Here is a 60,948-nt window from a genome sequence, read left to right on the forward strand (position 1 = left end):
AATTTTGAACCTGAATCCTGAGTAAGCTGTGATTACAAAATAATAGCCTTCAGCCTACTGAAATTATTTGAGGGCCAAATTTAGGGTTTTAGAACATGGCCAAGTCATGTGATACATGATTTAGTATCTTAGGATTTATTAATGAAATCTTCCAATTGAACACAGCGAATTGCTATGGGTATAGGATCAGAAAAATTTTCTTGGTGTACAGAGGGAATGTTAGAAGATCAGAAAGGCAGAGAAGCCCATGAGAGAGGCAGCTATTAAAGCAGAGAGAGGGCGCTTCATGTTCTGAGAACTAGTTCCTCATGAAATGTTTGTTTTAAGCTCACACGTGGGGAAATCATTTAAGTTTTAGTGAGTTTAGGGAAATATGTGATACCCTGGCTCTTGATTTCACCTGATAAATACAACAAAGATGATGCAACAAAGAGCAAATTTTTATAATATAAAAATATTAGAGATGCCTGCTTTTCTTCAATCTTTCATTTTTAGGTTTAGAGATAAAGATTAGCAAAGATCTTTACCTATTGGGTAACTATAAACTTTTGTCAAACAGGGAAGTCCTGCTTTGCAGCCTCTACTATGCCACGCCCTTTTCAAACATAGATGGAATGGCAATGGGGGAAAAAAAACAGATGTGTTGTTTTTGGAGGGTGTTTCTTTTTGTAATTATCTAGTCATTCAGTAATTTAGTATTTGAAACAACATTTCCAAAATGCCAGAGGCCTAATGATTTCTAACCAAATATCTCACAATGCTGGACTCCACATCATGAAACTCTAGCTTTTTGATACTATCAAGGAATCTCTTTCCATTATGATTAGGTTTTTAAGGTAAATTTCACCTTACAGCATTCACCTACTTAGTGATCTGAGTTCTTTCCTCTAGAGCTTCAGAGAACAAAACTAGTTCATCTTTCACACACTTCCAAGAATATGGCTAGCCATTATGTCAATCTGAGATCCCAGTTAAATATTTCTAGTTCCTTCAACCATCACGTGTGACATGTTAATTTTTCATGTTTTCTGTGCAAAACCCACATGCAAATCTTAAATGCAATGTGAATAAAGCATAGTACATTAACATTATTCCTTTCATCTAGACCTTTTAACTATTAAAATGTTATTTCTGTAGCCCAAGTTATGTCACTGTTGGAATCAGAATTACAAGTACTATTGCTCTTTTTGTTAAATGAACTATAAAGCCAGGTTTTTCCCATGCTGGACTCACAACGGATTGTTTTAGAACAGAACAGCCAGACTTCACACATGAGTACTCAATCTTAAATTTTGTATTTTTTAGCCTCTTGAGGTTTTTTAAAATTGTCATTCATTGTACTATCACTCTTTCTCCGGATTTACATGATCTATAAATTTAAAGTGAACACATGAGAACAAGCACATAGGACTGATATAAACTATCCAAGGCCTCTCCAAGTTGATGATTCTTTCAAGCAACTTTAAAGCACTGGTTCTCAAACTTTAATGTACATTAGAATCACCTGGAGGGATTAAGGTTCTTTACAAATCTTTTAATACGAGGTTTGGTTTAACTTAAATTCTTATGTTGGATTTATGCTGGCTCCCAGACATAAATTTTGTCACAGTGCACAAACTGATTAACTCACATTTATTATGGTTCCATTTCCACAACATTTAAGCTGTAGATGAAAAAGCTAAACTCTGGCCAATTCAAATAACCCCAATGTTACTTCAACTAAAGCTTTCAAATGCTGACATTGTCAAAAATTAAATAAATTCTCCCAGGTAGATGCTGAATTTTTAAACAGAGTTAACGTCACACAGATCTTAGTCTATCATAAACTAAAGGGAACATTCAACCTTACCACTTTGACAATTTGTCAACAGCAGACATTGAATTGCAACTTTCAGGAACTGATTGTTAGGTTCAAAAATTTAGTCAATGAAGGGAAATTTCAAATGTCATCTGGTGTTAAAAGGGAGAATCATTTAGCTTCTTCTATCGTCATTAAGACTACACCTAGTGAAATTTGGCAAGCTTTGGTAGGTACACAAGTCAAAGCTGTGGTCTATTAGCTTTTGATGATAAATATGTAACCTGAGTACAGTAACTGCTCACCAGCCCTCTGCCCTCCCTCCCAAATATGCTCAAACGAAAGTATTTTCACTTCATTTATTCTTTCAAAACAAGTCATTTCATACACCATTTATTTAAAATCACACACCTCATAAATAAAATCAATGTATCTTAATGACAATGGCAAAATCACTTAAGAGTTGTACAAAATGAAATTAGGCATTTCTCAGGCAGCAGCAGTGCATTAACTTAGAAAAAATGCTGGCAAATAGACAAAAGAACATTTTTAAAACAAGACCTAGAAAGGCAGTACTTTGTACTATTTCATCCTTTCGTATTACATATTCAAGTCATGTTCTAATGCTCCAATTTTTGAGTCTTTATTTGTGGTTTTCTTGCTTTAGCAGACCTACTTCTGCATAATACAGGAACTACAGGCCTGCATTCTCTATCTCTGACAAGTTCTACATATTTATTCTGCATTTTAACTGAATTCAAGATTTTCTAAGGAAAAAAATTACTCTTTGCTAAGTACTTATTTCCTGTAAAAAGCTTGAGTCCTGAATGGCACTGTGGTGAACAAGAAAATCGACAAGCATTAGGTCCCCTGGTCATTTAAGTAACTTACGGGCTACAACTAACTTCATATCCTATACCAGTTATAAAATCAGGCTCATGTAACTTTTAGAAGAAATTCTAAAGTTTTCTTAAGTTCATCTATTTATCGTACAACTTAACCAAATCTTATCTTCATTAACCCTAAACTTCTAGGAGTAAGTTTGTAGTTTAAAAGTAGTATAAAAAGGCATTGTAGCAAAATACTTGTGTTCTTAGTCTAATACTTTAATGACAAGCTGTTGTACTTATGGCCCTGACACATTCTATGCCAAGAAATGGGGCAGAAGGTTTGAGGTGACATAAAGGCATTGCTTCAAACATTTTCCAGAAAGCGTAATTCACAGAAAGGAATGCATCAAGTTGAGAATCTTCTCATTTTTTTTAGTAGTACTTTACCTCTTGGTCCTTCTTCCCTTCATCCTAAAATAACAACCTCCTATAACTCCCTATGAATCAAGACCTAAATCAACACTTGAAATGTCCAGTAACAGTGTCACAATTTTCTCTAAATCAAATGTTCAAAGCACTGTTTTCAAAATGTCAGCTAATTTGGGGGGAAATGTGCAAAATATAACTCTTAATAAGAGAACATCTTTAGTTAATACCTAGCTTATTCAAATCAAGTGTTTCATTTCAGACTTTATGTCTCTCTCCTGTATCATACTTTCAAGGCTGGACTCAAAAATCAGCTCCTTCAATGTTTGCTTAGAAACAAATGAAGAGTTTAAAGAATCTAATATTTTGTTAGTTGTTACAGTAGTTTTTGTTCTACAAGAACAAATTTGAATACTGCACTATACAAAGTTATAACATTTTGAATGCTTGGGCACAGAACATGCTCCTAAGTTACTGTAATTGAGTTCTACATTATTAAAATACCAGAAGGTTGTGTCACTGAATACACTATACACTGATGGCAATAGTTGATTAAGAAGAGTGAACTGATACCAGCTCAAAAATTATTTTTTTGAAACTTTAACAAATTTTCATATATATACTTGGTCTCCAATAGGTAGTTTTCATATTTTTTTCCAAATAGCATTTTTAAAATTTATCTTTAATTGTGGTCAAGTATACATACAAATTACTTTAACCATTTTAAGTGGACAACTCTTTGACATTAAGTACATTAGCAATACTAGGTAACTTCCCCCACTATCTATGTGGACTTGACTATTTTTAAGATCCCAAACCAAAGCTCAGACTTGTTTAGCAATAGCTACTCATTCCCACATTCTGCCACCTCTGGAAACCAACATTCATGCTGTCTCTATGAATTTGCTTATTATTTCATATAAGAAAAACAATATAATATCTGTCCTTTTGCATCTGGCTGAATTGACTAAATATGATGTCTTCAAGGGTCATTCGTGTTGTAGCAAAAGATCATCCCCAGTGGCTAATGTGTAAACTGTTATTTCATCTTTTTTTAAAGTGCTGAAAATAGTAACAAATGTGTCTTGACACATGACAGAACATGATTCTCAATATATGCAAGCTTAGAAAGGCCACCTGAATTGTAAAGAAAAACAATCACTGTATTGCTTAATCTTGTATACTTCCCATATTAAATTTCCCAAAGACACAGTAAACTATGTTTAGCCAGGACAACTACGGTTTAATTCCCACACAAAGGATAGAGGGAATAAGCAAGTTAGGTATTGGTACTCAGAGACATGTATGGGGACATAATGTAATGTTATTCATTCCTGACTATGATTTTGCTGGGACTTGAACTTCAGCAAATAATCAAGTGGTCTGACTACATAAGTTTTTATCAACAGGGTCAAGATGACCAGCAGCCATGCTTTCAAGGCTATCACTTGACTATGCCTATTTATCATTTATGGGAAACAATTAAGAAATCAACCACTAACAATCAACAGAAGATGCAACATACTGATGATGTCTTCATGATTATCACCTCACAATATTCCTAGTAATATTAATTTCTAAAATCACCCTATCTAGGAGCATACCTAATCTTTAAATCCAAAGAGCAATGGAAAGGAGGCGGGGTGTTGTAAAACACAGTCTTCATTCACTAATGGAAATGGTCCTCATTTTAATTAAAAGGATATTCTTGTACAGCAGTTAAAAAGTGAATGAATAGGAAGAAGGGACTCATTCTGCTCAAGTGCAAATTTAAGAGTTTCCTGTAATCCCAGGGCAAATACTAAATACCTAAGATTTTCACAGTCCTCAGGATTAGAACTTATTTATATTAATAACTACTTTCAAAAGAGTTTAATAATAAGCATAACAAATTTAAAGATTTTTAAATTCTGTGAGGCTTACAAGCTTGAGTTTAGAATGAGTAGTCTAGGTTTTAAAAATTTTATATAATTGAATCAAATGGTCTACAAACAGTGCTTCATCTTGAATTTTCATCAGAACGCTACTTTAAAAATACTACTGCTGAATTTCAGCAGATGATTAATTAAAATGTCATTATTTAGAGCAATGTGAGTATCAGTGTTGAATTTGTGAATGGACAATCTAAATAACAAGTAAAATAGAGTAAAATACGATACCCTGGATAAATATTTGACACATGCTATAAAAGTATAAGCTTAAACACGTAACAAAAACACTTAAATGGAGGGTTTTAATTTTGTAAACTATTGGTGTTATATTTCTTTTCACTTGTTAAATTAATCCACTATAGGTAAAATATAGTCTAAATTTTAAAGTGACAGAAATTTATGTTGGGAAACGCATCAATACATGTCTGGTACATAAAAATAAATGTTTGTTGCATGAATGAACTAGATCTAAAATTTCAGTAGGCAAATGTTAAGACTGGCTCCTGAAGTACTGAAAAAGGCAAGTTTTATGAATATTGATGCATGATGCTCAATTTAAGCAATGCTACCCAGTGATATATGCTTATTTTACAATTTTAAATGTAGTATTTTCTAGAGAAAATAAAAGACATAGAAAAAGTCATCTAGACCAGATGACAGACAGGTATGAAGAGATTTCCAATCTTACTCATCTGTACATATCATGATTGCCAAATATGAAGTATTGTAAGCTTACACGTGCTGTCTTAAGGCTCAGTAAAATAGGAACTAAAACACCTATAAATTACATTGACCAAAATAACTTATAATGAATGTTTAATGCAGCTATACACACAAAAGGTACTTAAGAAACGTCATCTGATGATTTCAATCATACTTTCTGATGTTCTTTAAAGGTACTTTTAAAATCACTTACAAGTTCCTTAATTTTATATGGTCACCTTCACCAAGTGAAAGTACAGAGAGCAAAATCTCAACTTTAAAACATCTGCCAAGAAGAGATGCTGACAGAGATATAAGTGCTTTTAAATAGAACATAGTTTTCTCAGTGAGACACTTAACCAAAAATGAGACCAAGATTAACAAAACTTCACGACATTAAGCCTCTTCACATTATGTGAAATAATACACAACAATTTTAAATTTAGCATCCCTGATCTTTAGAAGAATCAAGATGAGAGGTAGAAAACTTTAGCTGGAAGATCTTACAGCAAAGCTAAATTTAGAGGGTGTGCTTTGCACATTAGCCACCAAGCAAATGACTACAGGAAGAAACAAAATTCTAAGAACGCTGAATAAGGCAAGGATTTAAAAACCCAATTTTGGAAGTGAAACAAATTCATTCAATATTATCCCAATTACTTTAAAACTCTTCAAAAGGCAAAGTAACAGATCACTGATAAGCAAAGTGCTAACTGGCAGAAAAGGGAAACTACTAAAAAAGTGTTAGTGGAGGGATAAGGTTAGCATGAAAATACTGTTTTAAGCAAAAGATCTTGCACAAACCAAATCAAATTAAAGCATAATCACTATATACACTTTCCCAGAAGTTGAAGGAAATGCTGTTAACAAAAATCTGAGGAAATTAAATCTCACCAGACGAATCTCATAAAAAGCAAAAACTGAGCACTCAAAATTTTAAGGAACTTCAATTAAAAGAACCTGCTTAATTAAAAAATTTTATCCTATGTGACAAAGACCAATAAATGAATCACATTAAAACAGGACGCCAACTGTCTTTCAAAGCTTCAGTCGGCTGCTTCAGGCACCTTTCCCCTCATACATTCTACTTTAATATACTGGAAATTTTAAACAGGGCACTATCAGTTCGTACTTTTAGGTAACATTCTCAAGGAACAGACCTATCCCAGTAGAAAATGCCTGATTTGCTCTTCTAATCAGTTAAGCACACACATATAAAGTCTACCAAATTGTAATATAAAATTAGTTTAGACAATTCTGAGTATCTTCATTTGAGGAATCAATTCATAACTTAGAAACTATTAACTCATTGAGTTATTAAAAGGACTCAATTACTGGAGAATCTCATACATGTCCTGTAGCCTCACCTGAGGCCTTCCGTATTACCCAAAATGTGACATCGTCGTCTTCTTCTACAAGTTAATGCTGCTGGATGCTAGTTTATAATACTAAGACTCAATCTTCAGGTTAGTGTCAGCAGGCAGCAAGTACTACCTATTCTGTCACCCCAGCAGAAAGAGGGCATGTATCACCACTGTGGACTCACATCTGTAAACTTGCACACTAACTTTAATCTTAACAAAGAATTTCAGTGTCTTAGTGGTTTTAAGTTAAAAGGGTGGTTCAAGTATTGTGTCCTTTTGTTCTTTAGGATTACAATTAGCTTATTGGAAAACCCAGAGCCTTCTGGATCTGTGAGGTAGTAGGCTTCAACCCTCATCATGCATGGATCACACTTCTCCAAAGTTGGTATGGCCTGTCTCCTTGGCATGTTCCCTTGCTTCTGCTTGTCCAGTCAATCCCTTCTGGCACACCATGCATCTCAGGGTGAAGCGGTTTACATCAGTAAACTGTCTCTTTCTTCTAGCTTCATCTGCTAATTCCAGTGCTTGTACAAGAACAATATCATCATTAGAGGAGAAAATGGTCAGAGGAGGGGTATCTGGGTCAGGGAAGTTACGCTGAAGCGGATCATAGTGGATGCCATCATAAATAAGCAAGACCCTTTTGGTATATCCTGCATCTTCCCCAAAACGATCAATTCTTACTGTCTGTGTATCTACTACACATATTTCACATTGATAAAACTTAGACAAAATTGATATCTCAATAGCTCCTCCCCATGTATCATCCCTTTTGATCCATTCACAGTACTCTTGATTTGTTTTTCCCAGTATTGCCTCACTATAGAAGTCTGGATCACTTGCTACAATTTGTGCTATGAGGCGTCTCATCTCAGGGGCACAAGCAGGATTCAAGACTCCCCCTTCAACGACATAGTATACACTGGTAAAGAGGCAAGAGTTGTCTGCAGGGACCACGGTTCTGGCAAGCACAGGCACGGATTCCCTGAAGGAACTAGGAGCACCATGTTTTGTAAATGCAGGTGATGTTTTGTGCTTGGTTTGGTCTTCTTCAACGATCAGCATGTCGCCTGTTAAAAATAAAACAAACCCAGAACTGCAGAGAAAATATAGATGAAACTGGTCTTCACTAGCCCAGTTTGTAAATTGCAAACAGAAAGAGTGAAAGCATAAAGTGAGGTTACTAAGGAGAAGAGAGTTTTGCAAATAAGTTATTACTAACACTGAATCCTCATAGAGATGAAAAACAAAGGGAAAAATGCTTCATGCTGCTCCACAATTTAGTGAGGGGGCCGGGGTTATACACCTTTACATTTGCTTTAAAAATACATTTCAAAAACAAGCTTCCTTATCCACATTTTAAAAGCACAAATCTTCCAGAAAGTGTTCACCATAGAGTAGGCCACTAGGGGGCTGTCCTCCTGAAATTTAAACATACCTACTCTGTTTCATCTTACAGGCTTTGATATAAGAGAAACACTTTTAATTACCAAAGTTAGTGTTCAAGTTTGAATATTTGTTAATAATAACCACTGTTGGTTACACATGAAAAGAGCCTTTAACTGATGTTTAAAAGCTAACTCTAAAATCAGTATTCTAACTGTGAAAATAAGTATATATGAAGAGGATTGCAAAAACAAGGCAGGAAAGCAAAAAAAAAAAACGTGTATTTTACCCTTCGGGCCTGCTGATTCAATAACAGAGGGAAAAACTGAACCATGGTGTAGTCGGGACAGAAAAAAACAGGTCCTACTTTTTCACACTTTTGTAGATGCAGCGTGAAACTAAAATGATTGAGACATTAAGACAGACTAGAAAGAAAAATAGGGAAAGAAGATTTCAAAGCTTTGGGCTTGTCACACGGATTGGGCCCTCCTTGTTTTTTCAACAATTTGTAAAGACTAGGAGATGCTAGACATACCTGCCCTCGCCTCCATCAGAGGTATTTGTATCTTAATCTCACCTTTGCCCTCAAAGCCCCCAGCTGACCCAGAGCTCCTCCCATACTCCCCTCTCCAGCCTCCCAAGACCTTTCTTGGCACAGCCCCGACACCCTTACCTGATTGGATGGGCAAGTCCTCCAGAATGGTATCCCCGTTGCTGAGGTCCAGGCACTCCGGCGGGAATCCGACGAGGATTCGCTGACCGCCGGGGGCGATCCCGGTGATGGCGGCAATTTGGCCCTGGAGTTCCCGCACTCGGGTCCTGCTGGATAACCCCTGCAAAACATGGGTGCCGTCCTTGGCCTTGCAGCGGAGCCGCCACATCGCGTCGGTCCGGCCACCCGCGGACCAGGCACCCGCCGGGCCACCTTTGGTCCCGGCAGCAGGTTGGAAGATGCCGCCGGGACAACCAGCCACCGGAGGGACTCCAAAATGGCCACCTTTAGCTGGGCCAAACATCGCGAGAAGTTGCCGGTGGTTACAGTTCTCGCGACACTTTGGTATGGTTTCTGCTTTAGCCCTTTAATAAGCTCGAACTTTCTTAAAGTGGCAAGGTAATGTCCGCCCCTCACCAGTAAGGAACCAAAAGGATGAGGATTTGTCCGTATTCCCAAAGTACTATTCCCAAAGTACTACTGGTGTTGCCTGTGGAGTGAGTAAGGTGCCTCCGCGTCGGCAGCATATATGTTCGAGGGAAGAGGGCGGGGGAAAGAGTTTCTGAATCAAATAGGTTGGAATGTAATCGTGCACTTCGTGAGGTCGGAAATGATTAAATCGGGGCTTCCAAACTACACCGGTAAAAATAGAATCATAATTTAGAACGCAAAGGAATGTCAAGAACGATCAGTGAGTCAAACGACCTGTCAGAAACAATCAGATGCTTGTGACTGGACTCGAGTCGCTGCAACAACATTGACTCATTGAGGTTTAAGGGTGTTGGAGGTTTGGCCCTCAGTGGGACAGTAACTTGAAAACATAGCTTTGCCACTTCAGAAAGCACAGGATGAAGTCAGCCTCTGGACCTAGGATAATTGCTATATTCAGGTCTTGGCAGTATAAGGAGGAGGAATGAAGGATGGGTACAAACCTGTATTAAACAGAACTTCTGTTTTGGCCCTGGGCATATCAACATGAAGATTCCATTCTGGCCTTTAGTATAACAAGGACTACTAGTCGGGGGAGCAGGATGGGGTGAAAGGAACACATAACGATTGAATATCAAAACACCTGATAATGTTAGATTATGCGAACATTTTCCAGCCCTGTATCCCTAGGACCTAGGACTGAGCCTAGCAAGTAAAAAAGGGCTCAATAAATGCTTAGTGAATGGATAAAGACAGTTGTATAGGCACAGAGAAGGCAACTATAACATGCAAGGAGTTGTAAAAAGCTCCAAAGGCGGGATACTATTGAGCTGCTTGAAGGATGTATTTAATTCTCAGGTGAAGGAGGAATAAAGGCATCCCTGAGTTTATTTCTCTTTTCCAAGAAAACCATATTCATTGTTTTTTTCTTTTCCTTTATTACTATTATTATTATTATTATTATTATTTAATCCTGGATCCAGATCAGCAAGTCCCCTTCTTCCTGGGTGGGTTTATTAATAGAACCAAGAATCAAATGGGCCTGGGACAATTATGAAAACTGTAGTTCAGATGGAATTTGCAAACACCCTCTGTGTAAAAGCTTCCACCTCTGAACAAGTTATGTGAATCGTCTGCATCTTCCCACACTTTTCATGACCTAAGTTTCTATTGACTCACTTTTCCTCCTTGGTTCCTTAGGTTAACCACAGATGAGACGATCACCTGGTAGAGTGGGAGGCGGAGGGAGGGAAACATAGAGATGGTTAGAAGAAGTCCTTTGGGCTATATGGATGGGTCTATATGGATGGGCTTCTGATTCAGTGATGAGAGTAGTGGATTTTCTTGGGTTACGTTTGAACTGTGGGACAGATCGGAAAACACCTTAAGATGTAATCAGCTCAAGTCCTCTGGTGGCTTGCTCTAGTACAGCACCTTCTAAAACTTACGTTACAGTCCAGTTGGGATCCAGGGATGAAAGCGTTAAATCTTCACAGCGTCCGCCAGTAACCCGACTCCTGCCTAGAAGGCAATAGATTAGTCCTATCTCGCGATAGTTTGGATTAATGGTTTTTTTATATTAGCTCCGCCCCCAGCTCTTTAAGTTGCCAGGCAACCATGCAACCACAGTGCTAGGAAACCTGGGAACTTGTGATCGTTCACCTTTCCAGCCACCTTCAGGAGCTGGCGACACAGATTCCAATTCGAGCCCTGCCCCCTAGAGCCTGCAGGCGCGGGATTGGTCGATGATTTTCTCCAGGTGAGGACCAGCGCGGTGGGCGGAGGCAGGCGGAGGAAAGTGGTTTGTCCGGGATTTGTGTGTCCTGCCACGGTCGTAGCCGTCCGCTCCGGTCCGCCGCGTTACCCAGGGAGCGCCGGGCCGGCCGCCGGGAGGAATCCTAGGAGCGATCTTAGGGTGAGCTGCAGCTGCGCAGCGTCTGGGAGGGGCCTGGGCGGGCGGGATGAGGGCCGCTCTGTACACCCCGGCGAAGTGCCCGGCGATGATGCCTAGCTGTTTTGGGAACTCCCAGTAGCCGGATCCTTGCCGGATCGAGGACGTTCCTGGTTCGGGAACTAAAGCTGGTATTTGGGTTGAAGGATTTGTACCGTCTGCAGAGGAACAGTGCAAAGTCCTTGTAGCAACAGGACCTTATGTCATCGCGAGCCCCTTGCTGTCTGGATTTGGGGAGTGAGCTCGAGGCTCACATGTAACCGGGGCGTTCGAGCCAGTACTTAATATTCTGCAGGTGACCTTGGGAAGTAATTTACCACCTCTCTGCGCCTCACTGAACCTTCTATAAAGCGTGTCCTAGGTGATGAGGCTGCAGAGCAGAGATTGAGAATGCGAGCACCAGAAGTGAGATGCGGTTGGGCTAGGGCTGTCTTATGGTCCAGTTACAATTTTTCCTTCAGGGAACAAGTTTGAGATTTCCTCACTTCTCTCATTTTTTTTCTGGGCAGCATCCTCCAATTGGACAAAAATGTTAGAATGTTAGAATGAATCCTACTCTTGGGCTGGGACTTGATAATGAACTTGAACTATTCCCCTCTCCCTCCCACTACCCGCTCAGATTATTTAGGTACATGTTTTAGAATCTGAGGTCAGGAAGGAACAAGCCACTTCATGTCGATCAACCTTGGCTTTTCAGTCTTTAAAATGGGCAGAAGTAATAATAGCAAAAACTGCCTTATTACTGGATTGAATGAGGAAAGGATTGGAGGAAATAACTTCTGTGAATGTAAAATCCTATGTCAGCATATAAATGCTAGGTTGTAGCACAACTCTCCTTATAGGTGAGGAAATGGTGGGCTTGGCAAATTCATGACTTATCCAAGGACTCAGCTATTAAGTGGAGAAAGAGGACTGGACTTGACTCTTGGCTCAGGGTTTTTCACTTTTACCACACAGCTTCTCTTCATTGAGCATTTAGATGGATGTCTTCTTCCTTCCCTCCTTTACATTCCTTTTGTCCCTTCCAGACATCTCCTGAAGAGCTGCTATGTCTTCTTCCTCAGAACAGAACAACAATAGTCATGAAATCAAAACCCCAAATCTTCGAACTTCAGAGAAGAAATGTTGTGAGTTCTGGGAAAGAGAGGAGGGGCTGCTGTTTCCCCTGATTTTTTCTTGAGAAGATAGTTATAAATTTGACTGCTGCTTGGTGGGGGTGAGAAATAAGTTTTTGATAAGAAAACTTAAAACAAAATCTCCAGGGGGAGGGGTGGGTGCGAATTTCCTGTCTGAAAAAGTAGACCCAGTAGAATGTCTGTCCTTGAGTCTAGACTGTCAAGTGTAGCTCAGCAGTTTCTTACTGCCTTTTTTTTTTTTTTTAAACTAAATCCCCAACTCTTGGGGGAGTGGGGAGTGGGGTTATCTGCATATTAGCTTAACCTTGCAAGTTAGGGCAAGCATTCCTGTACCCACAGTGAAGAAGGCAGGTGAGCAGGGTGCAGGCAGAGGCATGTGCTTTGTTATGTTTCCCTGTATCTGTTAGACTACATCTTGTACATGTGCTGCTCACTGCAGAAATTGCAGTTAGGAGCCAGTGTTTCCTGTCTGGCCTCACCCCTATGGGCTTCAGGGGAATCAGCCCTGACATTTGACTTCCCCCTATGTCTTGTGTACCTTACTTTCTCCAAACTTTTGCTCTTGTTCTTTGCAAACTGTTTTTCCTGCAGATTCGTTTCTCTGGGGACAGGTTTCAGGTGAGCGTTTTCATGCTGGTCTTTTAGACAGGACAGGTTACAGGGAGACAAAGAATCATTTCCTGGGCCCCATTCGTTTGCTGTGCTAATCATTATAGGCTGTTTAGCTCAGTCCAAAAGGTCCAGGGCAGCTGGTCCTCAAATGTTGCTTTGAGGAGCCACAAGGAATGTTAACTATTGCTCCTGCTTCCAGAATGTCCTTCTCCCTCTTTGGAATCTTGGAATCTTGTTAGTCTCTTCTTTTTACTTTAGCGGTTCTGTGTGTGTGTGTGTGTGTGTGTGTGTGTGTGTGTGTGTGTGTGTGTGTGTATGTATCAGCAAGTGGAAACAGCTGAGTGGTATTAGACGGGGAATTGTCTTATGTTCAGAGCCTTCTCCAGAGCCTCGACCTTGATGTCACACCTTTGTCAGTCTCATAACTGATGATAATCTCCTTTCACCTAGCACAAATGAGACTTGCTAGAGTTTGGTCTGAAGCAGAGACAGCTGGTTTGGATGTGATACTGGTATACCTCTATGATTAAGTGCTCTTTTCTCTACCAAGGCAGGAAGCCAGGTACTGAGGACAAAATATACCAATTGAGATAACTGTTGTAGCATATTGTTTGAGCCTCTGGCATCAGACTGCCTGGGTTTGAACCCTGGCATTACTATTTCTTAGTTGTGTGCCTTAGAACAAGTTGCTTATTTTCTCCATGCCTCAATTTCTCCTTTATTAAATGGAGATACTAATAGTATCTGTGAGGATTAAATGAGTAAATACAGTAAAGCACTTAGAAGAGGTTGACTACATAGCTAACATGTTATTTAACTGACATGTTATTTTTCACAGATGCCTTTATCTGCATACTGTATTTATTCCTGACACATTGTATATAAATTGAATTATACCCTAAAGCTGTGGTAGAAGTTCACTATTTAAAAGAGCCCTATGAACAATTATTTTTTCAATAAAGAATGTCTTCTCCTTGTTCAATAATTTTGGGATGTGGGATTTATCTCTTAAAGGGGGGCACATTAGTGTTGCTAGGAGATTTGATCTCAAAGGGAGTGGGCAGCTGGAGAGAGGGGATGGTGTCAATAATTGTGATAATTGTGGGGGGGGGGGAGGAGGTAGTTCTCTGACCTATAAGATGCCCAGTGTCTGTCCTTCTAGCTCTGTCTTTTCTCCATACTAGGGCGCTCTCCTACCGTTCCTTCCTAACTCTTCCCCTAAAGTTTTTCTTCCTTGAAGGCTTTGATTAGTTTCTTATCCTTTAGGGAAGCATTAATAACTGGTCTTGGTCCTGTCCTTGAAGCTCACATTCCTGCTCTGGGCTCTAATGTTTTTTTCAAGCTCCACCCTCTGCTCTAACCTGCTTTTTCACCCCCACTGGAGACATCTGTTATTCTAAAGCATCCATCGCTCATTTCACCCACTCTCTTCTCACCTCACAGGTTGGCCTGGGAGACCGTTGCAGCCATAGTCAAGAGAAAAAATCTATTTATAAGAATATGTGTTAATTTATGTTTTTTTTTTATTATTTACCTTTATCTTGGATCCAGATCCCCTGGCTTTATAGTGTTCACACCAGCAGTTACTTTATTAATAGATAGCTCAGCGGTTATTCCCTTGATGTTAATTAGCCTTGTGTCAGCTGACTTCAACTCTGGAAAATGACTGGGCGTCAGGACTTCAAGGCAGAAAAAAAAAATGACTTCGGGGGACTGAAACCACCAAAGGAGCATTACTGAGACTTCAGCTGTGCGAGGGAGGGAGAGTGGGTGGGGCAATGGGGGACTGAGGCGCCTTTAATGGTCCCAGATAAGTGGTTTCAGGGGTCTATGAAAATGCAGGAATAGGGTGGGGTTGGGGTAGGGATTTACTTCACTTACTTATTTCCTTCTTCCTTTTGAAATTTTTCTTTTCTTTCAGACATCTTATGCTGGTGTCCTGTTCATGAAAATTGGTTCATACTGTATAGATCTGTTCTGTGCCATTTCCTTTTTTCTTTTCTAATTCACTATGTTGTAGACATCTTTTCTATGTTGGTAAATCCAGATTTATTTATTCTGCAGAGTATTGCATTGTATGGCTATGCACCCTCTCACTGATGGACGTTTAAGTTTTTTTTTTCCAGTTTTTCACCATCACAGTGTTCAATGAGCATCCTTGTACATACACCTTTGCACTTTTGTGCTAGTGACTTTCCCTGCAGAAATAATAGGACAGAAGATAAACATATTTGGAATGTTGCTCAGTTTTACTGATTTGCTCTCCAAAAAAGTTCTATATTATAAGCTGTTCTTATTTATTTATTTTGGCAGGGCAGGCTCGCTATAAGCTGTTTGTAATATTTCAAAATGTTTGATGAAAATTGAGCATTATCAGCTATAGCTGCACCGCTTAACTGAAACATCAGCTTTCTTAGTATTAGGCTATAGTCATGAACTTGGTTATTTCATGCCTGTTAGTCAAGCATCAGGAAATAATTGGTCGTTTAATGATTTCTGATGAAAAAAATCAAATAATTGCTAATGAAATGCACTTTAATGGGCAGCATATTTTGAAATGTGGAACCTATTTAGAAAAAATAATGGAAGAAAACCTTGGTTGTGAAAACAGCTTTCCATTGTATGTCAAGGAAGGTGTTACATTGTTTCTGAAATCAATCTCGTGAAGTATCTACTATAAGTTAAGGAGGTAGGGGTGGTTTTGTTTTTTTTAACCGGCAAGACAGTTTTCCTAGTTTTGCCTATTTGGCAATTTGAAATAGGAAGTGTGGTTTTGTTTTATACTCCAGTAAAAGAGAAGTGCTGGTTGCCTGTGCAGGGGTGTGCTAAGAGAAGGGGTGGGAGATAAACTGCTGTAGGCACTGTGGAGAGTCCTTGGTAGCCCTTGGTAGCTGGTGTATTCTTAGCCCTCTCTGTCCAGCTTGGTAAATATGGAACAGCTGGTTCCCTCTCCAAATCAGCTCATTTCATGCTTTAAGGAGGGTAACAGAATCTTTGGGGGGAAATGCCTAATGGACTGGAAGGTGTGGACAAAGCATGTCTAGATGTGGTGCAGGTAAATGAGCCAAATCAAGGGAGATTGAGAAGAGTATGGCACTGAGCTGGAAAAAGTGAAGACTCAGGGGGATTTTACTACCTATAATGAGGCAGCTGGGTCCCATGCAGATATATCTGCCCCTGAGGGGTCAGAGATCAGGGATTAATGCCAGTTGAGGCTGCAAGATGGCATTTGCTGTGCCTTTGGGTTCCCTATTTGGATAGGGATGAAAATCACCCTGAGTACAACATACTGCCTGGGCCCAGGAATTTTTCATGTACATAGTGGGTAAAGAACTAAAGCTAAGCCCTCTGATCCCCAATCGGGGCATTACCCCTCCCTTACCACTAAGGCCACACTCTTTGGCTGCCTAGTACGTCTTGTCAGATGCCCTTAGAAAACTCTCTTCCCTCTGATGTTTGTTCTCTACCAGGCCCTTCTGCCCACTTTTCTTATAGGGTCTTATAGGGTCACCTTGTCCCAGGGCAGAGGAGAGCAATAACTTGCAGGCAGCCTCTAACAAGTGGTGCAGGATCTTCCTTCATAGTTGCCTGGCAGAATCTGAGCCCCCCCAGGTAATCTCAGTATGGGTTTTGGCACAGTGAAAGTGGCTGGCAGCAGTGCCGTTTCTTCTCCCACTATCACCCTGTAACAGGATGAGTAGAAAGAAGGCACCTCCTGTGAGCAAGCAAGTGAGGGGTCATGGCCTGTTTTTATGGAGAAAAGGTGCTGAAGAAGTCCAAGATCTGGATTTGAGTCTTAGCTCTACCCTTGACCCATTATGTGTCATTAGGCAAGTCTTTGACCCTTGAGCATCGTTTATACCTTCTTGTCCAGTGAAGCATATCTCACTGAGCATTCCTGAATTATGTCCACTGAGGAGGGATAGAATAATGACTGTTCCTGCTTCTAAACTGTATTGTCTTACCTTTATATGTGCTACTGGGACAGGCTGGCCATGATGCCTGGGTGGGCCAACTCTACCATGAAGTTTCTTGAGGTCTGTTGAGAAACTGGAGCAAGTAGGCTTTCCTGTAGTCTGAATGTTACCATGGTTAAGAAATTCTGACTGAAAGAGGAAATTGTGGCGTAAGTACAAAGGCCAAAGCAGCTTGAGGCAAGGTTTTTTTTTTTTGCAATGAACAAACTAATTCTTGTCCTTGGCTATGAAGAGATGGATGGAATCTTCAGGATAGAAACTTTGCTGGATTTATCATAGGAGTTAGCTCAGTTCTGCCCTGGTAGAATCTCTAGGTAAAAGTCTTTCCTTTATAGCTTTATCATTCTTGTGTCGCTAGGCATTTTTATATTAAGGAAAGTAATTTGTTACTTTCTTTCTAACCCCTACCCCTTTTGCCCCCTTTCCACCTTGGGTACCTCTGTGATGACCTCAGACATGTGGAAAAGAGATGTTCTGGAAGTCTTCAGGTCCCTTTAACTCTGTTTCAGTAGGGTCCACCAGATATCTTCCTAGTTTGCCTTCCCAGCTTCCTGGGTCCTTTCCCCACAGATTTATGAGGCTTAAAGGAAAAAATGACCATGACGTTTCTAGCCCAGTACATGCAACTGAATAGGCCCCCTGATCATTTAGTTCTATTCTGTCCCTTTTTCCTCTAGCATGGGCCTCATACATGACCAACTCCCCAACTCTCATCGTTATGATTGGCTTGCCAGCCCGGGGCAAGACCTATGTGTCTAAGAAACTCACCCGCTATCTCAACTGGATTGGGGTACCCACAAAAGGTAGGTACAAGTCACTGATTAGGAAGGGGAGTGATCAGTTCCTGGGCCTTACAGGCCTCTGCGAGACTTGCTCTCTCTGGCACCAAGGTTACATTTTGCCCCTGGAAAAAAAAGTGGTTGCTTCTCAATTTGCTAGATTTATACCCTATTCCCAGACTTGCTTCCTCCTGGCCTGGGCAGATTGGTCCAGTTTTTAGGTATGCCTCTGAGAGAAGCATTAAAAATAAAATGAGTATAGGGCTTCACATTTTCAAAGCACTTGAATATATGTATCATTTTATCTGATCCTAGCAGTAACCCTCTGAAATAGACATGGTGGCAGAGAAAATTGAAAGTCAGACAGCTGAAGACTAGTTCAAGGTCTAGGAAACTGGGACTGAATCCATACCATGGTGCTTTTTTCTCCCAATCCCTTGGCTGTCCTGACACTAGGCCGAGAAATCCTCCCTCGTGGGGCCATTGTATTGTATTGCTTCACTGCTGAAGGGTTTGGGGGTTCCCTGCAGTGTTCAATCTTGGAGTGTATCGGCGTGAAGCAGTCAAGTCCTATAAGTCCTATGACTTCTTCCGGCACGACAACGAGGAGGCCATGAAGATCCGCAAGTGAGTCGTGTTCTTTAGACCTGACCTCTGGGTCAACTCTGTCTCTGCCGTCATGAGACTGGATATGGCAGGGATATTTTTTTTTCAGTAAACATTTTGTGGGGATTTTAAGTGAAAGTTATCTGATAGGCTGGTCACCTTGGTTGTAGGCAGGTATAAGACAGGGCTCAGGGAGGGCTTGTAAGCTTGTAGGTTAAGCCTAAAGAGAGATAAGATATTTGCATTGGGGTAGAAGGGGGTAGGGTGAGGCATATAGAAAGGTTTAAAAACCTCAGTGGGAAACTAAAGGTCCAGTCAGGGAAAAATTATGACCAGTGGAAAAGACTAAGTGGGAAAGAATGTGACTCCTGTAGTAATCCACCTGTTCATGTCTCTGGTTACGACCATGCCCTGTAATGTCCCACTCCTCTTGCTGACTTCGTTTGCTCTCATGGCAGACAGTGTGCTCTGGTGGCACTGGAAGACGTTAAGGCGTATCTCACTGAGGAGAGTGGGCAGATTGCGGTGAGCCTTACCTGCTTCTTCCCCTTCTTGGTCCCCACCCTTTCAGAAGCCTGGCTACTCACACCCACCTTAGGTTTGCCTTGATGGGATCCCATATCTCTGTCCCCACTCATCTACCTTGCATGCTGTCTTCTCAGGTGTTTGATGCTACCAATACCACCCGGGAGAGGAGGGACATGATTTTGAACTTTGCCAAGGAGAATTCCTTTAAGGTAGGATCTGATGCCCATCTTGAGGGTAAAGTGACGAGTGGAGGTAGAGAGTAAGGATGGGAAAGGGGGTGGATCTGTTTGACTTTGGTGGATGAGGACAGGATCAGATGATCTGATTCTCTTCTCTTGGAGCATACCCCCAATCTTGAGTATTTTCTTTCAGGTCCTTTCTCAGACCCTTAGCCTGTATGTTTGAGGCCCTGGGGATGTGGTAAGAACTATTTTGAAATGAGTAGGTCTTGAAGGCCACTTTCATGAAGAAAATCCTGGGCAATGTGGTGGCTGGGGTGGGGTAGGTGTGAGCATGTGCTCTTAATTAGCCTGGCCATTTTTGACTTGTTTGTCATTGCCTTCTCTTCCCTGGCCAGGTATTCTTTGTGGAATCTGTCTGTGATGATCCTGATGTCATTGCTGCCAACATCCTGGTGGGTGACAACCCCCCTACACCCCACCCCCCACATACCACCTCCTTTTTGTGTGTATGGTGGTAGTGGGATCAACTGGGTAAAGGAAGAAAAGAAATAGACATGTTTAACATCACAAAGTGATCTTTTCTATCTGCCTTTCTATTGTTCTTTCATTTCTTCTTGCGAGAAGTAAATGAGGCTGAGGAATAAAATAAGAACTAGCTGCTGAGCAGATGACAAGGCTTGCATTGTAGGAGTCCTGGCTAGGTGATTTGGATATTAGTTGGGTGGTGAGATCTAGGTATGTTCTTAGGCTACATCAGAATCTTCCTTGCCTCTAAGGACTGCTTTATACGAATGTCATCTGCTCAGCACTCTCTGCATTGAGTTCTTTGTGCCCTGTGGGGTCATGGAATAAGACAGTCCTTATTTGATGTGCTGTGCTGTGTAGACACCTGTGCATGGTATCATGGTAGTGGTCTCCCAGCAACTTAGGAACTTGGGATCATCCAAGGAAGAGGCATTTGGTTCAAGTCAGGCATGCATCAGGTCAAGCACCCTATTCATAGTGGGAATGGGAGAAATTTGTATCTCCTGTTTTCCCAGGAAGATACATGAAGACATTGAGGCTCCAGAGCAGCTTCAGCTATGTGACTGCCTCTGTCTTTTGGCCAGGAACAGGCACATGACTTCCCAGTTGTCTTTCCATTCTTAGTTGCCAAGGTCACGGGGCGAGAGAGGAAGTACTCAAAGAAAGGCCAACACGCCAATCAAAGGCCACTTTTGTGGTCTTCTGATTTTTCTTTTTTTAGCAGTGGCTATTTGTGGGAGGGTACTGAGGGCACACCTCTAATGAAGCGCTTGTTTTCTTCCCATGATTTCAGGAGGTAAAGGTATCGAGCCCTGACTATCCTGAAAGGAACAGGGAGAATGTGATGGAGGACTTCCTGAAGAGGATCGAGTGCTACAAAGTCACTTATCAGCCCCTTGACCCAGACAATTATGACAAGTAAGGTTTGAGGTGATGGCTTGAAGGATTGGGGGAGGCAGGGGACATCTGGGAAGAGGCTTTCTTCCTCTGTCCCAAACTTCCTTCTGACAGTTCAGACCTATAATGTTTGCATGTTTAAGATCAAAAAGGTAGGGATTGTGTGGCTTTTATGTGGGTTGCATACTATACTTGAACACTGAAGTGTTTTTTACCATCAATTCTTCTCTAATATTTAGAACAAGATTTCTCAACTTTGGCCCATTGACATTTGGGGTCAGATAGCTCTTTGTTGTGATAGGTCCTCTGCATTGTAGGATTTTCAGCAGCAGCCCTCCTCTGCCCACCAGATGCCGGTATCAGCTTCCGTTTGTGATAACCAAAATGTCTCCAGACATTGCCAAATGTCCCTTGGGGGACAGAATTAGCCCCCTCCTCATTATTGAGAACCACTGCTCTAGACACGTAGTTCCAAACTAAGATGTGGCAGGCCAAGCCCCAGAGATGTGTCACCAGGTTTTGATCAATATTTCAAGTTTATTGTGTAACACACACTCAAGTATTAATATAATATGTAATATATTACATATTATAATACATATGAGCTATTATATACTACATAATATATAATATTATGTACCTTGTTATATATAATATTTAGTACCTGTCAGGGAACATGCCTGGCTCAGGGGAATCTAATAAATGCTACCCATTATCACTATGGCAGTATCTACCAGCAACGTGGTATAGAATAAGAATAAACAGGTTACATAGGTGTAAGAGCCATGGCAAAATGTCAAACCCATGCCAAAGAAATGGTGTGCACATGGAAACCTGTGAGAACACGGCCTTGTGAAAACACAGATGGGGCCATTAACAGCATTATTCACATAAGGATACACTTCTTCAGGGCAAGCAAATGGCAAGACAAATGTGCATGACACACTGTTAAAACACCTGCAGGGGTTTGCTTCATGTTCTGAGTCTTTTAGTTCCTTCAGGTGGGTTGCCCAGAATTCTACTATTTGTAAGTGTTCCCTTAATATAGAGTTTGAAAACCATTGCCCTAGATGTGGCATGGTAGTATATTCTTCAGTTAGCCCAAAGTTCTTTATTTAAAAAAAATCCTGCAATAATATGTATATATTATGTATAGCATTTAGAGGTTATCTCCAGTGGTAGGATTATGGGTGGTTTTTATTTCTATTTTTCTACCTTTTAAAAAATTGTTTTGTTAATAAGCACTTATTACTTTTTTGGGGGTGGGGGGAGTGTTGTATGGGCTGCTAATTGAACCAGGGTCTCCCACATGGTAGGCAAGCATTCTACCACTGAACCACCCATGTACCCACTTATTATTATTATTATTATTTTTTTTGCGTGGGCCGGCACCGGGAATCAAACCCAGGTCTCTGGCTGGCATGGTAGGCGAGAACTCTGCCTGCTGAGCCACCGTGTCCCGCCTCCCCCCCCCCCACTTATTACTTTTATAATGAGAAAAATTAAATGATGGCCACCAAGTAAATAATATATGCCAGTGCCTTTGAGAAAAGCTTTATGACGTAGATGCAGGGAGTGCATGGGGTAGCTTTGCCACCTTTAGTTTTAGTTTCCTAGGCTTCTTTAGTTTAGTTTTAGTTTCCTAGGCTGCTTAGAACAGATACCGTGAAATGTGTTGGGCTTAAGCAATGGGAATTCATTAGCTTGTGGTTAGAGTCTGGGAAAATGTCCAAATCGAAGCATCTTCAAGGCGACACTTTTTCTGAAGACCGGCTGCTAACAATCCTTGGCTCCTCTATCACATGGCAAGACACATGGTGGCATCTGCTGGTCTCTCCCTTCTCTTCTGGGTTTTGTTGATTTCAGTTTCTAACTTATGTGGTATGTTCTCTCTCTCTTTATTCTGTTTGTAAAGGACTTCAGCAATAGATTAAGTCCCATCCTGAATGAGATGGGTCACACTTTAACTGAAGTAGCCTCATCAAAATATCCTATTTATAGTGGGTTTACACTCACAGGAATGGATTTAAGTACATTTTTTTCTTAGGTACCTACAGCTTAAACAACCACACACCTCCTTCCTTCACTGCATCACTGGTGGTACCATATTTTGGCTCTGCCTTGACCACCTGAGATGAGTGTTGTGTTTCCCACCACATTTCGGGGTTATCGAAATCTTCAGGTCATCTTATCTAGCCCCTAATTGGAAACTTGAATTCTGTTTATCATATTTATCTACCTTGCATGGCACAAAAGAAGCACTTGGGAAATGGTACTGACCAATAAAAGTTTAGGAATTTTCACTTGATCTTAGTTCTGAGGGGTAATTTCATTTCTTACAATTTGATTCTGATGAATGGGGATATGACAGAAGAAAGAGAAACAGCTGCTAAGAGCCTGCAAGTGATTATAGAAATCTTCCCTTTTTTGTTATCCTCAGATTTTCATATCTAGGGGACTTTTTTTCCTCCTCTGTTCCAGGGATCTTTCTTTCATCAAGGTAATAAATGTGGGCCAGCGATTTTTAGTGAACAGAGTCCAAGACTATATCCAGAGCAAGATCGTCTACTACCTCATGAACATCCACGTCCAGCCCCGCACCATTTACCTTTGTCGGCACGGAGAGAGCGAGTTCAATATCTTGGGGAAGATTGGGGGTGACTCTGGACTCTCAGTGCGGGGGAAGCAGGTGAGTAGCTGGCCTGCAGGCTGGCATGCCTGGCATGGTGAAGGTCATCGCTTACTCCCTTCCTGTTTCCTTCAGTCCCATTTGGGTTTAGACTGGTTTCAGATATTCAAGCAAGTGTGAGAAAAATGTTTTCTTGCTCACTGATTTTAACTCTATAGATATCCAGATAATTTAGAACCATTTATGCTGTGATCATTCAGCCATCAAATATTTACTGGGCACTACTTGTATCCTTAATGCATTACAGGGTGCTCCAGTTGAATCATTTCCTCTTAAGTTTATAGTAACTATGTGGCACTTTACAGATTCTGACCATGGCCACACACATCATCCTTTAAAAGCAGAGTTAGCAGTCATGTGTATATGTGTGTTTTGTTTCTTTTTTTAATTTTTATGTTCAAACGCCAGTTTGCTCAAGCTCTAAAGAAGTTTCTGGAGGAACAAGAGATGGTGGATCTCAAAGTGTGGACAAGCCAGTTGAAGAGGACCATCCAGACTGCCGAATCCCTGGGGGTGACCTATGAGCAGTGGAAGATTCTGAATGAGATCGATGCTGTGAGTAGGAAGCGCGAAGGGCTAAAAAACCAATTAGAATCTCCTGTTCAGGCAGGAACTCTTACAAGTCACAATTTGGGAGTTTTACCTGGAAAACTGGAACCACAAAATTGAAACTTTGAGGAAGCTGAATCTATGACCAGTTCAGGGATGGGGGACGGAAGTGGGGATAATTGCACTCGCAGTTAGAGCTTCCCCGCTTGTCTGAGCACTTGTGCTAGTGAGGCACCCCGGCTCCTGAGTAGGGTGAGACTACCAAGGTTTCATTTTGTTCCTTTGTACATTTTCTTCCTGGGAAACAGAAGTAGCTGTCTACTCACTTCTTTAATTTCTGCTCAGACCACTTGGAGAGCTACTCTGTGAAAGCCCTTTCCGAAATTTTTCTTGACTTTCTCTGACCTTGAGAACAAAAGAAGGCATTTCTTCCCCCTTCTTCTGACCCCCCCTTATATTTCCCTTCTGCAAAAGTTCTCCAGTCCATTCAATTTTCCCTCCTGCTCTTTTTATCCTGTTAAAAAGACCTTTTTGTGTGACCTTTAAGTCCTCCCACACTAGTTGGAGAAAGTGGCAGCTTCAGGTGGAGAAGCTGTCCCCTCCCCCTGCAGTAGCCCTCACCCTTTAAGCCCAGACACCCTGCCCAGTCAGTTGCAATATGAAAAAGGCCTCAGCACCATGCCTGGCACATACTAAAAGCTAGTAGTTTTCAAGGTCTTTTTAATTATTTGGGATAGGACTGCTGTTGGCCAGTCTACATCTTCAAGCCAGTGTGGCTCCTTGCAGGGTGTGTGCGAGGAGATGACTTATGCAGAGATCGAGAAGCAGTACCCAGAAGAGTTTGCCCTTCGAGATCAAGAGAAATACCTGTATCGGTATCCTGGTGGGGAGGTGAGACTCTCCTCATAAGACCACCCAGCCCTTTGCTTGGGAGTCAGCTTTAATTTGGGGGGAAGAATTGAATGAGATCTGGGAGACTAGAAAGGAATGATCTGGGGCCATTTAGTTGATCCTCCTGTCTTTGGGTCATACTGTATTTAATTTGGTGTAGCCAGTCAAATGCTTCCTTAGTTCGTTATGATCTCCAGAGAAAAAGAGTGACAAGTTTCAAGGAAGATTTCCTCTGCATTGAGTACGTTGTAGAATCCACATGGTCTTCATTTCTTTTCATCCCACTCCCTCAATCTCACTCACACCCAAATAGGTATAGTCACTGAGTAAATATATGACATACAATTTATTTCCCTACCATCTTTAATGCTTTAGGCTGTTATCTGGTCTAAGTAGTTTCATATGTTAAGGATATGTAAAGCAAAAGTAAATAAAATAGAACCACAGAGGTCCAGGGAAACTCCTGGGATCCCCTTGCTGCCTTACACACTGACTGTTAATCTGTGGGAGACTAAAACCAGACCTTCTGTTCTTGACCTGTTTGGTCTGAGTCTTGCTGTTGAAAGGTCTCAATATTCTCAAGAGAGGCCAGGGTTGGAGGCACTTAGCAGGCGACACAAAGTCGCTGGGCTTCCAGGAAGAAAGCCAGCTAGGAAAAAAGGGGAAGTGCCTGTTGACTCTGGGACCCAGCCACCAAGTCAGCTGCCAGCTTGAGCCTGGCCTCCGACCAGCCTGTCCCATTTGTCCCCGCAGTCGTACCAGGACCTGGTACAGCGGCTGGAGCCTGTCATCATGGAGCTGGAACGCCAGGGCAATGTCCTCGTTATCACCCACCAGGCTGTTATGCGCTGCCTTCTGGCCTACTTCTTGGATAAAAGTGCAGGTGCATTTGAGAGAAGGGGATTTGGATTTGGGGTGGCACCAGGATCCCTGGCAACCAGACTTTCCCCTTTTCCGATCATATTGGAGTACATTCTCAGGCAGCTGTGTGGGGCTCCCAGCAGCCACTGAATCATGCACTTGCCACGTTTGTTCTGCTAATACAAAAGCCCCGGTGGTGCATGGCCGTTGATGGAGCTCCTTAGTCCTGCTTGGCTATAGGACCAGCATTGGGCTGGCACTCCTGGCAGCAACAGAAAAGTGGTTTAACATTCCCAGCTTGTTACTTTGGCCACTAGAAGAATGGAATCTTAGAAGTGCCTTCATCCTTTGGATTCAGAGGAGGGCAGTTGTTTCTGGGTGGAAAACTAGAAAGTGCTGCTGTCTTTCCTGGTATTTACCTTCCCTTCTTGATATACCTGAGCTGCTTGGCAGCCTGCAGTTGACCTCTGCTGTATGCAGGTGGGCCGCAATTTTCATTTCCATAGAGCCCTGGCTACTGCCATTATTCCTGTTTTTCTTGCATGAAAGATCTAAAATGGACTTATTTCCTTCCCTTGCCATTTAGTAGCTTGGATAGCTTCTTTCATAGCTGGGTTGATAATTGTTTAGGAGCTTGGGGAGGAGTTACACAACTCTAGATGGTAGTCAGTGTAAAGAAAATTCATTATAAGCTTCTTAGATTCTGTCTTCTACTAACTTGACCTTACTCCATAATACTAAGAACCTTCCCTCCCCTTATCTTTCTGCTTTCAGATGAGCTACCATACTTGAGGTGCCCTCTCCATACCATCTTCAAACTTACTCCTGTGGCCTACGGTAACTATGAGCTTAGGAGCTGGCCAGGAGGTGGGAATTAAGGAAGGTCAGAATATTTCAATTTTCTTTGAAGTGTATCTAGAAAGTTCAGCTTCACCACCCAATATGCCAGGGACGTTCAATTGGTACCATCCATTTTGAAAGAAGTGACATGTTTTATGGTTTGCTTTCCCAAAAATAAAGCTAAGGAATTTTTCCCTGACTTTTTTCCTAAAGCCTTCTTCTCTTCCCTCTATTTTCTCAGGGTGCAAAGTAGAAACAATTAAACTCAATGTGGAGGCTGTGAACACTCATCGTGACAAGCCAACCGTAAGTATTTTCCCAAGGATGAACATGCCAGATTCCCTGCCACCTTGAACCTTTGGCATCAAGAGACTGGGGTTTCTTTCATGTATAAAAGGAAAACAAATCCAGAACTAATATCCTATGTACTTTCAAAAGGAAGAGCTATTAGAATTATTATTTTTAAGTTAGCACTGGTTTCATGAGTCCTAGCCTCACGGAGCCTCCTGGAATTCCAATTAAATATGGAAAGTGATTGATTGAAGTGGAAGTGCAGTCCCCATACACCACCCCCACCCCAGAAACTCTCCCATTAAAAAGTAGGATCAAGAAATCCTCTAAGGTGGAGTCAGGAGGTTTATATTTATTCCTAGGTTTGCCCCTGGTTATCTGTATGATCTTAAATAAGACACTTCTTTACTCTGGGCTTGTTTACTGCTTTGGAGTATGGTGCTCACTCAATGAGCATCTCCCTCTGCAACCATTTTAGCTTCCTGGGGCTAGGAGACCAGGCCATGCCCCATGTCTTATGAGAGACCCTGCCTACAGAGGAGCATGAGTGAGGGAAGCAATTGTCATTATAAGCATTATTTAACGTTGATGAGTAAGCTTTTGGCTTGGCTTTCATTTCTGTGGTGTCCCTCCATTTCCAATCAGAACAACTTCCCCAAGAACCAAACCCCTGTAAGGATGAGAAGGAACAGCTTTACGCCTCTGTCCAGTTCGGATACAATAAGGCGTCCAAGAAATTACAGTGTTGGGAGCCGGCCCCTCAAGCCCCTCAGCCCTCTCCGTGCCCTGGACATACAAGAAGGGGCTGACCAGCCGAAGACCCAAGTCAGCATTCCGGTGGTGTAACCGTGTGTTTCCTTCCAACCTGGCCTCCTGCCCTTGTCACTAATCACCAAAGAATCATTTAACTTCCAACCTACCCCTCTTCCCCTGCTCCTGCCATTAATCCTAACATAGAATGAAAGGCCATGTGTTTCCAGACCTACTTTAGCTATTGTCCATTTGGAACATCTCCCCACCCAGGGCGAGTTGGGTCTTTTAGGACAGGTCTTCCAATGGGGGTTGGTTTGGAGGAGGAAAAGGGACACACTCCCCTGGGGTGATCGATGTGGCTGTGGCAGAGGCTAAGCATTCCCCGTACACTTACATTGGTTCTTCTTTGTATTCCTTCTGTCTAATCACTAATGTCCTTGTGTGGGTGAAATGGGAAGTGGGGTAAAGGAACGTAAGTTCATTGTTGATTCAACTTTCTCTTTAATGTGTATTTTACCCACAGTCCTTACTTTCCTGCTTTCTTCCCCCTTTCATCTTCCCTTATAGATTATCCAGTGAATTGCATGGCATTGTGGTACCTGTCTGGGAAGGAAGGGGAGGTTGGCAAGAAAGAAGACTAGGCTCTGATAATGCTCCCTGCAGTGGGCCTACATGGGTCTGCATTTTGGGAGAGCCTTCCCTTTCTCTCTCCCTTCCTCTCAAGCTAAGTCCTACAAGAGCTAACCCAGGCTACAGAACACCCACAGAATGCTCAGGGGGCATGCAAGCGGACATAACTCTTGCTTCCTTCAGGGAAATGATCCTATGTCTTTCTTGTTCTGGGGGAAGCTGACTCTAAGTATGTGGGAAATATTTTGTTTGTTTTTTTTTTTTTTCTCACATGAAGAGCCTGGTATCTACTTTTTCAGCTGTGATGGAACAGGGTTTAGGAGGGTAGGGCGTTCTCCAGCTCTTATAAGGCTGTTATAGGGCAGTGAGATCTTTTCTCTAGTAGCTCCCAGAGGCTTTGCCAACCATAGCCATTTCCTGCCAAAGGCAGTGACCTCTGTGCTATTTGAAAGGACAGCGCTAGATTCAAAAGTCACCACTGATATTTGAATTGTTCTAGGTGAAAGCTGCTTATTATTTTCAAGTAATTTTCAGCATACTCTCCTTCTTAAATAAAAACATAAAATAAGTATGCAAGCACAGTTTTTGCCCCCCAAATATGGAAAAGCATGGTGATGCATTTGATCCTTACTATTGGGGTATTCTTTTGTTCATAAGGAGAAACACCCCAGAGCAGTCCATCACTTTGTCCTTGGGACCCTGTGGGGGCTGGTTCTTGACTCTTTGTATTTATTTCCTTCTCTTTTGGCCCTTATCTATCACCCTGTCCTTTCATTTTCTCTGTGGGGGTTAAGCAGGAAATGTTGAGAACAAGAATTCTTAAATCCTGGATTGTCTACGATTACTCAGCCTACCCTCCCATTCCCATTTTGTATGCAAAATATACATGTTTTGGGGAGAGCAAGTCTAAAGTTCTCATGAGATTTTAAGAGAGAGGTGATTCCCCACTATAAAGTTATAAACTAGCTCATCTTTTAGAGGTAACCAGTTAGAACAAGTTAGCTATGTGCCAGGGTGTTTGTGTTTTGTTTTGCTAATAGAATATGGTATGTTGTGGTTCTCATCTAGGAGCATTCATTAGAATCTTCTGTAGCATTTCTGAAACCTACGCATGCCTGGGTCCACTAAGGTGCATTGACTCAGAATCTCTGGGTGTCAGATCTGGATATGTATGTGTGCAAATAACTTTTGTGATGATTCTGAGTCATACCCCAGACTTCATTTTATGAAGTTGTGTTAAAAATATTGGGACGGTACTTACTTGGACAGGAAGTACTTACTTGGTAGGAAGTATAGGCTGTCATTAGGAATTCTGACTTCCTCATGGTTCTGAAAGGACAGTTCTCTGGAGTTAGATGTTTGAGCAAATCACAGTATTAATCAAAATAACTCCTTAGAAGGCAAGTTACTATGTTTCAGAGAGTCATTGTAGGTCCTAAGCCCATCTTTAATCCTTCATGTTGCAGTGTGATGTGGGACAAATCACTAAATTAAATAAATGCCCTTGGATAAGAGCTGGGAATTTAAGCACCCTGGAGAGAGTTACTGGAATAAAACCTGTAGGATGATAGAGGTTGTCAATCCAGGTAACCGATCCCTGAGCTTGAGTCCTTTATTTTTTTATCCTTAAGAGGATACCACAGCCCATTTCCAAAGTCAGATTGGAGAGATTCTGCTCCAAATTGTGTCCAAGACTTAAAGAAAGTGGATATTACTGCTTAGCCACACATTTCATAATGTGTATTTAGTGTCTTTGTGGGGTTTTGGGCTGGGTGGGAGTTGTGGTGGGGGAAGGATAAAAAAAATGTAGAAGAAAAGGCCCTTGCCTGAAAGGAGGTTATTTTACAGGCAGGGCTTATAATCTATAACAAGCACACACTTGCAAAAGAGTAGCACACTGAGTCTACAAGTGTTGATTTTGGGGTGAAGAACATATTGATTCTCCTGACTTTTCTATTGTCCTCTAACCAAGAGACTCAAAGAATTGGGAGATGGGAATGGCCCCCTCTCTTGTGAGAATGAGAAGTTGTATAGGACGTATGAATGGCACTTTCATTTGCTTCGTGTAGCTTTGCTTGGCTGGTGGCATCTTTGTCAAAAGTGGGCATTCAGTTCTGTCTCTTGCTATGAGGTGAGGGTAATTCAGAGCTCATTGAAGAGAATAGGGAACACTTCAATCCAAGAACTTTGGATGTGGGCTGTACCTTCTCTTAGTGAGTGTTGTAGTCTGCCAAAGTTGCCAGAATGCAACATGCCAGAGATGGACTGGCTTTTAATACAAGGGAATTTATTCAGTTAAAAACTTACATTTCTTTAGAGGAAAGGCAGCTAGCCTTCACCTGAGGTTCTCTGTTACATCGGGAGGCACAGGATGATGTCTGCTGGCCTTCTCCGTGGGCCTCTGGGTTCCAGTAGCTTTCCCTGGGGCAATTCCTTTCTGCATCTCCAAATGTCCGGGCTGAGCTGCCAGTGCTGATCCTGAGCATCTTGGGCTGTGCTGCACTGAGCTCTCTTCTGACTTCTCTCTTTTAAGTCTCCAGCTAATTAAGTTAAACATCACTCATTGCAGAAGGCACACTCCGCTTAGCCCCTGCAGATGTAGTCAGAGGTAGATGAGTTTCACATGCTAATGATTCAAGTCTACAGCAACAAAACTAGGCGCCATCACCTGGCCAAGTTGACACTGAACCTACTACCACAGCGAGAGAGGAATTCTCATGTGAGATAGCATTGTGCTGCTCTGTTATGAACCCTAGTTTTAGAGATAGGCCACTGAAATGTCGATTCTCTCTCTCAGCATGCTGATTATTTCTTCATTGTCCACTCTTGCCCGGTGTTAATCCCCCAGAGAGCCTGAGGTGGTCTTATTATCCTCAGGTAGGGCTTGACACATTGGAACTTGACAACAAGAGTGTCAACATCCTTCAGTTTTTAGAGTGAGATCCCTTGAGAGAAGATTAAGCAGGAAGAAGCCAGAAGAATGTAGCATGGACTCGAGCCCTTGCTTCCAGAAAAGTCCTATTTCCCATCTTTTTTCTCCTGTCCTCTTTGCCTTTTCTTATTACTGAACTAATTGGTAGTAATTACACATTACTATGATTGTGTCCATATCACAACCAATACAAAGAAAGGATGGACTCCAGAATACCCTTTGCTGAAGCTATAAGTTTTATTCTGAGAGAAATAGGTGAAGATTCTAGCGTTTAATTCATTGGTATAAAATGGGGAAAGGCAAGTCACTTTATAGTCTTTTCTTTGCTTCAGAGCTGAATGAGGAATTTTTTGACAAACTTGAGGAGGAATTTAAAGCAAATTTAAAGAAGAATGCACTTCTATTCCTATCTGCTCAGCCCCAAAGCGTAATTTTGCTCTAATTTAGTTATACTGTCTTTGTTTTGTTTTTACAATAAGTTGGAAAGCAGTATAAGAAAATCTTTTAAGAGCATGCATTGCGCAAAGGGTTCTGCACTGTATTATTTTATCAGGATTTTGGGTTTTTTTTTTTTTTTGTCTATTTTGCAGGAAGTTAGAGTTAGGGATAATATATTTGTACCCCTAGTCTGAATGCTTGGGTTTCTCATGGGAGGTTAATCATATGATATGACTGCTTGGAAATAAATCTGCCTTGTGGTTTGTCTGTGAGCAGGAGTTTCAAGTTCCAGAGAAACTCATTGGCACTTGGGGTAGCCAAGGGACAAAGGAAAAAGTGTCCAATAATTGGAAGAACTAAATCTGGGTTATGAAATCTTGTCCACATTCCATTGTCTTTGTCAAGCTCAGAAGCTGTGTTGGATATTGTAAGGAAATTTGATAAATTTATGCTGCTTTTTCAGTATGCATTTTAACTTGTTTGTATTTTTAAATATTCTTATTTTTAAAATACGTAACAATTGAGCCAGGTTGCAACATTGGCAGGTTAGATCTCTGACTTCTGCTAGGGGTGACAAGATATCAGAAATCTATCTAGGACTTTAAATTAGACTCTTAGTATCGAGAACACCGTCTTTAGTAGAGTCTCTATACTGACTGACTGACAGACTCTAGCAGGGTTTGTGTACTGACTGGCTGACAGACTGCTAATGTCTATATACTGACTGATTGACAAGTTCTGGTACAGTCTGTATGCTGACAGTCTGCCTGTTTTCCGTTTGTGCTGATTGGTAGTGTGTGTACGTTATTATAATTCTGTCTGTAGCATGTGTCCTACAAAGACAGAAACTAAACACTCCACTTTTTTTTTAGGAGGAAATAATGTACATTAAGGTTTTTAGTAGACATTTCTTTCAGAGTAATGGCCAAATTCTCATCATTTTGTAAAAGGAGAAGGCTGTACATCGCTTATATGGTAGTTTGTGAACTCAGCTAAGGCACTGCCTGTTCAAAGCCTGAAATTGTTACCTCTACTTGAAACTGTCTCATGCAATCTACTTCTAGGCAGGATTTCACATTCACTGTTTCCAAATCTTCCATGTGCTTTCCCTATTAAAGAGCGTTGTGTTCTGTGAAATAATACTGCTGTTTTTAGTTTGCCATACATTTGGCTTTTATTCCTAATCTAATAAATACAAATGCAAAGGAAATTTTGCATTAAAAAATGATTTTAAGAGTCAACAGAAGTTTTCTTTCCAGTATACCTTTCACTGCAGATCTGTGACCAATATTTACCTCTTCAATGTTTTTGTATCTGAATTGCTTTCTGTATTTTTAAAATTGTGTCAAAATACCAAGATCAGCATATTCTGATATAGTGATGGTTTTGCTGTGGCAAAAGCAAAGGACTGATCATAAACCATGCAGTTTGGAGGGGAGTGGAGTGGGACTGAGCATTACTTGGTTAATGAGAATGAGCTGAGATTGAAAGCCAAGGAAAAGAGTTCTGCAGATTTCCTAGGCACAGCTCTGTTGAAAGAAGGAACTAAGTTAAGTCTTTAACAGCATTCTGATTTAATCTGGCAACATTTACACGATCTGCTACTCAGATCCACATGAAGTGTCTCTAACTGTATTTGAAATGTGTTTTTGTGTGTGTGTATAGAATGGGTAAATAAAATTGCTGAGTAATTTGAACCTATCAGAAGGCTTCTGGTTTTTTTGTTTTGAGTTTCGAGTTGTATTGTTTCCCACCCACTCCTGTCCTCCAAAACTTTGCCTCATGCAGCACAGTCGCTGATCCTCAGACAGCCAAAGCGCGTTTCCCAGTGTGATGGGCATCCTCGGTGTAGGCATGACTCTCTTCCGCCACCTTCTGGGAAAGGTGGGAAGGACATGATGGGAAGAATCTTCAGTTGAGGTGTTTTTTTTTTTTGCATGGGCAGGCACTGGGAATCGAATCTGGGTCTCTGGCACAGCAGGCGAGAATTCTGTCTGCTGAGCCGCCATGGCCTGCCCCAGTAGAGGTTTTTGTGTATCGAAAGACTGCATATGACCACAGCATGTTAGAATTCACAGTGGCAACATGGAACTCAAGTTATCCGTTGTAAAAAAAAAAAACTTTGGAGACATCTTAGAATTAATGGGCTATTCCTTCTACAAAAATGATCTTGTTTCTATAGATATAACCAATGGTATAAAATGGCATTTTGCTTCTTCTGGGACAGGAGTTACAGAATAGCTCTATCCTTCTCATTCCTTATTCCTTGTTACTTTTACCAAGAGCTTCTCAAAAATTCACAATCTCCAGCCCCATTCCAGACCTGCTAAAACAGAATCTTATTTTAACAGAGCCACCAGGTAAATCTTACGCACACTTAACATTTGGAAAACACTGTACTAGGGAAAGAATTTCTCACAAGGTAAAGCATTAAGTCACAGTTCGTGGGAAGAAGTTGCTATGATGACTGCTTTCAGAAAGGACTGGGACAACTGTAAACAGGAGGGACCTTCCCCAGAAGCCTAGTAGCACCTGATTGCAATGTCACTTTTCTTGCATGGGCTTTTGACTGATGTAGTCTACATGCGCTTCTTTTACCACAGGAATCCCTACAGTTTCTGCCTCCTACAGCTTTGTAGCTTCGCATCCAGGTCTGAAAGGAGCACCTGGTCCCTTCTCAGGGAAAGAAGCCTGTGACTCTGTCGTTAGAGCTTGTCTGACTCCCCAGAGCAAATGTGTGGTTATAAGCACACACGTGTGTCCATGCACATGTGTGACCATGGGCATGTGGGGACTTGAGGGAGTGGTGGAGAGGGTGGTGGGAGGGATTCTCCTCTTCTTTTCTTTATTGGTTGTTTGGCAGTAGTGTGATGGCTTTGTTTCTCTTCCTCTCTGGCTCCTAGGCAGAGGCTGGGCTGGCCATGCAGAGGCACTCCACCTCGGCGCCCCTCCTGCTGCAGTGCTGATGATGTGGAGGCTGAGGCCAGACCTCTCCGGGGGACTGGGACCTACCAAAAGTTGGGACATCAGCGCCACAGGGGCTAGAACGGGAAGTTGAGTGGGGATTGGACACTTGGGCCCACCAGAATGAGGTCTGGAAAAAGTTACCACCTTTCTTCCCCAAATGCCTAAAGGGAATATCAGTGACACCGAGAAAACTTCCCTGTGCCTCGAAACCTTTATCAGCCTGAAGGAATTTGTTTTTATTATCTTTGCTGGGTTTGGCCCAAGTTGGTCGATCTAGTCTGTTTAGGCATTTACTATCCCACTTGTGACAGTCTGCATCCTGGTTGGTTATTCTTTGCTCGGAGTGCAAATGTACCTCATTTACTGGTTTCCAAGTTAGAGGCCTGAATTCCAGAAAGCCTTCTCTGTGGGGTGAGGGCTGGTCTCTACTCTGCATTCATTCTAGGCAAGCAGGCTGGAGTCCAGTATACTCATGAGAGCAGTCACCTTTTGCCTCATTGGAAACCAGAGACAGATTCACCAGGTGGATGGTGGTTATCTGAGAGATTCAGTCCCTAAAACTTCTCTTTTAGCAAAGGAAGAGCAGTAGCAACATTTTCATTTAGAAAAAGTTTTTTTTTCGAGGTCCCTAGAGGGCAGCATGTGACTGCAAGACACCCCAAAGTGGCTACCCATCTTCTCAGTTCTCTTTTGTAGCTACTATATTTTCTACCTGATCTAGTGTGCCTCTCATAGCTGAAGAGGCTAATAAATTTCCCTGGGTAGTTGGGAATGAGTGCTGGAAGAAAAGTAGGGTGCCATTTATATCACATGAACAAGTAAAGAAGTTTCCTTGGGAATCAACTCTACCAGAGATTTCTTTTGGCTTCAAAACAGCTGTCGGGTCTGCCATCGATGTGATCTCTAAGAAAGCAGTGGCTGTGACTCTCAGTTGTCATTATTGTGGTCAGCTAGCCTCTTGTGTAAAATATTTGTGGAATAAGGGAGAGTTAAACCCTCAATGCATCGTCATTTGGTTTCCATTAAACGGAAGCAGAATAACTATTCCCTATATCAGTGATTGTCAAATGTTCACTACTTCTGAAGGAGGGTGTGCAACCCCCAAAAGATATTATATAATATAAGCAAACTCTTTTTTTTTAAAGAATAGTAAGTTTTTGGCTTTAAAAAATAATTATTTTCCCTCTCACTTAGAGGCACACTTACTGGCAAAAGAGGGAGTAGCAAGAAAAGTAATGGGGTGAACCTTTCCCCAACTGGTTCTTTTATACTGTAGATGATGTAGGGCTCTGTAGTGCCCTATATCTTAAGATGTGATGAACTGAGCTGCAGGCAGTTCAGCAATCGGCAATTAAAAGCTTATTTTATACGCACAAAGCAGCCTTTAGAAAGGCTCTTTATTCTGTTCTGTGGCAGATGATTTTCATCTGACTGCTTGTTCCATGCTGTACTGTAATGATTTTTTTTCTTGTGATGCAGATTTCTTTCTGCATCTAAATACACTGTCTTTTGATTACCAGATAATGTTTTTGTCTAGCTATTTATTCCATCCACGAAAGTTATTTTTAAAAAAAGTTTCCATATTAGTGTTTGCATGTATTTAATCACAATGTAATGTTATTTGTGTGTCAGTTTTGGGGCAGAAACTTAGATAGTTTGAGTTTTTAAGTTTAATTACAACAGTATTACCTTAAGTTAAATTTCTAGAATGTAGATATCTGACTTCTACAAAGGTTACTGTGTCAAGTCACAGTGGATTTCTTTGGAGTGCTTTTTTTTCCTCATTGATTTTTATTTTATAAGAATAAGCTAAGAGATATGTATCTCTGGAGAGAAGTTTTATCTCATGGATATAATAAAATCATGCTCAAGAATGCAAATAATATGTATTGCTTTTGTAAAAAGAAAATGCAATAAAAGTTATTTTAAGTAAATTGTAGTGAACTTTTTAAATCACATGCAAAAGAAAATAACATTTGGTACATTACACATACACAGAATATTAGAACATTGTCCAAAACAACCTTGAAACTAGCTTCTTTAAAATGATGCTCAAATTATTAGATTGTGTATATGTTTCCTATTGGTTATTTTTTGGTTTAACTGGTAACTCCTGCCCTTATGAAGTTTCATTAGCATTTCAGAATGGTATCACTGGGAAATTTACTGCCAAGCACTGACCAGATGCTAGAGTTTTATTAATTTATTTAGCAAGTATTTAAGGCCATCTGTTAGTTGCCAGGCAATTAATAAAATAGAGTCCTTGCCCTCTTTCTAGGGTGTATTATTGGAAAGGAGACGGTTAGCAGCAGGTCTGTAACCCTTCCTTCCCTACAGCCTTCTCCTTCATGAATGACACTGATCAAACCATCGTTAGATAATAGTTAGGTAAATGTGTATGACAGAGAAACTTGAGCATTCTCTTTAATGTAAATGTGACATTAGAGCATTTCCAAATTCTGTAACTTCAAAGGCTCTGCTAGGATGAAGATTATGAATTTTCAACTTTGAAATTAGGTGAGAGGTAGTGGTCTAAGTACTGATATATGTATTGAGCTTTAGCAGTATATCTAGAGCAATAATAATGAGGGGCTCAAGGATATAATTTCCTTTGAAAGATCTCTTGCAAAAGTGTTATTCAGCCCTCAAGCATCATTGGTAGAAGGCTGGGCCTGTCCGGGATCATTCTCACTGAGATACAGATAGAAGACCCTTACTGGGTACTCTAAATGACATACCTTAACACTGCCACAGTTATTTTCAAATCCAGTACCTCCGAACAAAGTAAATGGTAAGATTTGTAACAGTGAGGACCCAGCAGACACACACCATCATATTTTTAAATATCTCTGGCAACCTACTAAATTGGAAAATGACTATTGAGAGAACGCGCCAGTGTTAGATGGGGAGATCTTCACTGGGGACCCCCTATAAGGAGGGTTGTCTTTAGGCTCACTAACTGGCCCTTGGTGACAACCCCACTGGCACTTCTTATAGTAGCCTGACAATAACCCCTCACCATGCTTTGTGGTCTCTATGAGTGAAACTATCTTCATTATCTTGAGCTCATTTGAGAACTCGGCAAAAGCTAAGGAGTTTCTCCTCCCCCAAAAGTTACCTACACGTAAATTTTGTATACAGTTTTAGGGGGATCATGACCTTCTGAAACCCATTTCTGGACCCCAGGGATGGTAGGAACTCAGAAGCTAGATGATCTATCATTCCCCTTCTCCATTCCCCTTCTTTGACATGTAGAAAGAAAGAAAATGACATCTCCATTTGATATTAACTTCTTTAAGCAGAGGAGGAGAATGTGAGATACTAAAATTCTCACTCTTTTACTAGATGCTGTGAAATGTTAAAAAAAATTGAGTGGATTTCAATGAGATAGGATTACTATGGCCATTTAGAGTAAGTACCTTCCTTTTCTTTAAAACTTCAAGACACTTTAAAATATTTTTTCTTTTATTCTCCTTAAGGCAGTTTCAGCTGCATTACTTCAACCATTTTGTCAGCAGAACAACTACTCCCTTCTGAAGTCTCAAGGGCATTTCAATACCCTTTTTGGTTGTAGGCAACACCTAAGCTGTGAGAACCAGTTGAGATTCTATAGGTGAGTTTCTGCTTGCAATTAAAGGAAATAATTTCACAGGCATAGACACCCATCCAGATCTAATGGGGCCTAGCCTCAAAAAGTTGAATAACCTTCACGAAGCATACAGCCTGCTTTCAGAGAATAGGTTTTTCATCCATTTATATCTCCTTCATTAGTGATCAGTTTGTCTCATCATCTGCAGTTAGTTTTACTTCCTTGGTTCTCTCTCATCCCGTCTTTTTAGAATTTGTGGATGGGTGGAGAAAAGTTCCAGGGAATGAATTACTATCTATTAAACATTCTTTTCTAATTTAAACCACTGGGTCATTTCACTCAAACTCTGTTTGACCCTGATTTTCTCGTATTTATTAGTGTTTTAGATTGGAGCTGGGTTCAGCTGAAGATGTCAGCAAACCCAAAATAACAGTGGATTTTACAAGACAGAAGTTACTCTCACCTACAATGAAATTTGGGAGTAAGCAGTGTTCTCTAGAGAAACAGAATGAACAGGCAGTATCTGTAAATATGAGATTTATAAAAGTGTTTCACGCAACTGTGGGGTTGTAAGTGCAAAATCTGTAGGGTAGGTTTTGAGCTGGCTGCTTCAATGAAGGTCCTCAAGGAACTCCCAAAGAGACTGGCTGGCAGTAGCAGAAAGAGAAATTCCCTCTTCTGAATTCCCTTTAAAAGCCTTCGGGTGATTATATTAAGTGTCACTCACTGCAGAAAGAACTCCCCTTAGCCGACTGCAGATGTAATTGACTGTGGATGCAACCCATGCGCTCATTGTTTAAGTTCCTGAAATGTCCTCACAGCAACAGATAGACCAGTGATTGTCTGACCAGACAACTGGGCACTGACACCTGGCCAAGTTGACACATGACCTAACTAGTACAGCAGTCTAGGAATGGCATGGGGGCTCCACAGTCATCAGGGGTGCAGGTCCCTTCTGTCACATTAACTCATCATCCTCAAAACATGTTGACTTCTTCCTCATAGTACAAAGTAGCTACTCAAGCTTCAGAAATCAGGTCTGTGTTCCAGCCAGCAGGAATGAGGAAGGCCAGAAAGTTTCATCAATTCCCTGTAAGGATATTTCCTAAAAGTTGCACGTGACACACGCTTATATCTCACTGACCAAATCTAAGTCGAATGGCCACATACAACTGCTAGGGAGGCTAGAGGTGTTTTTGGCTTTGAATTATCAATTCCAAGTGGTCTTTTGCCAGTTATGATTGGTATTGAATCACCAAAGAAGAAGGGTGGTATGGATACTGGGGATCAAATAACAACCTGCCTCAGTAGGTAATTGGGACTTTCTAGCAAGTTCGAGGAAAAATAGCAGCGCTAGTATTTTTAGCCGTAGTAGTATTTGGTAACTGATGCTGCCATGACTTCAGGGGTGGTATTTTTCATTAGTCTTGACCCTAATCTTGCTATAGTGCTTATCTGCCTTGGCTCATAACCAGCATTTATTCTGCAATGTTTCATGAACTGTTCGCCCTTTTAAAAATTTATACTAATTTTATTTGCATGTAATCAACACAAAGCCTACTCTTCTGACCAAACTTTTTCTTGGTGACACATTCAAGAAACACCAACCAATGCTAAAAATTTTTGGAAAAGAAATTTAAATCTTTTCTTAGTTATCTTGAAAAAGACTGAAGGGAATTCATTCATAACACCACAAAATTTCTTAAAATCATCTTTTCCCAATTCTCTTAAAATCTCACAGTTGCTCTTTGTGTAACTTTCCACAACTCTTTCCCTAGCCCAGGCATTGTTGAACTTTGAATTTCTACCCCTCCCCTCTTCCTGACGTCTTCCACTAATTGCTGTCTGTGCATTCTAGCAATACAATGATCTCACCTATTACCCTAGTTCTTCAGGAAGCAATCAGGAATAGATCAAACTGTCCTTAATGTTCAAGGCTCTGAAAATAAAGTTTTCTTCTAACTCATTTGACAGCAAAACCTGGCTTGAGCTTTGTGGGGTTAATTAGTGCCTCTCTCTCTATATTTCTCATTTAGTGTGAATAGTAATACAATTCATGGAGAAATAATAAGACTATTATTATTATAGGTATAAGCTACCTAGTACCTTGCTGACATCCTAATAATTTTGAATCTAAAATAAGCCACTGAAATGAAGAATTGTTTGTTATTGTTTCTTGTAATACATGTCCTATTTTATGCCCGTAGGACTAAACCAAATTATCTTTCACTTTTTAAATCCAGTATTTATTGTACAAACATTATGTATGTACCTCTCTATAAAGTACTGTGAGGAACACGTATTTCTGAAGAAATGGGACAGGTAGTATACTATTCAAAACTTGGAACTAGTCAAAAAGAGATTACTGGAGTAATTTTTCAGTGGCTTATTGGGCATGGTCTAGCAGACTTTCTGGAAATTATCGATTCCAAGGGGTATACAATTTTGATTGACTTTCTATTAACTAGGTCTTTTTTACAACATGGTAGGAGCAGAGGTTAATTTGCAGCAAACAGGAATGCAAATGATTATTATCTAAGAACAATGCAACTGATTCCTGGTCAAAGCCAAGCAAATGAATTTTGTAATTTTGTCCAATAGCAATGCAATTAATTTCCATCAGATAGAAAAACTAATTCCAAATGTTACAGCTGTTCACTCTGTAGAATATTAACCAGTTTTGCATCTATTGAATAAGTCATTTCAGAATGCCTTTGACTGACTATATAAAATTCTGCTCCTCAAATTCTCCTTTGAATCAGTTTTAGCATCTTAATTGTTCCTTTATTAGTTGGTAAGTTGAATAAAATCTTTGACATGTATTCTCTTCATATTTACCACGAGTGCCATGTTTGTAACACTTTGAAAATGATGTTTTAGAAGGTGCTTGCACTTTAGAAGCTCAAATACTAGTTGATCAAAATATGAAGGAAACATATAGATAGTAAGCAATAAATGACAAATAAACAATACGGGTTTTGAGGACAGTGAGAGAGTTTCTGATTGACTGTGCCCTTTTCACTGCTTTACTTAATGTAGCAGAGAACTCTGCTTTGCTTCATGGGGTGCAGAAAAAGTTAATTCAAAGGCACAATCTTTGTTCAAGAGTTATTACTAGTCTTGTGTGGGAGAAAGACATAAATTATCACGTGTCCTTCACCACAATCAATTTTAGAACATTTTCGTCACTTCCAAAAGAAATCCTATACCTTATAGTTGTTACCCATCCCCACCTTCATTGGAATATGTTCTTGCCTCTTCTATTTATTGGAAGAGCTTGTGAAGAATTGGTATTAATTCTTTAAAGTCTAGTAGAATGGAGTGGCAAAGGTTTCTGGGGCTGAGATTTTCTTTGTGAATAGTTTTCCTATTATGAATTCAATTTCTTTGCTTGTTATAGGTCTATTCAGATTGTTTCTTCTTGAGTCAGTCAGTAGTTTGTGTCTTTCTAGGAATTTGTCCACTTCCTCTAAGTTATTTGCATATAACTGTTCACAGATTTCCTTATAATAGTTTTATATAAGGTCAGTAATAATGCCCTTTCTAGTTCTGATTTAGAAATTTGAGTCTTCTCTCATTTTTCTTGTTCAGTATAGCTAGAGTATTGTCAATTTGTTATTCTTTTCAAAGAACCAGCTTTTGGTTTCATTGATTTTCTCTATTATTTTTCTATGCTGTAGTTCACTACTTTCCACTCCAATCTTTATTATTTCCTTGCTTTATGGTTAGTTTCCTTTTTCCCCCCAGCATCTTAAGATGAAATATTAGGTTATTGATTTGAGATCATCTTCCTTTATATAGGTATTTACAGCTATATATTTCCCTATAAGTACTACTTTAGCTGCATTCCATGTGTTTTGACATGTTGTGTATTCACTTTCATTCATTTAAAAGTATTTTCTGGTTTCCTTTTTGATTTCTTCTTTGCTCAGTTGGTTAGTTAGGAGTGTGTTGTATAATCATCACACTTTTATGAGTTTCCCCAATTTTTTCCTGCTGTGTATTTCTAAGTTTATTCCATTCTTGAGAATATGCTTTGCACTATTTCTATCCTTTAAAACTTATTGAGGTTTATTTTATGACCTAACATATGGTCTCTCCTAGAAAATGTTCCATGTACACTTGAGAAGAACATATTTTTTTTGTTGTTGGGTGGCATGTTCTACAGATGTCTGTTTGGTCTACTTGGTTTATAGTGTTGTTTAAGTCTTTTATTTTCATTTTGCTCTTCTGTCTAGTTGTTCTAAACAATGTTGCTGGTAGTGTATCGAAGGCTTCAATACTCCCTTAGTTTCCATCAGTTTTGCTTCATTTATTTTGGTGCTCTGTTATTAGGTACATGTATGTTTATAATTATTATATATTCCTGATGAATTGTCCCTTTTATCATTATAAAATGTTCTTCCTTATCTTCCATGAATTTTTTTGTTTGTTTGTTTTAAAGTCTGTTTTGTCAGATATTAGTAGGACTACTCCAGCTTTCCTCTGGTTTCTGATTGTGTGATAATCTTCTTCCATCCTTTTACTTTCAATGTACTTTTTAAATTTAAAGCTTCCTTTGACAGCATATAGTTGGACCTTGCCTTTTTTATTTTAGCCAGTCTGACAACCTTTGCCTTTTGATTGGATGGTTTAACCCATCCACATGTAATGTCACTACTAAGAGAGATGCATTTGCATCTACCATTTAACTTATAGTTTTCTATATGTCCCATGTGTGCTTTATTCCTTTGTTCCTCTTTTACTAATTTCTTTTGCATCAAGTGATTATTTTCTATTGTAGCATTTAAATTTCTTTAATTATTTTTTCACAGTTATTTTGAGTTATAGTTTTAGTAGTTGCTCTAGGATTTACCATAACATCCTAACTTATTAGAATGAGCTTCAGATTTATATTTGCTTACTTCCAGCGATATATAATATATATATGTTATTCCTATAGCTTAATTCTCTTTTCCCTCTATTTGTGGTATTATTGTTATATATATTACATCTATTAATGTTATAAAACCAACAGTAATTATACTTATTGCTTTACCATCTATAGACATTTCCTTAGCCCATGACAGCTTTGCTCCCACCCACCTCCTTTGTGTTGTTATTGGCAAATATATTGCACTTCTGTTAACTGTAGGTCCAACAATATATTATTTTTGCAAACAACTGCTTTTTAAATAATGTAAGGGAAGAAAGGACAAAATATGCATTTATAGGACAAAATATGTATTATAATTACATAATTACTTTACCATCTGGGGACCTTTATTACTGTCTTGGGTCATTTGCTTTCAGCCTGAAGAACTTCCTTTATTATTTCTTGTAAGGCAGATCTGCTAGCTACAATTTCTCTATTTTTGTTTATCATGGAAAGGCTTTATTTCACCTTAATTTTTGTAGGATAGCTTTGCTGGATACAGGATTCTTAGTTCACAATTTTTTCTTTGAGCATTTTAAATATATTAACCACTGCCGTTAGGCCTCATTGTTTCTTTTGATTAGTCACCTCTTAAACATATTGGGGTTTCCTTGTAAGTGATCCGTCATTTTTCTCTGTGGCATTCAAGATTTTTTCTCCTTGTATTTGACTTTCAGCATTTTTGCAACGATATGTCTGCTTAGTAGGTTCTTTGCATTTATCCTGCTTGGAGCTCCTTGATCTTCCTGGTTGTAGAGGTTATTACTTTTCACTTTGGAAAATTGTCAGCCAACATTTCTTTTAACATATTTTCTTCTCCTTTTTCTCTCTCTTCGACTTCTGGTACAACCATTAGCTGTATGTTGATGTGCTTAATTGTGTCCCACATTTCCCTGAGGCCCTGTTCATTTTTCTTTGTTCTGTTTTGTCTTTCTTCTTTTGCTTGCATACTATCTATCAATTACTGGTTCTTACTTCTGACAGTTCAAATCTACTATTGGGCTCTTGTAAATTTTTCATTTTAGTTATTATACTTTTCAACTCCAGAATCTCCATTTAGTTCTTTATTATAATTTCTACCTTTTTTTTGATATTATCTATTCATGTAACATTGTCATCACACCTTATTTTACTTCTTTGATCATATTTTCTTTTAGTTCTGAGAACATGTTTATAATGGCTACTTTGAAATCCTTTTTTCTTAAGTCCAATATCTGGTCATGCTCACACATAATTTATGCAAGTGATGCTTTCCTTTTTTTTTGCAAGTCTTGTAATTATTTGTTTGTTTATTTGAAATTGGGCTTTGCCTGCAGGGCTTGCTTAATTATTTGTTTAGTGACAGGCTGGCTTATTTTAGTGAAGTCCATTTCCCCCACATAGTGTCAAGCCTCTGATGTTCCTCCTCAGGGAAGTGCGGTTTTGAGTATGTCCATAACCACTCTGGGATAACAGTGGTACTTGTAAAGCTCTCTTTCCCTGACCATAGCCAGCTATTAAATACCACTAATTGCTGGCCTATTGCCCTGTTGTTGTCAACAATTCCTTGTGACACAGATTCCTCTACAAACCAATCCAATCAAATTGTGGCTCCTTAGGAGTAATAGTTTCTGATGCCAAAGTTTTCTATTTTTTCCTAATGCCAGAAGGACTCCTCCCAGCTGTCTAATTCCCAGGTTCCATCCTGTAAATAATACAGCCTATATTTACGGTGTATTTTCATTAGGTCCATGAATCTCTTCCCAATTGCCTTTCACCACAATGCCATGGTTCTTTTTTCCCCATGTAATTCTTTTTATTTTCACGTATGTATTTATTTCATTACTCATCTACCCGTACAATGGTAAAGGGAGTGTCAGTCAAAGGTTTTTGCAATCACATGGTCACATGATAAAAGCGATATAGTTATATAATCATTATAAAAAATCGAAGCTACTGGATTACAGTTCAACAGTGTCAGGTATTTCCTTCTGGCTATTCTGATACACTAGAACTAAAAAATAAATGTCTATATATTTATAGATATTTATATAGAGTCAGTAGTCATAATCATTTGTTAAATCTAATTTCTTGGTTACACCTCCTCCCTCTCATTTGATCATTCTCTCAAAATTCAGAGATACCTGGGAAATGACCATTTTAGCTTCTTCATGCTGGAAAGGGGTGTCTGCCTACAGAAGAGGAATGAAACTGGCTGATGTTCTTGGAGAGATTGCTAACTTTGGGTTTCAGGACTTATCAGGCACAGATACAATAGGGAGGCCTTAAGTTTCTATGAAAATAAATTTACTAAGAAAAACCTTTATAGTCTTAAATAGAGCCCAGGGTATTCTTTAGGGTTTTCAGGAATACTGTTGGTTGGGACTTGGCATAATGTGGGAATTTGCAATATGTGTCTGAAGCTTGCATAAGAGTAACCTCTAGAATGACCTCTTGACTGGATTTGAAATCTCTTAGCCACTGAAATGTTATTTTATTTCATTTCTTTTCCCCCTTTTTTTCAAGAAGACCTTCTCAATCTCACAATGCCAGGGCCAGACTCATCTCTGGGAGTCATGTCCCACATTGCCAGGGTGACTTGCAGCCCTGGGCGTCATGTCTCACATAGAGGGGAGGGTAGTGAGTTCACTTGTGGAGTTGGCTTAGGGAGAGAGGCCACATTTGAGCAACAAAAAAGGTTCTTTGGAGGTGACTCTTAGACATAATTAGGTATAATTATAAGTAGGCTTAGCTTTTCCATTGCAGAAATAAGTTTCTTAAGGGTAAGCTTTAGATTAAGGTTTTGGCTTATTAAATTAGGGACGTTTAATAGTTCCATTTTTTTTCCCCCACAGTCCCTCAAAGGGACTTTGAGAATACATGTTTATTCTTCTGCTCAAAATACTCAGGAATGTATCAGGGTATTACATTAACCTGCACAGAGTAACAAGATCTCATTTCCTATTCCAGGCTCCATGTAATTAGGATGTTTAAATAAACTGATCAGATAGATTAAATTAGATAGTGTGCTATAGAAAATTTAAATTTTGGACAAAATGAGTATCTTTTCCTTTAGTCTCACATAAAAGTTGAAGTTCTAAAATACACAAGAGTATTCTCCTTTACCTGGTAATCTGGCTTACCTTAGTCCTAACCAGATCTGCCACATTCATATCTCTAATTAGCCTGATTTATTTTCAGCTTCTTTAGCAGTTGATGTATGGAGTAATACGGACTTTCAGAGCTGAAGAACTCTGAGTCTCAGGTGTCTGACAGTTACCCAAAGTTCCAGGGAACTACCGCATTATACACAAAGAGCACAGCATATCAGAATTTAGAAATAACAGTTAAAACTCAGGAATAGATGTGACTGCTACAAGAGTTTACCATCCAGGGACATTTACAATGAACCTTATTGAACATTCTATACTTCTTAACATTGATTGTCCAATCCTTGCCCACTTTGTAACTTCTGATAACCTATGCTCTTGAATTCAATTCTCCGAATTTGCTCATTATATTTAGTTTATATTAGTGGGACCATACAATAGTTGTCCTTTCATTTATGGCTTATTTCGCACAACATAATATACTCATGGTTCATTCACCTAGTTGCATGTCTCATGACTTCAGTCCTTTCTGCAGCCTCTCAACATTTCATCATATTTATACACCAGTTTGTATTTATGCCACCATAAATACAAGTGTGCAAATGTTTATTCATGTCTCTGCTTTCAATTCTTCCAACTATATACCTAATAACTGGGTTGCAGGATCACATGGCAGCCCTGTACTAAGTTTCCTGTGGCACCATCTCACTGCCCTCTAGAGGGCTGCACCATTCTACTTCCCTACTCACAATGAATAGGTATATCTTTCTTTCTTCACATCTTCTCCAGCACTTGTATCTTTCTGTTCATTCTTAAAACAGCTTTATTCACACACTTTGCAATCCATCCTAAGTGTACAATTAATGGCTCTTGCTGTAATCACATAGTTATGGATTCATCATCACAATCTATACGAGAACATTTCCATTACTTCAACAAAGAAAGAAGAGAAAGAAAGAAAAGGAGAAACAACAACAATAACAACAAGAATCCCATGCCCCTCCTTTAGATCCCACTCTTACTGACATTTAGCTTTAGTATATTGCCTTTGTTGCAATTAATGAAAGAATATCACAATGTTGCTATTAACTATAGGCCCTAGTTTGCATTAATTATATTTTTTCCCTATACCATCCCATTTTAACACATTGCAATGGTGACATTCACTTGTTCTCCCGATGTAAAAACTTTCTTATATTTGTTTATTTAATAAGCATCATTGCCCATTCTAGGTTTCACTAAGTTATACAATCCCAGTTTTTATCCTCCATCTTTCCTTCTGCTGTCATACATTTCCTAGCTTTTCCTCTTTTAGCCACACTCACACTCAGCTTTGTCTATTATACTTATAATCTTGTGCTACCATCATACAATATTGCGCTATCCATTTCTGAATCTTTATAGTCAATCTTGTTAAACATTCTGTACTCCTTCAGCATCAGTTGCCCAATCTCGGCCCTCTTTTTATCTCCTGATAACCTGTGTTCTCAACTTTAACTCTCAAAGAGTTTGCTCATTATAGTGAGTTCATATTTGTTCTAGTTTGCTAGCTGCTGGAATGCAATATACCAGAAATGAAATGGCTTTTAAAAAGGAGAATTTAATTAGTTGCTAGTTTACAGTTCTAAGGCCGAGAAAATGTCCCAATTAAAGCAAGTCTATAGAAATGTCCAATCAAAGGAATCCAGGAAAAGATACTTGGTTCAAGAAGGCTGATGAAGTTCAGGGTTTCTCTCTCAAGTAGAAGGGCACATGTTGAGCACAGTCAGAGTTTCTCTCTCATCTGGAAAGGCACATGGTGAACATGGTCAGGGTTCCTCTCTCATCTGGAAGAGCACATGGCGAACACGGCGTCATCTGCTAGCTTCTTCTCCTGGCTTCCTGTTTCATGAAACTCCCCGGGAAGCGTTTTCCTTCTTCATCTCCAAAGGTCACTGACTCGTGGACTCTCTCCTTCGTGGTTCTGCAGTATTCTCTGTTCTCACCAAATCTCATTCATTCTCCAAAATGTTTTCTCTTTTATAGGACTCCAGAAACTTATCAAGATCCACCCATTTGGGTGACATGTCGTCACCTAGTCCAGTTTAACAATCACTCTTGATTAAATCACCTCTCGAGGGGGATGATCGGATTACCTAAAGTATTGAATAGGGATAATTCTGTCTTTATGAAGTGGGATTTATATTAAAACATGGCTTTTCTAGGGGACATACATCCTTTCAAACCAGCACAATATTAATGAGACCATATTGTATTTGTCCTTCTGTTTCTGGCTTATTTTCCTCAACATACTGTCCTCAAGTTTCATCCACGTTGTTGCATGCATCATGACTTTATTCTGTCTTACAGCTGTGTAATATTATATTGTATGTATAAATAACATAGTTTGTTTAGCCACTCATCTGTTAATGGACATTTGGGCTGTTTACCTCTCCTGGCAATTGTGAATAATGCCACTATGAACATTGATGTTGAAGTGTCCTTTAGTGTCTCTGCTTTCAGTTCTTCCAAATACCTAGTAATGGGATTGCTGGATCATAAGTCTATATTTAGCCTCTTAAGGAACTGCCAAACTGCCTTCAAGAGTGGCAACATCATACTACATTCCCACCAATAGTGAATAAGTGTGTCTATTTCTCCACATCCTCCCCAGCACTTGTAGTTTACTGTAGTTGGTTTTTTTTTTTAATAAACAAGAACATTCTAGTAGGTGTGGGATGATATCTCATTGTGGTTTTGATTCGCATTCCCCAAATTGCTAGAGAAGTTGAGTATATTTTCATATGCTTTCGAGCCACTTGCATTTCCTTTTTGGAAACGTGTCTATTCATGTCTTTTGCCTATTTTTCAATTGGGTTGTTTGTCTTTTTGTTGTTGAGTTGTAGGATTCCTTTATATATTCTAGATATTAAATCCTAATCCAATATGTGGTTTCTGAATACTGCATCTCATTGTGTAGGCTGCCTTTTTACTTCCCTGATAAAGTCCTTTGATGCACAAAAGTTTACAATTTTGAGGAGATCCCACTTATTTATTTCATCTTTCATTGCTTGCACTTTAGGTATAATGTCTAGAAAATCACCTTCTATCACAAGAGCTTTAAAATATTTCCCTATATTTTCTTTTAAAAGTTTTATGATCTTAGCTCCAATGTTACGGTCTTTGATCCATTTTGAGTTGATTTTGTATAAGGTATGAGATAGGAGTTCTCTTTCATTCTTTTGCATATAGATATCCAGTTCTCCAAGCACCATTTATTGTAGAGATTGTAAATGCTTCGTCTTATAACAATATACCTGAGTATCTTTTCCAGAGGCGTATATATGGCTCTATCTCCTGCTTTTTTAGTGTCTGAATATGTATATGCCATAATTTGTTCTTCATCTCTCTTACTAATGGACTTTACTTTCCATGTTTTTGCTATACAATCAACACTGAAGTGAATGTCATCATATACATCTATATAATATCTGTACTATTTATGCAGGATAGTTTCTTAAAAGGACTTATTGCTGGGTCATAGCTTATCATCATTTTCAGAATATACTTAAAAGATCCAAGAAATTCTACTAAAACTTTAATACATAAATGGAATCAGAATAAATGTTGAAAGTCAATATTTTTACTCTCTATTAATGATTATTAGTTTATGATTGAAATGTAAAAATAATCCCATTCATAAGATCTATATGAAAATTTACTGAAAGACTAAAACAAGATTTGAATAAAAGAAAAGGTATGCCATGATCTTGGGTGGGCATATTTAATATTCCAGAGATATCAATGAAATCCCCATCAGAATCTTAGATTTAAAACAAATGTGAAACAACAAATTAACTTTAAATATCTTTGAAAGGGTACATATCTGAACATTGCCATTTATTTTTAGAAAATGATAATCGAAAGGGAGGAAACACCTGCCTTATCAGATAGTAAAATGTACCACAAAGCTACTCTAAGAAAAATAGCATTAAAATAACAAATTATAGATACTAAAATTAATATACCACAGAATAGGAAAGGCCAGTCACCTAAATTATTTGAACAGTTTATTTTAAATCAGTATGAAAAGTCTGTATTCAATGGTAATGAGATAATTAAGTGTCTGGAGAAAGTAAAGTTAGGGCTTAAGCTAACACCACATAAAAAATAAATCCCCCCCCAAAAATTCCAAATGGATTTAAGCATACAAATATAAAAAGCAAAATTATTAAATTATTGAAATAAAAAATGAGAAATATAGTTATTATCTTAGGGTGGGGAAGATCTTCCTAAGCAGCAACATAAAATCAGAAGTCAAAAGGAAAAAAAATGAAAAGATTTAATTCAATAAAAAATCCAAACTTCTATATAGTTAAAGACATCATAAAAATTAAAAAGTAATAGATGTGGAGACTTCCAGAGAAGATGGCGTCTTAGTAAGACGCGTGGATCTTAGTTTCTTCTCCAGGACAGCTACTAGGGGAGTAGAAACGATACAGAACAGCGCCCAAAGCCACAACAGAGATAAAAAAGACAGCGTACCCCATCCTGGAACGGCTGGCTGGCTGAGAGAAGCCTCTCAGGTGAGATCGCCGAGGCGCGCGGGCTTCACCGGACGGGGTGGCAAGCGGCCGGAGTCACTCCCTTCCCCCTTCCCGAGCCGGCTGGGAGAATTGGAGAGGCGGTCCCCTGAAACCGCGGCAGCTGGCACCCACACCACGCGCGGCCCCCCGGACCAACTGAGAGAATTGGATCGGAAATCCCCAGGCCGCGGAGAACAGTGACGGGTGGGGGAGGCCCCTTCCAAACCCGTGACTCCCCGGGAACGTGCACTCTCCTGGGCGGGCTGCTGCCGCTGGCGCCCTCCTGCCACACTTGTCGCCCGGGCGACTAGGAAATTCGGACAGGCGCTTTCCCAGGCTGCGGCGGCCAGCAACCCTCCCCGCGTTCGGACCCCGGGCCGGCTCGAACTCTTCCAAGCCGCTTCGGCTAGCGAACCTCCCGGACGGCGAGAGTTTTCCAAAGTTAAAGGTCCCACAGCACCTTTTACTGGTGGGACCCGCAGACAAACGTGTGCCACGAGCGCCACCTACTGGGCAGGATAAGAAAAACAGAACCCAGAGATTTCACAGAAAAATCTTCCAAACTTTTGGATCCAATACCCAGGGAAATCTGTCTAAATGCGCAGACGCCAACAGAAGATAACGGATCACGCTCAAATAATTGAAAATATGGCCCAGTCAAAGGAACAAACCAATAGTTCAAATGAGATACAGGAGCTGAGACAACTAATGCTGAATATACGAACAGAAATGGAAAACCTCCTCAAAAACGAAATCGATAAATTGAGGGAGGACATGAAGAAGACATGGGCTGAACATAAAGAAGAAATAGAAAAACTGAAAAAACAAATCACAGAACTTATGGAAGTGAAGGACAAAGTAGAAAAGATAGAAAAAACAATGAATACCTACAATGATAGATTCAAAGAGACAGAAGATAGAATTAGTGATTTGGAGGATGGAACATCTGAATTCCAAAAACAAACAGAAACTATCGGGAAAAGAATGGAAAAATTTGAACAGGGTATCAGGGAACTCAAGGACAATATGAACCGCACAAATATACGTGTTGCGGGTGTCCCAGAAGGAGAAGAGAAGGGAAAAGGAGGAGAAAAACTAATGGAAGAAATTTTCACTGAAAATTTCCCAACTCTTATGAAAGACCTAAAATTACAGATCCAAGAAGTGCAGCACACCCCAAAGAGATTAGACCCAAATAGGCGTTCTCCAAGACACTTACTAGTTAGAATGTCAGAGGTCAAAGAGAAAGAGAGGATCTTGAAAGCAGCAAGAGAAAAACAATCCATCACATACAAGGGAAACCCAATAAGACTATGTGTAGATTTCTCAGCAGAAACCATGGAAGCTAGAAGACAGTGGGATGATATATTTAAATTACTAAAAGAGAAAAACTGCCAACCAAGACTCCTATATCCAGCAAAATTGTCCTTCAAAAATGAGGGAGAAATTAAAACATTCTCAGACAAAAAGTCACTGAGAGAATTTGTGATCAAGAGACCAGCTCTGCAAGAAATACTAAAGGGAGCACTAGAGTCAGAACCGAAAAGACAGAAGAGAGAGGTATGGAGAAGAGTGTAGAAAGAAGGAAAGTCAGATATGATATATATAATACAAAAGGCAAAATGGTAGAGGAAAATATTATCCAAACAATAATAACACTAAATGTTAATGGACTGAATTCCCCAATCAAAAGACATAGAATGGCAGAATGGATTAAAAAACAGGATCCTTCTATATGCTGTCTACAGGAAACACATCTTAGACCCAAAGATAAACATAGGTTGAAAGTGAAAGGTTGGGAAAAGATATTTCATGCAAATAACAACCAGAAAAGAGCAGGAGTGGCTATACTAATATCCAACAAGTTAGACTTCAAATGTAAAACAGTTAAAAGAGACAAAGAAGGACACTATCTACTAATAAAAGGAACAATTAAACAAGAAGACATAACAATCATAAATATTTACGCACCGAACCAGAATGCCCCAAAATACGTGAGGAATACACTGCAAACACTGAAAAAGGAAATAGACACAAATACCATAATAGTTGGAGACTTCAATTCCCCACTCTCATCAATGGACAGAACATCTAGACAGAGGATCAATAAAGAAATAGAGAATCTGAATATTACTATAAAGGAGCTAGACTTAACAGACATTTATAGGACATTACATCCCACAACAGCAGGATACACCTTTTTCTCAAGTGCTCATGGATCATTCTCAAAGATAGACCATATGCTGGGTCACAAAGCAAGTCTTAACAAATTTAAAAAGATTGAAATCATACACAACACTTTCTCAGACATAAAGGAATGAAGTTGGAAATCAATAATAGGCGGAATGCCAGAAAATTCACAAATACGTGGAGGCTCAACAACACACTCTTAAACAACGAGTGGGTCAAAGAAGAAATTGCAAGAGAAATTAGTAAATACCTCGAGGCAAATGAAAATGAAAACACAACATATCAAAACTTATGGGATGCAGCAAAGGCAGTGCTAAGAGGGAAATTTATTGCCCTAAACGCCTATATCAGAAAAGAAGAAAAGGTAAAAATGCAGGAATTAACTGTTCACTTGGAAGAACTGGAGAAAGAACAGCAAACTAATCCCAAAGCAAGCAAAAGGAAAGAAATAACAAAGATCAGAGCAGAAATAAATGAAATTGAAAACATGAAAACAATAGAGAAAATCAATAAGACCAGAAGTTGGTTCTATGAGAAAATCAATAAGATTGATGGGCCCTTATCAAGATTTACAAAAAGAAGAAGAGAGAGGATACAAATAAATAAGATCAGAAATGGAAGAGGAGACATAACTACTGACCTCACAGAAATAAAGGAGGTAATAACAGGATACTATGAACAACTTTACGCTAATAAATACAACAATTTAGAGGAAATGGACGGGTTCCTGGAAAGACATGAACAACCAACTTTGACTCAAGAAGACATAGATGACCTCAACAAACCAATCACAAGTAAAGAAATTGAATTAGTCATTCAAAATCTTCCTAAAAAGAAAAGTCCAGGACCAGATGGCTTCACATGTGAATTCTACCAAACGTTCCAGAAAGAATTAGTACCAATTCTCCTCAAACTCTTCAAAAAAATCGAAGCGGAGGGAAAACTACCTAATTCATTCTATGAAGCCAACATCACCCTCATACCAAAACCAGGCAAAGATATTACAAAAAAAGAAAACTACAGACAAATCTCTCTAATGAATATAGATGCAAAAATCCTCAATAAAATTCTAGCATATCGTATCCAACAACACATTAAAAGAATTATACATCATGACCAAGTAGGATTCATCCCAGGTATGCAAGGATGGTTCAACATAAGAAAATCAATTAATGTAATACACCATATCAACAAATCAAAGCAGAAAAATCACATGATCATCTCAATTGATGCAGAGAAGGCATTTGACAAGATTCAACATCCTTTCCTGTTGAAAACACTTCAAAAGATAGGAATACAAAGGAACTTCCTTAAAATGATAGAGGGAATATATGAAAAACCCACAGCTAATATCATCCTCAATGGGGAAAAATGGAAAACTTTTCCCCTAAGATCAGGAACAAGACAAGGATGTCCACTATCACCACTATTATTCAACATTGTGTTGGAGGTTCTAGCCAGAGCAATTAGACAAGAAAAAGAAATACAAGGCATCAAAATTGGAAAGGAAGAAGTAAAACTATCACTGTTTGCAGACGATATGATACTATATGTCGAAAACCCGGAAAAATCCACAACAAAACTACTAGAGCTAATAAATGAGTACAGCAAAGTAGCAGGTTACAAGATCAACATTCAAAAATCTGTAGCATTTCTATACACTAGTAATGAACAAGCTGAGGGGGAAATCAAGAAACGAATCCCATTTACAATTGCAACTAAAAGAATAAAATACCTAGGAATACATTTAACTAAAGAGACAAAAAACCTATATAAAGAAAACTACAAAAAACTGCTAAAAGAAATCACAGAAGACCTAAATAGATGGAAGGGCATACCGTGTTCATGGATTGGAAGACTAAATATAGTTAAGATGTCAATCCTACCTAAATTGATTTACAGATTCAATGCAATACCAATCAAAATCCCAACAACTTATTTTTCAGAAATAGAAAAACCAATAAGCAAATTTATCTGGAAGGGCAGGGTGCCCCGAATTGCTAAAAACATCTTGAGGAAAAAAAACGAAGCTGGAGGTCTAGCGATGCCGGACTTTAAGGCATATTATGAAGCCACAGTGGTCAAAACAGCATGATATTGGCATAAAGATAGATATATCGACCAATGGAATCGAATAGAGTGCTCAGATATAGACCCTCTCATCTATGGACATTTGATCTTTGATAAGGCAGTCAAGCCAACTCACCTGGGACAGAACAGTCTCTTCAATAAATGGTGCCTAGAGAACTGGATATCCATATGCAAAAGAATGAAAGAAGACCCATCTCTCACACCCTATACAAAAGTTAACTCAAAATGGATCAAAGATCTAAACATTAGGTCTAAGACCATAAAACAGTTAGAGGAAAATGTAGGGAGATATCTTATGGATCTTACAACTGGAGGCGGTTTTATGGACCTTAAACCTAAAGCAAGAACACTGAAGAAGGAAATAAATAAATGGGAGCTCCTCAAAATTAAACACTTTTGTGCATCAAAGAACTTCATCAAGAAAGTAGAAAGACAGCCTACACAATGGGAGACAATATTTGGAAATGATATATCAGATAAAGGTCTAGTCCCCAGATTTTATAAAGAGATTGTTCATCTCAACAACAAAAAGACAGCCAACCCAATTACAAAATGGGAAAAAGACTTGAACAGACACCTATCAGAAGAGGAAATACAAATGGCCAAAAGGCACATGAAGAGATGCTCAATGTCCCTGGCCATTAGAGAAATGCAAATCAAAACCACAATGAGATATCATCTCACACCCACCAGAATGGCCATTATCAACAAAACAGAAAATGACAAGTGCTGGAGAGGATGCGGAGAAAGAGGCACACTTATCCACTGTTGGTGGGAATGTCAAATGGTGCAACCACTGTGGAAGGCAGTTTGGCGGTTCCTCAAAATCTGAATATAGAATTGCCATACGACCCAGCAATACCATTGCTGGGAATATACTCAAAGGACTTAAGGGCAAAGACACAAACGGACATTTGCACACCAATGTTTATAGCAGTGTTATTTACAATTGCAAAGAGATGGAAACAGCCGAAATCTCCATCAACAGAAGAGTGGCTAAACAAACTGTGGTATATACATACGATGGAATACTATGGGGCCTTAAGACAGGATAAACTTATGAAGCATGTAATAACATGGATGGACCTAGAGAACATTATGCTGAGTGAGTCTAGCCAAAAACTAAAGGACAAATACTGTATGGTCCCACTGATGTGAACAGACATTCGAGAATAAATTTGGAATATGTCATTGGTAGCAGAGTCCAGCAGGAGGTAGAAACAGGGTAAGATAATGGGCAATTGGAGTTGAAGGGATACAGACTGTGCAACAGGACTAGATACAAAAACTCAAAAATGGACAGCACAATAATACCTAATTGTAAAGTAATCTTGTTAAAACACTGAATGAAGCTGCATCTGAGCTATAGGTTTTTGTTTTGTTTTGTTTTGACTTTACTATTATTACTTTTATTTCTTTTCTCTATATTAACATTCTATATCTTTTTCGGTTATGTTGCTAGTTTTTCTAAACCGATGCAAATGTACTAAGAAATGATGATCATGCATCTATGTGATGATGTTAAGAATTACTGTTTGCATATGTAGAATGCTATGATTTCTAAATGTTGGGTTAATTTCTTTTTTTCCGTTAATTAAAAAAAAAAAAAGAGAAGGGGTAATTGGAGCTGAAGGGATACAGACTGTACAACGGGACTGGATATAAAAACTCAGAAATGGACACCACAATACTACCCAATTGTAATGCAATTATGTTAAAACACTGAATGAAGCTGCATGTGAGGTATAGGTTTTTTTTTTTCTTTCTATTAATGTTTTAATTCTTATTCTGTTGTCTTTTTATTTCTTTTTCTAAATCGATGCAAATGTACTAAGAAATGATGGATATGCAACTATGTGCTGTTATTAAGAATTACTGATTGTACATGTAGAATGGAATGATTTCTAATTGTTTTGTTAATTCTTTTTTTAATTAATAAAAATAAATAAATAAAAATAAAAAATAAAAAATAAAAGTGACAGGAAAAAAAAAGGTAATAGATGTGAAGAAAATATTTTCAACATATTTGATGACTAAAGAGTTAATATTTATAATATACAAATAGCTCCTAGAAATAAATAAGGAAAAGATAACCCAATGGAAAAATGGCAATGTTGTAAGGACAGACAATTCCAAAATTATGTTCCCACACAGCATTTGTACTCTCCCAGTTCATGACAATATACTGAACTTTCAATTTATGAAATGATATCAGTAAAAAAAAAAAAAGGCATTTTACTAATAATCATAGCAATGGAAATGAAATTGGACAGTTACTTAAGTTTTCAAATTGGCAAAAATAGAAATGTAAATACCATTTCACATAATGCTGGATTATAGCAGTGAGAGTAGAAAGTGATATAACTCACAGGATATAGTACGGCAGTAGCTATTAAAGTTATAAATGGGCAGTTGGTTTAAAATCGCAAACTATATGTGCTTTTATATGGGGGAACACGGGATTACTTATCACATGCATAAATAATGCATACAGTTAAATTGCAAGCGTATTAAATTTTATAGCACTAGCTTGGCACAGGTTTAAAGCATTCGTTCATTTTTCTAAGCCTTTTCAGTTTTATTCTTATTAATCCAGCAGTTCCTAATGGAGCTCCCAATCATAAAATCCCTGTCTTTTTGTGTTACTTCATCATCCAAATCCAAGGGGCACTTCCTGGATCCCTGAAAAAAGCAAGTTCTTTTCTGTATAGACCGAAGATCCACACTCTCTCCTTCGGTTCAAAATTAATCAACTCATAGAAATTATTCTTCCTTTCCCCTTTTGGCTTTTGAACTCTTTTGAAAAATTATAGATAATTCCTCAAATAATACAACCTTGTCATAGAAAAATGCAGAGAATAAAATAAGAAAACATTTAATTACCTACAAACTTACCAGTCAGGGAGAAGAGTTATGCGTCCTTTGATATAGAAGGCTTTTTTCTATGCATGTATGCTTGCTTGTATGTGAGTGTGTTTTACAGAAATAGGACCATCTTAAATGAGCTCTTTTATAATTTACTGTGTTCACTCAGCTATTTTGTAGACCTTAACGTTTCAAGAAATCACAATCTTTCTTAATTTAATCTTTACTCTTTATCAAAATGTTAGGCTCCGATGAATCTAAGAGCTGAAAGAGACCACAGTATTTAACTCGCCTATTTTGTAGATAAGGAAGGAAGCCCGGGTAAAATGGCTTCTTCAGTGTCACTTCAGTTAGTGGAAAAGCTAGACTCAAAACTCATAGCTCCTGATCCTCATCCAATTCTCCATATTTCTAAAGACCATCCTCTTTCCTGGCAGCTCTGCTGTCCCTTTATTCTGAAGTTCTCAACTATGTGAACGTCACAACTCTATCTATGTGAACTTCACAAGTGTATCTCACTGGAGATGCCAGCCTCCTTCGTGAGTGCACATCATTGACTTCTTGCCTCAGAGTCACTTCTTCTGCTTCCGCCAATGCTCTATTATTTTTTTTTTCTTCCTATTCTGGCCCAACAATTAGTGTCTCTACAATGTACACTACTTTTTCTTGAGCCGCTGCTAGTCAGAAACCACTCCCCAATCCTTAATAATTCAGAGGTCACGCGAGGAAGGGGTCTTTCACACGGACAAATATGATTTTAACCAGAAAGAAATGAACGGAGCACATGTTCGCAGCTTCCACAGGTACTGCATCAATAGCTGGGCAGAGGGGGAGATGTCTACTCACTTTAATTGGCCTTCACAATTCCATCGCTTCCTGTACTCGTTTCCCTCAGGAACCGGCCCTCCTGGGAATCCAGCTCAGTCATTTCACGGGAAAAGTTTTAAATTCAGGATCTATATTCTTTATTACTGTGAACAGGGGTAAGTGCATGCAGGCATTCAAATATGAGATCTTTCCCATTGTCTGGACCTATTCCTTCTCAACCTAGCCCCCAATTTCCTACTGTTTCAGGAATTTGAGCTGATTCTGAGTTTGGGCTACTTTAGCCCACTGCTAGCTCTCCTCAGTGCCTAGGACATACACCAATTCCCCTATTTATCCTAATTAAGTATCAAATTTTCCCCTTAGTTTAGAGACGATAGGATATATTTAAAATGTGTATTTTTCTAAAGAACCACAGTACAAAGAAACTCCTACAAAAACCAGAACGCATGATGGTGTACAAATAGAAAAATATGTAGAACAGATTTTTAAAGCATCTTAATTAAAGTATAGCTTTAGTTTAGATTCCAGGTTACCCAGTTTACTGATTACCTACCATTTTCTTTCCCTTGCCTCAGTCTCCTCAACTAGGGGGCATGTGATTTACTGATATGCCAATCTCATTATCTACCTCTAATGGTTTGTAGTAAACTTTCATGTTTACAGCTTCCTTCTAGCCTGTACACTAAGATTTATTTGAGGGATGTATTTCACTTTCTATTCCTTTTTTTTAGAGCATAGATGACAGAGGCTTTCTTAGGTTATTCAATGATCAAATGCTTCTTCCCCTACTCTTCGCACCCCAAAACCTTTACCCCACTGGTTGAGAATTTTTCCCTTCTCTGTGTTTTTTTGGGTCGACTCACCACTTGTGTATCCTCCCCCACTCCCCATCCCCAACTGATTTTACTTTATAACTATTTCATAATATTGAGGTAACTTCAGCACATATTAAGGCTCAGAGGCAGGGAAGTGTTTTCTGATCACAGTGTAAAGTTCAACTAAACAAAACCAGGCTCACTTGCCCTGTCCATCAAGAAGGCTAAGTGTTGTTGCCATTTAAAATTCTGTCCAGGTACCATTCAGTGGGCACCCAGCCCAGCGGTGCATTGATGGGAGAAGGGAGCAGTGCATCTCCCCTCTGTGAGGAGGTCACGAAAGTCTCAGACCAGCTCCACAAACTGAGTTGGAGAAAGTACTTGTAAGTAGTGGGTTTGTGTCTTAATCACAACTGCACCGCCAGGGCCTGGTTTCGTCCCTAGCACATGCTCAGTAAATGTTTGTTCAATTTGGAATAATGTTTTGGATTTGGCTGGCCTGGGTCTGACTGTAGAATAGGGCTCATAGACTATTACAGTAACTCACATTTTCATAGATTGCTTTTCCATTCGCCACCATGATCATGATTGCCTCGCAAGCTCCTACTGGTAGAATCTGTTTTGTTTTTTATTTCTTTCTTATGTGCTCTATGGAGGAAGATATATAAACTCAATGTCTGAGACTTGAGAGTGCTGTGAAAAGTCTAACATTCGTCTAGACTCCAAGAGACACTGAACTGATCAATTTTCATTGAGCCTTTTCTTTTGGTTTATATTTATGGCTGGGATAATGTTAATAAGTATATTTAAGCCAGAAAATTTAAATGATTCATAACGTTGAAGATTCAAATCCCTATTTATGCCACCCTGCTTTTGAGCCCCCGTTCTGGGACTGGATTGCTACTTCCTGGCTTCAAAATACACAGCTGGATTTCAGTTCTTAAGCTGTAACTTTTAAAAACTTCTCTTTCTTCAGCTTGCTTTTCAGGAGAATTAGTGCCCTTGCAAAGCAACAGGGAACTTCACGCAAAGATTAAAAGAAACTGGGCTAACAATGGAGGTACTAAAATATTCTCTGGAGATGAAGAAAGCTGGATTAAAGGCAAAAACATTGCCCAACCTTTTAGCCAAGCAGGCGTGGTAATAGAAATACACCCGTGAATAAACTTTCCTCCTGATCCTGAAATTGGTTTCAGATTTATCTCTCATTGTGCCGAAATGCAGCTTCATAGTAACCAACTGTAGTTGTATGCTGCAGTGTGTGTGTGTGTGTGTGTGGGGGGGGGGTGTTACATTCAAAATATGGAAAGATCAAGTACAGATGTCTGCTTAAGACCAGAACCAGCAATGCATTAATAAGAATGGAGGGTTTTATTTCTTGTTGGTAAA

General features: G+C 39.5%; 2 protein-coding genes across 18 annotated transcripts; one reads left to right on the forward strand and one right to left on the reverse strand.

The window, feature by feature from the left end:
- Positions 1 to 2,143: 2,143 nt before the first annotated feature.
- On the reverse strand, positions 2,144 to 10,717 carry YOD1 (YOD1 deubiquitinase). Of its 2 annotated transcripts, XM_077157641.1 has the most exons (3): positions 10,667 to 10,717; positions 9,111 to 9,270; positions 2,144 to 8,121 (listed from the first exon to the last, which is right to left on the reverse strand). In XM_077157641.1, exons 1-3 carry the CDS (start codon positions 10,715 to 10,717, stop codon positions 7,418 to 7,420), a joined length of 915 nt encoding a protein of 304 aa, XP_077013756.1. In that variant the 3' UTR covers positions 2,144 to 7,417. The 2 variants fall into 2 exon arrangements, with proteins under 2 accessions (XP_077013756.1, XP_077013755.1); XM_077157640.1 differs by lacking the exon at positions 10,667 to 10,717 and having other exon boundaries at positions 9,111 to 9,824.
- A 426-nt stretch (positions 10,718 to 11,143) lies between these two features.
- On the forward strand, positions 11,144 to 60,735 carry PFKFB2 (6-phosphofructo-2-kinase/fructose-2,6-biphosphatase 2). 16 transcript variants are annotated; one of them, XR_013174272.1, is made up of 17 exons: positions 11,145 to 11,337; positions 12,558 to 12,656; positions 17,932 to 18,057; positions 18,564 to 18,660; positions 19,098 to 19,164; positions 19,302 to 19,376; positions 19,745 to 19,801; positions 20,668 to 20,792; positions 23,253 to 23,460; positions 23,869 to 24,015; positions 24,796 to 24,900; positions 25,654 to 25,783; positions 26,536 to 26,598; positions 26,843 to 26,907; positions 27,538 to 27,729; positions 59,817 to 59,942; positions 60,536 to 60,735. XR_013174272.1 is itself a non-coding variant. In XM_077157631.1 (16 exons), the coding sequence occupies exons 2-16, from the start codon at positions 12,578 to 12,580 to the stop codon at positions 34,609 to 34,611; spliced, it is 1,599 nt and encodes a 532-aa protein (XP_077013746.1). In that variant the 5' UTR covers positions 11,145 to 11,337; positions 12,558 to 12,577; the 3' UTR covers positions 34,612 to 36,515. The 16 variants fall into 16 exon arrangements, 9 of the variants coding, with proteins under 9 accessions (XP_077013746.1, XP_077013747.1, XP_077013748.1 ...); XR_013174273.1 differs by lacking the exon at positions 11,145 to 11,337 and adding an exon at positions 11,344 to 11,493; XR_013174274.1 differs by lacking the exon at positions 11,145 to 11,337 and adding an exon at positions 11,536 to 11,824.
- Positions 60,736 to 60,948: the final 213 nt, after the last annotated feature.

This window comes from Tamandua tetradactyla, chromosome 4 (assembly GCF_023851605.1).
Source record: "Tamandua tetradactyla isolate mTamTet1 chromosome 4, mTamTet1.pri, whole genome shotgun sequence".
NCBI lineage: Eukaryota > Metazoa > Chordata > Mammalia > Pilosa > Myrmecophagidae > Tamandua > Tamandua tetradactyla.

What these genes read in the sequence shown, in the direction of transcription:
- YOD1 (XM_077157640.1), bottom strand. Translation starts at nt 9,453, where the DNA reads ATGTTTGGCCCAGCTAAAGGTGGCCATTTTGGAGTCCCTCCGGTGGCT. An exon ending in GGACTTGCCCATCCAATCAG is followed by an intron (nt 8,122 to 9,110) that starts GTAAGGGTGTCG and finishes TATTTTTAACAG; the next exon opens with GCGACATGCTGATCGTTGAA.
- PFKFB2 (XM_077157631.1), top strand. Translation starts at nt 12,578, where the DNA reads ATGTCTTCTTCCTCAGAACAGAACAACAATAGTCATGAAATCAAAACC. An exon ending in AGGAGAGTGGGCAGATTGCG is followed by an intron (nt 19,165 to 19,301) that starts GTGAGCCTTACC and finishes CTGTCTTCTCAG; the next exon opens with GTGTTTGATGCTACCAATAC. An exon ending in AGACCCAAGTCAGCATTCCG is followed by an intron (nt 27,730 to 34,548) that starts GTGGTGTAACCG and finishes TCTGGCTCCTAG; the next exon opens with GCAGAGGCTGGGCTGGCCAT.